At 36.5% G+C, this 71,348-nt stretch overlaps 1 protein-coding gene and 1 long non-coding RNA gene across 3 annotated transcripts in view; one reads left to right on the plus strand and one right to left on the minus strand.

Moving 5' to 3' along the window:
- The window catches only part of LOC102009373, a 35,732-nt gene extending 25,580 nt beyond the window's left edge, over positions 1–10,152 (plus strand). For both annotated transcript variants that reach the window (XR_001237060.1, XR_263510.2), the window contains 4 exons: positions 363–439; positions 7,699–7,819; positions 8,302–8,452; positions 9,961–10,152. This is a non-coding gene — a long non-coding RNA (uncharacterized LOC102009373). The remainder of the gene's footprint in view (positions 1–362; positions 440–7,698; positions 7,820–8,301; positions 8,453–9,960) is intronic.
- A 13,025-nt stretch (positions 10,153–23,177) lies between these two features.
- Usp38 (ubiquitin specific peptidase 38) lies at positions 23,178–57,841 on the minus strand. The gene is made up of 10 exons (XM_005400854.2): positions 56,700–57,841; positions 55,154–55,289; positions 48,893–49,022; positions 46,494–46,595; positions 42,905–43,063; positions 40,605–40,798; positions 37,590–37,683; positions 36,140–36,246; positions 33,127–34,483; positions 23,178–24,398 (listed from the first exon to the last, which is right to left on the minus strand). The coding sequence occupies exons 1-10, from the start codon at positions 57,379–57,381 to the stop codon at positions 24,237–24,239; spliced, it is 3,123 nt and encodes a 1,040-aa protein (XP_005400911.1). The 5' UTR covers positions 57,382–57,841; the 3' UTR covers positions 23,178–24,236.
- Between the last annotated feature and the right edge of the window lie 13,507 nt (positions 57,842–71,348).

Genomic DNA, 71,348 nt, shown 5'->3' on the forward strand with positions numbered 1-71,348 from the left:
GCCTAAGGGCCGGCGCACAATAGCGCTTGCCGCCGCATGGCTTCCATTGCGCTGGGGGCCGACCCTCTGGGAGCCAGCAAGCAGGAAGCTAGCCAGCCAGAAGGCTGGCGCTCCCCACCCGCAGCTTACAAGGGAACATTTCTGTAACTGACAGAACGAAAATCCCTTCTTCCTGCACGTGCTAAGTGATCAAGCACTTGGCGCTCCTAGTTCTTCATCTGGACGGTAGTATATAGGTATATACATATATGAAAATTTATTGAGCTGCAAATTGAAGATTAGTGCACTTTACTAAATATGCTATGTGTTTTATATATCATTTTTTTTTTTTAAAAAAGCTCTAACCTTTCATTTCTTGGCAGTTTTTATCCCTTTAGGCCTACGACTGGAACAAGAACTGGCATGACCTGCTACACTTTCATTCTGGCAACATGGGAAGGTAGGGCTTTTCACTACTCCATAATCTGTCAATATCGCTCACTCTTTCCAATATTTTCTTTCCTTAACAACTAGGGTGAGGGAAAAGTGAAAAAAAAAAAAGAAGGAAGGGAAAAATACACACACACACACACACACACACACACACACACACGATAGCTAAGGTACTTATATTACTAAGTTCTACTGGTTTATTGAAAGGAATAGTTAATGTTTAATTGTTTGATCAATCTTACATGCCTAGATCTGGTTATCTGAGTAACCACTTTGAAGATAACAATATATGATAAAACAACCATTTTTAATTTCCTATTACCTTGTTTTGAAATTCTGTATTTTTTTTTATTGTTTTTATGGTGTTTTATCTATGTCTTTGTTTTGTTCTTTTGTTTTTGTTCTTTTCACTTTAAAGCAAAAAGAAATTCCTTTCCTTAAAATCTATTAAGTATTTTCAGTACACAATTAAATTTCATCTTCAGCACACTTTCCTGTGATGCAAAATCTAGAAGCTGTTAGAAAATCTTGCAGTTTTCTGGGTCAAAAACTTCTTTATGGAAAAAACATTAATAAAGTCAAATATGGATTAAAATGATCAATAAAAATGAGATAAAATATTCACAACATAAACCCTGCACAGAAGGTCAAGTCCTTCAATTGAAGTTCTGACCAGTTTATAAAGGAGCAACAACACAATAGAAAAAGGGGGGAAGACTACAATCAAAAAGTTCCATTTAAAAAATATAAACTCCCCAACAAGCATATGCTTACCCTCACCATAAAAGAAATGAAAATAAAAACTATACTGATGCCAGGTATGGTGGTGATGCCTGTAATCCCAGCTACTTGGGAGGCTGAGGCAGGATAATTACAAGTTTAAGAACAGTCTGGGCAACCTAGTCAGACCCTGTCTCAACAAAAAATTGTTTGAAAAGGACTAGGGTTGTAGCTCAGTGGTAGAATCCTTGTGTAGCATACATGAAGCCCTGGGTCCAATCCCCAGTACTGCAAACAACAACAAAAACTATACTGAGATACCATTTTTACACTGTCAGTTTGGATAAAATCCAAAGGTTAAATACCACGTGGTGTTAGCAAGGCTGATGGAATTAGACTTGGCCATATATTGTGTAAGAAGATGTATTTTCTACTTTTGAAAAGGGCAGTTTAACACACCCAAGAATGGTTAGCAGTTCCATTCTTAAGAATTTAAATGGCAGATATACTTTTGTAAGCAAAATGATGCCTAGTCAAGATAACATTGTTGTAATAATAAAATATCGTAAATTACCTAGGTATTTATGAAGAAAGGTCTAGTTAAATTATGAAGTATGCTTATATTGTAGTAGAATTATGGGAAGCTATAAAAACAAGATCTCTCTGTTATTAAGTAAAAAAATCCAATGAGTAGTACAATGTAAAGAGTATGCTAATATTTGTGTAAAAGTAGGAAAAACATGTATATATCTATATTGTTACATATGCATATTGTCTTGCTTACCTTTTTCATTGCTGAAACAAAATACCTGACACCCAAAGTGAAAGGAGAAAAGGTTTGTTTAGCTCATAGTTTGTAGAGGTTTCAGTTCATAGTTGGCTGGCTCCAAGGCAAGATAGCATGGCAGAGGGGCATGTCGGAGAAGAAATAGATCATGGCAGGCAGAAGGCAGAAGTCACCAGCAGCAAGTTGAAGTGACAATAGCAGCTTTTTCTGCCCCTTTATATTCTACCTAGGCTACCGGGCAGTGCCAAACCACTCAGTGGAACTGATTTAGTAATCTCACACCCTTAATCCTAGGATCACACACTCTAGATCCAGCCACCTCCAAAAAAAGCCCCACCTGTGACCTCATAAGGCTTTGGGGGAAACATCTAGACACAAGCCGTAACACATATAAATATGTATAATATGTGTATAAAGTACTCGGGAATAACCAGGATGTAAAATAAGCAGATTGCCTATGGGGAGACATTTTATATTTTTTTGTTTTGATGTTTGACCTTATATTACCTATTCAAAACAAAAACAAACATTGTCAACAATTGTAACCCTCTACGTGGCTCAGTATGGCTGAAATACGAAGGAGTGGTCAAAATATACAGTGTATGTTTAAACAAAAAGTTCACTGCAGTAAAGGACACATTGCCAGTAATATCCCGCAAAATACTTCCCATCACTTTGAACCCAGTTGTTCCATTCTTCTTGCCACTTTCTGCAGCAGGTTTGATACCTTCTTCTATGAGTATCTTGCCAAAGTGTGATAAAAAAAACTATGGTGAATGCTGCTGCTGAGTGCTATCCACAGAGGGCAGGCTTGCAAAACATTAGTGTGCCCTATCCATCTGATCCCCCGGACCTGGCACTGTGGAACTTCTGGCTCTTCCCCAAAGTCAAAATGATCACTAAAGATAAATGTTTTGAGTAGATCAGGACACGGAGGCAGCCAGGACAGCACAACTAGAGACAGAAAGAAGACTTCCAGAACTGCTTCAGAAAGTGTCAAGGACTACCTGAACGAGGTGAATGAGTTCAAAATGGGGGAGGGGTTCTTTGGGGGGAATCAATGGCAATGTGTCTTTTACTGTGATAAATTCTTAAAAATTTACATCGCATTTATTTTTATCACATTGCTTAGGTTTACACTTAAGTTTATTGCCAGAGAGGACTAAGATTTCCTTACAGTCAATTATAAACACATTCGGTGCTTAGAGGCCACACAAGGATGGAAAGTATTTCCCGTCTCCCTCTCCACTCTATTGTCTGAGCAGAGGTCCCTGTTCAGGAGACTCCCCACATCCCCTCAGCTTTGCCTTCTTTGCCCCTTTGCCCCTGTGCTCCTGGCTCCATTTGGTGCTGGAGTCCTGCTTACCTTGATCTTTTGGGGTGGGGGAGAAAACCTCCAAATAAAAAACTTTTTTTGCTAATGCTAATTATTCCTCTAGAGTGGCTTTCCTGTTATGTTGTTAAAAATCCCCTTATCCAAGAGTGAGGATGAGAAGTGATAATAAGGTGAGGAAGAAGAAACCTTGCCAGGTGTGGTGGTGCACGCCTGTAGTCTCAGCACTTGAGAGGCTGAGGCAGGAGGATCATTGTGAGTTCCAGACCAACCTGCACAACAAAGTGAGCTCAAGGCCAGCCTGAACTGCATAGCAAGACCGTGTCAAAAAGACAAAAAAAAGAAGCAACTTTCTACTATCACAAGGACTGAAACTCAGCAAACACATCCCAAATGCTCTTGGCTAGCCTTGCCCTCCCGCATGTGGACCTCTTCCAGAGCTCCCTGCTCCAGTGCTCACACACGTCCACTCAGATCCGCCAGAACAGCACTGAATTCCGTATTTTGAGGAGTAATCAATCAGCGGGTCCATGAACTTTATTTCCTAAACATCTGTTGACTTTTTCTGCTTCTTTTCATTTCTGCTGCCATCACGTCAGCCCAGGTATTGTATTGTAATTGTTATCTCGGTTTAAACGACTGTGGTAACTACCGCCATCCCTTGGTCTTCTTTCTCCTGGAGTAGGAGGTTTCTTCCACTTTCTCCTTCACATTTGTGCATGTGTGCTTGTGTGTATGTGTGTGTGAAACGTACTATCCATACACAAAAGTATATGCAATGGGTGCTTTTAGAGATTTCCTGGTTCACCTATAGTAGCTGGCTCACCTGTGCTTCAAATGTTAGTTGGCGACAACTGGTACTGCTCCTCTCTGCTGTATCCAGCTGTCACACCTGGGTGGTCAGTCTTGCTGTACCTTCAGCTCCCACCTACATGGACTGGACACACCTACTACACCAGTTCCTGGAATGGTGCTTCCTTTGCCTCTGATGGGGTGGCTGTGGTACGGTGTGACTGCCAGCATTCCCTGCAGGATCAGAGCCTGGTCTCCACAGGCCATATGTTTGCTTGGCTTTCTCCACCCCCAACCCACTCTGCTTCCCTCACTTCCCTTCTCCTCATTCCCTAAGATCACTTCCCCAGTAAATCACCCAAAGCCTCATCTGAGGTTCTGCTTCTGTGATAAAGAATTTAAGGCAGTGCATGAAAGCAATCCTTTAGCTTATCAAATTATTATAATCTGAGCAACTACTTGGAGGATAACAATATGCAATATAATATCCATTGTTAATTTCCTATCTTGTTTTAAAATCTTTTTTGAATTGTTTAAATTTTTTTTTATTTTAAAGATTAAAAAGACTAACAAAACAACAATGAAGACAAAATCAAAACAACACAAAAACAGCACATGACCTAAAAACAAAATGATAGGAATTAATAATGGTTGCTCCATTACACATTGTTATCTTTTATGAAGTTGCTCAGTCTACCAGATGTAAGAGTATAAGACTGATCAAACAATCAAAGACAGTAACAAGTAATAATAAAAAAAGAAAAAACATTGGGAATGATGCAGAGCTTCACCATACAAGATGGTAGGAGTCCAACAAGGGTTCTTACACTGCATATTGTTGTTTTCAGATCAGTCATTCTGATTACTAGATTCAAGCATACAAAATCGATCAAGAAAAAAGAAAAATTTAAGCATTGACTGTTCCTTTCAATAAACCACAGACATCAGCAATACACCTACCTATCCCATCTATCCTTGTACATACATATAAATTTTGTTTTTCATTTTAAAAAGAAAAGAAAAAAAACAAGATAACAAAAATAAATACATAAATAAAGAGGCATAGAGGACAATAAAAATGATGCCAAATTTCAAGACATGGTGATAGGATATTAACAATGGTTATTACATTATATAATGTTATCTTCAAAATGGTTGCACATATATCCAGATGTAGGCATGTAAGAGTGATCAAACAATTACATTCCATATCATTTTTATTGTTTTTTTCCTTTAAAATAAAAGAAATTATTATGCTCACTGCAGAAAAATTATCCAAAACTTAAAAATGAGGCAAAGGGAAGGTGTTATGGTTTGTGTCTGGATGTCCTTCCAAACCCTCATGTGGTTATACGGTTTTTTCGGAGGTGGTTGAATCCAGAGTATGACTGATTTTGTAGTGCAATGCTGAGACTAAGGATGCTGGGATTAGGGCAGGAGATGGCTGAAACAGTCCATTGATTGGACTGCCACCGCCCTAATCCTGGGAGACTATGAAATATAAGGGCAGAAAGAGATTTTTCTTGCCCTTCCTCTTGTTGCTTTTGCTGTTTCCCGCTGTCATGAACTGTTGCCTATCTGCCGTGCCACCCTGTCTTGGAGCCAGCCGACTATGGACTGAAACCTCTACAAACTGAGAGCCAAATAAACCTTTCCCTGTTAAACTTTGGGTGTTGGCTATTTTGTCTGAGCAATGAGAGAAAAGTAACTAAGAGAGAAGGCAACACGTTCTTGAAATATCACATTTTGACAGTTAACCCAGTGGCTATTTAATTATTTATCTACAGAATTGGACCTCATACTTCAGCGTTCATCTTGATCACGGTTCTGAGCTGAAATGTGTCCCATTGAAAACTACTATGCTTTTAAAAAAAAAGCAAATTATGGGACAAAAACTATGAAATTTAAACAAAAATTCTTACTGTACTAATGGGGGAGGAAATAGAGTGGGGAAAGGGTTATAAGTTGGTTTCCTCTAAATATAATTTACTGTAGTTTTTAAAATTTTAAAACCATGTATATGTCTTATACAACTTTTAAAAATTAAATTTATTTTCAACTGACACAGAAAAACATAAACATTATGCGTATTAATAGGGAAGCGTGTAATATTTTGATACTTGTCTTTTTTTTTAATGTTTGCCTCAAGTCAAACATCTGTGTTCTCAGACACTTATCATTGCTTTATGATGAAAATGTTCAAAATCTCCTCCAGCTTTTTGAAATCAGCATTACATTATTGTTACCTATGGTTACCCTACTATGCAATAGTCCACCAGGACCTCTTGCTTCTGTCTAACTATAACCTAATACCCACTTAATCAACCTTTCCCAGTCCCTCCCTGTCTCACAGTCTCCCCAGCCCCTGCTAACCCTCATTCTACTCTCAACCTTCATGCGATCAAATTTTTTAGATTCTACATATGAGTACAATCATGTGGTAATTGTCTTTGTGTGTCTGGCTTATTTCACTTAACATAATGAGCCCTGGTCCCATGCACTGTGTCACAAATGATAGCATTTCCTTTTACAGCTGAATAGTATTCCATTTTTTATGTATTTTTTCTTTATCCATCCTTTAGTTGATGAACATGTGGGTTATTTCCAATTCTTGGCTATTGTGAATAGTGTTGTAATGAACAAAGGAGGGAAGCTATCTCTTCAACATACTGATTTCATTTCCGTTGGATCTATACCAGTAGTGGGATGGTTGGGTCATCATACAGTAGTCCATTTTCAGGTTTTTGAGGAACCCCTATACTGTTCTCCAAAATGGCTGTGACAATTCTCAGCCCCATAAACAGTGTGCAAGGGTTTCTTTGTCTCCACATTCTTGCCCACTTTTGTTATTTTTATACCATAAAAAACCACCAAAAATATAAAATAGGAAAAAAACAAATAAATCTAATGCCATAACAAGCCAGAGGCATAACCACACAAGTAACTCTTCTAAATTTCTTTACAACAGTAATTTGATTATAATCCCTTAGAGATATACTCTGTGGAAACTACAGAACAGTTAACAAATTGTTTTTTTTTTAAACAATGATATGTGCAAGGAAAATAAGTGAGGTAGAGAGGAAAACAACAGACTTAAAATGTTTAATGGAGGCAAGGCAATGAATTGCAATTTATGGACCATATTTCGCCCCTGAGTCAAACAAATAAATTGTAACAAATGTTATAAGACAATTGGGGAAATTCTGATATTAAGGAAGCATTGTTAGGATTTTTTTCAGGTTGAAGTTGTTTTTTTAATTTAAGCATTGATTTTATAGACTGTAATCTAAAAGTGGGCTACATTTAAAACGTAATTTTTTAATTTTTAAAATTTTATTTTGTGAGTACATGTGTAAAAGATTTTATATGCATTTTGGAAGAGATCATCCAGAAATGGGTTCTTTCCAATAAATGTGGCTTCTTCCACATTTTCAGTCATCTGACCACAGTCTTGTGAGGTGAACATTATTATCTGGACCTCACTGTACTCTTGAACCATTCTGGGTGATGATTCATCTTTTGTTTATGGGGCAACTCAGGACATAAAGCCAATGGCCTGATCAAAGTTTCTGAAGGAGAATTTCCTGTGGACGGCATCTTTCTCACCTAATTCTAACCATCCTGCTGCTGTAAGGTCAAGTATAACTTGGTTCCTCTCCTCTGCTGTCAACCACGGACCATCTGCACCTGCAGCGGAGGTGTCAGTAAGCGCTGTGTCACCGCTGTGACTTGTTCGCCACTCCTGAATTCTTAAGGTGTGAACATTTTATCATGGTTAATTTTTATTTTAAAAATAATTGTCAGGATTCAGTGATACAAGTGTAAATACTTAAAGATTAAATGGTGTTTGCGTTTACTTCAGAATAATTCTGGGGGAAGGGAAATGCGAGGTAGGTACAGGGAGATTCTATTCTATAGCTGCGTCTTTATATCTGACATTTTCTAGTCTGAAAAATGAATTTACACAGGGCAGCTGGAGAGACATAATTCTTATTGAATTATGCCTTAGAAAGTTAGCAATGCCCTAGAGATACTTTCTTTCAAGGTCCGAGAGAATAATAAAAACTTTGATCTCTTATCACAATTTAGAAGTTCATTGGAGATTTTAAAATATGTTCTAAAACTTTTTTCCATCAATCTGTGTGTGTTTCTTCCTGCCGTGACTATCCTAATTCTATCCTTTTGCCATTTAATGCCTATGATATTGTATTAACTACCTTTCCACTTCTTTTTATAGCATGAAAACAGAATAAAACACATGAGGACCTCCTGCAAAATAGATGCTTAAAACAAAAGTCAACCCAAAAAGTTAGAGAAAGGAGAGGCACTATTGATTAAAAATCCTCAAACTCAACCATGAGAACTTAGTAGGTTCATGGTCTCATTCGGTAAGGAGCGATTTTTTTTAAAGAACAATTAAAATAGAAATACATGCACATAGTATAAAATTCAAAGGTACAAAATGTGCTGTAAGAAAAAATATCCAGGAGCATTAATGCTAAGAGTTTATTGAGTATTCCTTCAGAGATACTCTAAAAATATTTGCACAAAATGTAATTATATACCACAAATGTAAGTATATTAAATATAGCAATTGAATAATCTTTAATGTTCCCTGGTCCCGTGATTTTTTAGGACTCCTTTTCACCTCTAGACTATCATTTCTACAGTTAGCACAGAAATTTTTTTTTTTTTTTTTTTGGTCTTTTTGAGACAGGGTCTCACTATGCAGTTCAGGCTGGCCTTGAGCTCACTTTGTAGCCCAGGCTGGTCTCGAGCTCACAATGATCCTCCTGCATCAGCCACCCAGAAAAATAATTCTGAAATAATATTTGCCATCCTTAGTTTTTTCTTTGGCTTTGAAAAATTATTTCTCCATTTTGGCAACTTGAGCAACTTCATTTTTTTCAGATGAACACTCATAACAGTGCATAAATAAATATTTAAACTTACATGTGCATAAATCTGTTGGATTTCAGAAAACATTCTGCACTGGGTTCTACCAGTGTTGAAAAATTAGCATTAGAAAAAACTAAACAATCTTATTTTGATCTCCTATCTCCCTACTTTCAGAATTGTGATTTTTTATAAAGATCAAAACCATGGTTTGGTTTGGTTTGGTTTGATCTGAGACAGGGTCTTTCTATGTAGTTCAGGCTGGCTCTGAACTTACCAGGTATCCCAGGTTGGCCTCAGACTTGTAACAATCCTGTTGCCTCAGCCTTTGGAGCACTGAGATTATAAACAAGCATCAGCAAGCCTGGCCTAAATGGAGATTTTTAAGTGGAGGTTACTGTGAATTAGCGACAGTGTATTAGATAAACAACTGGGAGATGCGGAAGATGCAAGAAGATGGGAAGAAGGCAGTGGAGACCTAGGAATGGTAAGGAGAGGTTGCAGGAGGGTCTCACTCTCTTGCAAACCTTATAAATTTGAGTCATCCAGTAGGACGGATCTTGAGACCATAATACTGAGAGAAATAAGTCAGTCTAGCTCTCTTAACATCTCACAGTGGAGAAGGGCCCTGACAGCCTGATTGCTCATTCTTACAACCTTTGAAGGAGGCTTTTGTTCTGTAGCTGCAGCGGCTCCCCACAGAGTTGCAGCTGCTTAGAGAGTCTTCAGATATTTGAGTTTTAGAGTTGGGCAGCTTAGGTTTATAGCACCTACATGATATGAGATATTTCTACACCAAATAACTACATATGGAACTGGGTCAGTTATCAAAAGGTATATACTAAAAATGTTAAGTAAGTTTTGACATTAAAATACACTTCCAAGTATGAAATAAAATTATAAAAATGTTGTAACAGTCCTCAAGCCTGCTCCCACTCTGTGACTCTCTTTCCGTCTTTATTCTCCATTTCTAACATGCCCTTTCTCCTTTTTTCAACAGTTCAACTGGGTCCCAAGACACTGGCTGATCTGTCCTCAAAGGCAGGTGAAATATGAAGTTTTGGGCTAAGACAAGTTATATTTACAATAAGTTAAACTACTCCCAAACGTCATGGGATGAACAGCTCCTCAGTTAAATAGAAGTTATAAAAATGCACCATTCTAAAGATTTAAGAACCCATGATTCCACAGAAAATCCAATACAACTAAAATTGCTAAATACAGTAATTTTTCTCTATGACTTTTGAGTCTGTTTTATCATTCCATTGTTTTTATCATTCCATTGAACCAAATGCTTTTCTTCAAAAGCCCAGTGCCCACTCTCTACAAATTGAAAATTTCTTACGTTATCTTATTCCACAATGTTCACAGGTTATATAGCCTTACAAATTGTAAATACCTGTCTTCAATAATTTTCTGTGCATTTTGTGAGTCCTGAACAATTAGGTCTGATAGAGATCACTTGCAAGTGGTTTTATTTCAAAATTTAATAAAATAGAGAAACAGTTTATTAAAAATCCTGAGGTTATCACTGGATTCTGAAAAAACTTCCTGTTAAGAGCATACTCTGAGCTCAGAACATTTTTGTCCTGTCAGAAAGTATGCTGGTATTGTGCTTCATGACTTCGTTGGATTTGCAGAAGCATTTTTATCTTTCTCCTGCCCATGTGCTCTGTCTAGCAGAAGGGTGCTCTCTTTGTCATTGTTCTGCAGAGGGACAGAACCAATAGAATTGTGCGTATAGTAATGAGATGGGCTTTATTAAAATAGTTTACATGACTCCATGCTGAACCTCTCTGCAGGCTAGAGAGCTGGGGAAACCAGTAGCTGCTAATTTAGAGAAGCTGACAGCCTCAGAACAAGAGGAACCAGGGACACAGCCTCAGTCTGAGGTTGAAGTTTGGAGGCTACCTGGAAAGCAGCCGGTAAAGCCTGGATTCAGAGGCTGGAGAACTTGGAATTCTGATGTTCAAAGGTGATGACAGGACAACAAAAAATCAAGCACTCAAGAAAAGTACCAAGGCAACCCCCTTCTTCCACTGTTTGATCTTTGCCTGTCCCCAGCCTATTGGGTGGTGTCTACTGGAGTCAGTGTGGGCCTTCCCCACTCAACTTTTTTTTTTATTCATACTTGTCAGTACATAATGATTACATTTGTTGTGAGGAGTTGGTATGTGTACACCACACATTTTAATTCTTTTTCTTAATCTCCTTCTCTGCTCCACCTCTCCCTCCTCTTTATATCTCTTGGTCTTTTGTTTTGTTTTGTTTTGTTTTTTCTCTGGTACCAGGAACCGAACTCACGACCTTGCGCTTGCCAGGCAGGCGCTTTGCTGCTGAGCTAAATCCCTAGCCCTACATCTCTTGGTCTTTTGCCTTTTGCAAAAGTTCTATTTACCTGTTTCTTATTATCTCTCCATCATTTTGCTCTTTAACTTCTTTATACTTTGGGTTTCTCACATAAGAGAAACCATATAATATTTGTAGGTTTGATTATTTCATTTAAACTTCTGGTCTCAGCCGGGTGTGGTGGTACATGCCTGTAATCCCAGCACTTGGGAGGCTGAGGCGGGAAGACTGTTGTAGGTTCAAGACCAGCCTAGGCTACAAAGTGAGTTCAAGGCCAGCCTGAACTGTATAGTGAGATCCTGTCTCAGAAAGACAAACAAACAAACAAACTTCTGGTCTCAAGGTACATCCATTTCCCTACAAGTGAATCAAACATTTTGGCTGACCCACACGCCAGTGTTCCTTGGAAATACCCTCATGAACATGCCCACAAGTATGCTTTACCATTTTCTAGGCATCTCTCAATCCAATCAAGTTGAGAAGTAAGACTAACCATCACAGATACTGTTAAGATGTCAATGATAAGACTATTATGTTTCTGTAATGTGTGGCACTATCTTGCAGGACATGGCATTGCCTAGAAGTGACTTTAGAGTTTCTCCAATGTTAATATGTTGTTTTATTGGTGGTCAATCTCACATTTGTGTTTTTTGTGATTCCATCCAATAGTAGGCTCATCGGTAAGAATATGTGACCTTTGCTACAGAGAAAACTCATACTTGGTATTTTTATTAAGATAAAGCTTCATTAAAACAGGCTACAATTCTGCTTTCAAAGGGGAGGATGGTATAGAACAGATAGCGGAGAAGATATGGAAGAGAAGTTGGAGTTAGCTATGTCTCTATGCAAGAGAAATTGGCGGCTAGGCCAGGTGTGGTGGCACATACCTGTAAGCCCAGCACTCAGGAGGCTGAGGCAGCAGGATCACTGAGAGTTTGAGGCCAGCCTAGGCTACAATGTGAGTTCAGGGCCACACTGAACCGAACTGCATAGTAAAACCCTGTCTCAAAGAAAAAGCGGTGGGGAGCGAGATACTGGTAGCTCTACTTACTGACTTGATGGTGGAAAGGGTAGGTGAAGAAAATAGAGCAAAGTAGTTTTCTAAGCAGATCTCATGTACTTATATGATCCTTGGGATATTTTTATTTCATTGCCAACTGTCAGAGTAATCATTTAACTTTGACCAAATGACTTATTTTTCCTAGTCTCAATTACACAGCATATAAAATAGGAATAATGCCACCCGTTGGAGTAATTATGAATATTTTAAGATAACAAATGGGGGTGGTGGTAGAGGTCAGTGGTAGAGTGCTTGACTAGCAGATGTAAGGCCCTAGGTTTGACCCTTAGCTCTGGAAAACAAAGTTTCTCAAAGATGATTGAGAGGGGCAGAAAACGAGTTATGCACAAGTATATTTAGTGATGTGGCTCCTTGTTTAACAGTTTTGTTAAATTTCTGCAGTGAGAGATAGTAAGTCAGTGACTAACTTGAGCCTTGAGGGTTACCACCAAACTTACTATCTGTGCATGTACCTGTTTTTAACAAAGCTCTTCTTTATAACAAACAATTAGTTATTGGCTTTAAAAAAAAAAACAGCAGTCCTCCAGTTATTGAGTGATGGTTTGTTGCCTGGAAAATGGAGATGTTGATTGTTTAAAGCACTTATTATGACTTAATAGTAGATCTGGGAAGATAATTACTTGCCAGATGGTAGCCAATCTACTTTAAGTATTTAACACAAATTTAGGTCGCAGTATACTTGTAAGTGCCTAGTCATGATGACCTAATCATTATGTTTCAATAAGAGGTAGTGGAATATTCAATGTTCCAACAAGAGCTGTTTTTCTTATTGACAGCGAATATCCTTGATAAAGAAAAGCAGACTATTCTGAACAGTCATTTCCCAAAGCAAGATTTCAACTTCAACTTGGAGTGTTTTTACCGTTAGTGTTTTATTGGGATTTAAGGAAAGGCAGTAGAGATCACAGGACAAGTTTATCATCATCACCATCAACAACAGCAGCAACAGCAACAACAGGAACAACATCATCATCATCATCATCATTTTATGTTCATCTTAATCACGGGTGTGGAAAGCAATAAACTTTTGTCTAACTATTGGTTAATCTGCTTCTGTAATTGCTTCTGCAATTATTAAAAGTCGAGCGGGTGGAAATTATCCAGGCAAAGAAATGCTCAGCAGAGACCTGGCATACCTCTGTGCAGCAGAGGTATGCCATTCGTTTCAGCGACAAATTGGTTTTCCATTTTTTGAGCTTAGATTTCAATATTTTCCTCATTAACTCTCAACTATGGTTTGAGACCATATCAAGAACCAAATTAAGGTCAAGCTTGTCTTTCACACCTGAATATGAAGTTCTCTAGAAGTATAAACTGTCAAAAATAGAGCACGAATAGTATTTATAAGCATATGTCTTAGACTTAGCCAAGTATAAATCATCCTGGAGAAATTAAATGGCAGCAGTGCTAGTGCTCTGCACTGGAATGTTGTGATTTTGATATCGAGACCATATAAATAAACCACAAGACAGACATCCTGAAAAATACTCGGTTTTTATTATTGTCTGCTTCATGAAACTGGGGTCAGTGGTAGGAAGTGGAGGACAGAGTATAACTCAAGACTAAGGAGTAAAAATAAACTTAAAAAGAGACAAGACATTTTAATAGAGTAAAACAGATGTTAGGAGCTATTTCCTTTACTGTAGCTGTGAGCAGTCTGGCTAAAATGTCAACAGCAGAAGCATTAATAAATAATTTTGCTCTGTTCCCTTAATAATGGGGAAGCCATCAATATTGCTCTAAGTTATTCTTTCAGAACTCATATTGTGGTCCATTCCTGAAGTAGGATCAACTTAAAATTTTCAGGATAGGTACTCAGAATTTTTCTAAAGCACTTTCATTTACTTCATAATTGGAGTAGATATATATTTAATTTTTGAAGAGTATCTGGATAATGGACAAGATAGGAAGGAAGCATAAAATGACATGATGGAGTTCCTCAGCACTATCTAAGTTGCGCTGTCCATTAGGGTTTGTACCCATGGACACATGGGACCACTGACCACTTATGATGACATTTAATGGAAATTTTAAAATGTTGTTCAGTTTAGATCCTCTCCAATTTTCTGCAGCGCTCATATTGAGGTCCATCGCCCAGTACTGGGGCTCTAGGAGTAGCTTAATGACTTCCTACCTTTAGTCTTGCAGCATATAAGGCTTGTCTCAAAAGAAGTGTCAGTTATAAGTAAATTTTAAAACTTTTTAAACACATAAAATACAAAAAAGTTTACAAGTATACAGTTAAATGTGTTATCACAATAGGAATACAACCTAATAAATGATCCAGGTAAAAATGTAACTTTGATCACATCTCAGAAGTCCCCCAATTTATAATCTCCTGTGATCCCTTCCTTCTCCCTCCCTTCTCTCCAAACATAACATTATCTTTACTTTTAATACCACAAATTAACCTTTCCTGTTTTATATAAACAGGGTAAGTAATAAGAGCGCATTCCTTTGTGTCTGGTTTGCTTGCCTCAGTGTGGGGGTTACGGGATTCATCCATGCTGTGAAGTGCATCTCGAGTTCATTCATGCTCATGGCTGTATCCCAACTTAACATACGAATATTCCCAATTTACTTTTGGGAATGCTGGTTGTTCTGAGTTTTAAGCCATTATAAATAATATTGTTTGAATAATTGAGAGCTTTTTGCACATTCTGTCATATCTATCCTCAGCAGTGGATCAACAGGGTAACAATATATGCTTATATTGCCAGTTTTCCAAAGCAGTTCTATCAATTTATACTTCTATAAGTAGTGTAAGAGATTTACATTTATGTCCTCATCAATATTTGATATTTTTACATTTATTCATTGTAGGAGCATTCAATGATGTATCATCATAAATTTGTTTACATTTTTTGATTAGTGAATTTCACTTTTTTGCATGTTTATTAGAAATTTGTTGTCTTTTGAAATGCCTGCTCAAATTTTTTATTTTATTTATTTTCTTTCTCTCACTTTTTTTTTTTTTAAATGGTACTAGAAATTGAACCCAAGGCTTTCACATTGAGCTGTGTCCCTAGCCCTCTCCTCTTTCTTAATTTTTTATTTTGAGACAGTCTTACTAAGTCATTAAGTTGCCCAGGCTGGGCTTGAATTTGCAGTCCTCCTGCCTCAAACTCCCAAAGTGTTGAGAATATAGGCGTGCGCCAACACACTGAGCCTGAAGTTTTTTACTCTAAAATAATCCATTTTATTATTGATTTTCTTCATGAGCAAGGCTTTTCTAGACCTGCTTACTTACTATTTTCATTCTTGGTGATTCTGAAGATATTTTAATTTCAGTTTATCTTTGTTTTGTTTTGTTTTTGGCTTTTCTCCGGTACCGGGAACCGAACTCACGACCTTGCGCTTGCCAGGCAGGCGCTTTGCCGCTGAGCTAAATCCCCAGCCCCACTTTGTTTATCTTTATAACCTACCCCAAATACATTTTGAATAAATAAATTCTCCTATTTTACATGATTATCCAATTGTCTCACTAAAATTTATTGGAAAGCCTTCCTTTCAACACTGTTCCAAAGAGCTAGTGATGTCTGGGGTGACCACTTCATCCCATTTTACTTGGGACTTTGTTGTTTTTAGCTCTGAAGTTCTGTGTAAATCATGTACACATATAAACACGGGTCTACTTCTGAATTATCTTTTCAAATTGGGATAATGAGCCCACTCTGTTAATTATTTTAGCTTGGTAAATACTGTCATTATCCTACCTTATTCTTCCAAGAATTATCCTACCTTCCTTCTTCCAAGAGTGTCTAGGCTAATTTTGGAAGTGTTCATTTCTATTTTAGAGTGAGCTCATTTGATACAAAAAAGAATACCAAGATTGAGATTGCATTGATTCTACACGTCAGTCTGAGGGAAAATTATGTTTGTGTAATACTAAATCTCTGACCCATGATTTACCTAGATCTTCTTTAATTTCCTAAATGGTGTTTATCATTTTGTGTGGTTTTGTACACGTTTTATTTCCTAAATGTAGAATTTGTAGATTTCTAGAAGATTAGGTTTTCTTTTTTAATATTACTAGAAATATTTTTCTAACATTATTTTCTACTCTTATTCTAATAATTGTCCTTGGCATATGGATTTACTCTTTAATCTTGTATTAGAGAATTCATTGAACTGATTAATCCTAAAAGTTTATAGGCAAGTTAAATAATCATATATTAAGTATTTTGGATATTTTATATAAACAGGACAGCTTACAGGTTGTTGTTGGTCAACCCCTTATTTTGCTCATGTTTATACTTCTTTTTGTGGGAGTGTTAGGTCAGTCTGCATGCTGTGTGCTTGATACACAGTGAAAGCAGCAAGAGGCCCAAATTGCTGCTCTTCAGCACAGTCTGAGACTTGGGCTTTTAAAAGTTCCTTTCCTGGATATTTTGTAAGTCAAGTTAATGGTGCCAAATCCATTTTCAGCATTCTTCTTTCCAAGTTTCCATCTGGTATCATTTTCTTTCAGTCCAAAGAATTTTCTTAAACATATCTTGCAGTGCAAATATTTAAGGAAAACTTCTGTTGGCTTTTATCTAAAAGTTTCAATTTCACTTTCATTTTGAGTAATTTTCATTGGATATTGTGAATCTACACTGAGGTTTTTTTTTTTTAATCCTTTTTTCACTTTTTAGATGTCATTCAACTGCCTTCTAGCTTGCATATGTTTGATGACTACTGCCTTTCTTTAAAAAAGGGTCATAACCTTTTTCCATGCCCTAGTAAATGTTTTAGTTTTTGCCAGTGATATGGTCTTTGTCAGGCCAACTCAATTTTGCCACAGAAGTGTGAAAAGAAAGACAATATGGAAGCCTACAAGCATGGCTGTGTTCCAGTAAAACTTTTTACTTAAGAAAAAGCAGGAGGAAGGACAGACTTGGGCTGAGGGCTACGTATAGTTTATTGACCTAATATATCTGTTCTGTAGCTCCTTTTATTTTACTTTATTTTTTTTTTTGTTTTGTTTTTCTCCGGTACCGGGAACTGAACTCACGACCTTGCACTTGCCAGGCAGGCGCTTTTGCCGCTGAGCTAAATCCCCAGCCCCTTGTAGCTCCTTTTAATCATTTCTTTATCACTAACAAGTTGGCTGTGATGTGTCTTGGTTTTTTGAGCCAAGGTGGTTGGTTGAAATTTTGCACTTCTGTTTCGTCCTTCACTATGTTCCTGTTTTTCTCAACCTCCCTTTTAAGCTCCTAGTTTGAAAATTCCCACTTTGCACCATTTCTGGCTCTGTTTTTATTGATTGGGTTTTCTGCTGGGTACGAGTTACGTTTTCTTCCATCTGGTAATTTTTGATCAGTTGCTGGATATTGTGAATCTTGGCCTTTTAAAAATTAACTTTTTTGGTACTTTTGATATCATGATCACATTCCTCATTGGGAATTTGTACCTGTACACAGTGTATCTTGATTCTTTTTTTCCCTCATTGTTCTCCTCTCCCTCCAACACTCTTTGCTTCCTTATTTATAAAAGCATGATTTCCATTTTTTTCCTTCTGTTTTCTTTAGTTTTTCTTTTCCCTTCCTTTCTTTTCCCTTCACCTTCCCATCTGAACATCTGCTTCCCATTTCCCAGGGTCTGTTATACACCTTGGCCCTCACTTACACTTTCTCACACCAGAGAAGCAATGTGGTACTCACATGTGTGTCTGATTTATTTCCTTTCAAAGTATGGTCTCAGGGTGCACCCATTTGCCTAGAAATGTCTCATTTATTCTTCTTTATACCTCAGCAGTACTCTATTGCCTATAAAAACGATCGTCTTTATCCATTCATCTATTGATGGGCATTTGGGCTGTTTTCAACATTTAGCTATCACATATTGTGCTGCTATAAGCATAGGTGCGCACATATTGCTGTGGTATGAGGCTCTTAACTCTTTTCAGAAGATACTAGAAAGGGGAATTGATAGGTCAGGTGGAAACTCTAGTTTAGTTTTCTGAGGAATCTCCATACTGATTACTATAGTGGTTGCACCAACTTACACTCCCAGCAACAGTGGAGAAGGGTTCCTTTTTCCCCCCAGACTGCCAGCTATTGGTTGATTTCTTGGTAAGAATTTTGCTTTCTTAAATGATAGGTCTGTCCCTTCAAGAGATGTTTCACTTTGTTCTGTATGCAGTTAAATGACTTTCTCCAGAACCTGACCATTTTAAAGCTTGCTTTTAATCTCTGTTGGTTTTGATTGGGTGTAAAGGATTAGCCTTTAGTCTGCAGCTAGTTTAGCTTGACTAGTAAGCTATGGGTTTTTCATAGAGAAGCATAAGACACAACCAAGGATAAAAAGGTAGTGAGTCAGGTTGGGAGGTCAGTGTACGACTTGAATATACTGGAAAGTGAGCAGGGGGCTGGGGATATAGCTCAGTGGTGCAGCGCCTGCCTGGCAAGCTCGAGGTCATGAGTTTGATTCCTGCTACCAAAAAAAAAAAAAAAAAAAAAAAAAAAAAAAAAAAAAAAAAAAAAAAGTGGGCAGGAATTAGCTGAGAGCAGGGAGGAAAAAGCAGGGTAAGGAGAACGGCACGCTGTACTGAGAAGACCTAGACATTGCACATACATTATGTCCGAGTAAGAAAAAAAAACTGTGATAGAGGTCAAATAGAAATGAAAGAGACAGAAAGGCATAAATAGAAAAGGTAAGCCTAGTGGACAGACTAGACAGGTGCAGTATTTGCTAAGAATAGGTTTCCCAACTCTTTAGATTTTTACACAGAGGCTTTAACAAAGCTGATCTCATTTTAATTTTTTAAGAATCACATTTGGAGTGCAAAAGATATAGAAATTTGGGCAGGGGATATAGCTCAGCGGCACAAGAGCCTGCCTGGCAAGCACAAGGTCCTGAGTTTGATTCCCGGTACCAACAAAAAAAAAAAAATAGAAATTTTACTTTATAACATTGTCTTTATCAATATGTAATTTGCTTAATCCTTCTACTCAATTTCCTTCTATTTGTTAATTTCTCCATTCTAGAGCATGGATTTTGGAGTTCTGAAGACTTGAGTTAAAATTTCAGTTAGCTACATGATGGCTAGCAAGTTCTTAATCTGATTTTCTATTTTCTTCATCCATAAAGGGGTGAAGGAGGGTGTGGATTTAAGTGTACTCAGAGAGCTAGTGTCAGTTAAAAAGACAAGTATCTGTTGTATGGCGTGAGGTGGAATACTCACATTTGTCTCCTTGGATGAAAGCTTTAAGAAAAAATTTCCGTTTCTAGCCCAGATGTCCTCAACCTCATAGTAAAATTCTATGAGGAACTATAAAAGACACTGATGCCCACGTAATTTAATTGGTTTGGGATGAGGCCTGAACATGGTACTATTTTTTAAAAGCTCTCTGAGTGTTTTTAACATGATCGCAAGGTTCTGTTGATCTAGCCAGGGAAAGCCAACTTTTTCATGTCTCTGAAATCAAGGTGTGTGTGTGTGTGTGTATAGGTTTGGCATACAAAACATAACATGAAAACGTATCTATTAAGAGAAAAACAACTGCAGGCCATAACAGACACTGACAAGAGCTGGCAATACACTTGGCTGACTTCTAGATTATATTTTTAAATGTTAAATCCACACCAGTTATGTAACATTGGGGCTAAGGTTTTACATAACCAATCCTTTTGAGTTTCTGAAACTCAAGATTGCTGATTTCATAAAAAGTCTGATTCTCATTTCTTTGAAAATTATTTCTATTGCAATTCCTTTTTATATGGGAAAGCTGCATTTTTTTTGTTTGTTTGTTTTTTTTTTTAACAAAGTAGTCTTTAAAAAATCTCCATTCAGGGGCAGGGTATAGCTCAGTGGTACAAGTGCCTGCCTGGCAAGCGCAAGGTCCTGAGTTCAATGCCCAGTACCAAAATAAAATAAAAAAAAAAACAAACCCATTCATTCTGAGATTAATTGACCTCAAAAATAGGACTTTGTACAACAACACAGTAAACAAAATAAAGTCAATAATGGAGATATATGACAGTTTTATATAACAATATATGGAATAGTATACGTTTTAGAATTTTTTTTTTTTTGTCTTTTTGAGATGGTCTTGCTATGCAGTTCAGGCTGAGCTCACTTTGTAGCCCAGGCTGGTTTTGAACTTGCAACAACCCTCCTGCCTTAGAAAAATTTTTAAACTTTCTTATGATACCTTTAAATTCACATTTCCTTGTTGTTGCACTTAAACTTTTTAGTTACTGGATTACATTAGCCAAGATTTCTTAATCTTCCAGATGATATTACTGAATTATTAGTAACAAGTTAATACCTCCTAATAAGTTTCTTATAAAATGTAAATAACATCTTCTGTACCTTAGGGATAGTTATGAAAATCTAAACTCAGTAGAGAAAAGCAGGTGGTGAAACAGCACTTTTATGAGAAGAGATACTATATGTAAGTGTATAGCATCATCCCCTCTGAAACAGTCATTTAGAAAGTGCTCTTTGGCCAGGCATAGTGACACGTGTGTAACCCTAGCACTCTTGGAGGCTGAGGTAAGAGGACTGCAAGTTTAAGCCCAATGAGGGCAACTTAGTGAGACTCTATCTCAAAATAAAAAATAAAGAGGTAAAAAGGGCTGGGGGTATAGCTCAGTGAAAAGGCCCCAAATCCATTCCCTAGTACCCCCTCCCCCAAGTTGTTTTCATATAGAGTGTGCAATATGAACTACACACCGGGAACAAAGTATATAATATTGGAAGGTGATTTCCAGTCACTATGCCAATTTTTTAAAAACTGTGCCAGATCCATGGTATCTGATCCTTAAAGAGCATTAAAGAGGTATTACATATATGAAAGGTAACTACTTTTATAGATAACATATTCATGAAAAGAACAGAACTAAATGAGAAGGGAACATTATGTGCTTAAGTTTAAGACTTGCTTTTGAAAATATTGTGCCTCCTAGATGTAAGTTAATAAACTGTTGGAACCTGTCACAAGGATCCCCAATACCTCTATACATCATAAGGAATCTTTATCTCTATATCCAAAGGATCCTACTGGCATCGTAAGGGATGGGAACAAAAGCTTGGGATCTCTAGTCCTATAGCTGCCTCGCTTCCCTGAAGCTGGAAGAGAGGCGTGAGATAATACTTGGAGAGTGAACAAGAGTCCTTCCTCCAACCTGACAAGTAAATGAGAGTCAGAGCTGCACAGGCCCCTGCGGGACAGGTGAAACGGCTGTGAGGCCATCACATATATTTCTTTGGGTGTCATTGTGGAAAAAGTTCTACTTTTCTCCATGTGTCAACACACACCTTTCAAAGGAACAGACTCAGACTTCCAGCTTTATGTTTGATTTGCAGTGAAGCCTAATGTGCTCTTTTGAGCAGAAATGGTCAACTTCATTTAAACTGGTTACCTTGGTCTGAACTAAAGAGAAATAGCAATAGCGTCCTAGTCGGCCTTCAGTTAGACCTCAAACCATTTTCAAGAAGTGGAAGGAAGTATACAGGTTAGGAATATGGCAGAAAGAAAAGACCTAGTATGTCAAACGAAGCAACAATTAAATAATGGAGATGTGGGCTGGGGATGTGGCTCAGTGGTAGGGCACTTGTCTAGCATGCACAAGGCTCTGGGTCCAATCCCCAGTACCACAAAACACAAGAACAAACAAAAACAGCTTAGAGACGTGTAAGGACCAGAGCACTTTAAAGTATTACATTATTTTGCTGGGTGTGGTGGTGATTTTAATGCCAGCCCTTAGGAAGCCGAGGCAGGAAAATCACGAGTTTGAGGCCAGACTGGGCTAGCTATATAGTGAATTCTTGGCCAGCCTAAACTACATGGTGAGACCCTGTCTGAAAAAGAAAAAAAGGGAAGAATAAAGGAAAAAAATATTACATTATTTTAAAAGTTCAGCTGCCTAGGTTTTTGAATGAAGCTTATTTTGGGTGCCAAACACATTAAATTCAGCAAATAATTAGTATTATTTTCTTTTCAATCTAAAAGGAAGCCCTTAACTTCAAGTCTTTGGTATTGGCATCAGATTATAATTTGAATAGTCCCAGGATTATTGTATAACTAGAATTTAACCTTTATACACATTGTACTGCCATATAAAATCCTTGAAATAGTTGATATTTATAGACAGAACTGTGTGGGTCTTCCTGCCATTATGGAAGTTCCTAGAAGCATCTTAGCTCAATAATAATCCATCAAGTATTAAATGACTTTACAATTTTAGTAAATATTAAAACTGATATAATTTGATTATAAATCAGTCTCTCATCAGTGGATAACTGAACACAGAGTAACTGAGAAAAACACTATTAGCATAAGAGGAAGCCCAAGAAAAGCACGATAAAAATTCTTGTTCATTCATTTATGAGGAAGACTAATCTTGACTGAGTCAGTAAAGAATGTCTAGTTTTTAATGTAATCTGTTTTCCTAATCTTCTTGGTGAGTGGAAACAGGTTAGGAGTGGGGAAGTAGTGGAATGAACATGAACATAAGTTGTTTTTTAACCACTGCCATAAAGGCTTGGGAAAAAGATAAACCCCAAATCACCAAAGAACATTATTTCCTTAAAATGTTTTCAAAATAAATGAGAACAATCTTCAGAACAATGTACAACCATGGGTAAGTGAAGACCTTCAGGAAGGAGGATATTTGGTATAACTCCTGGATACTACATAATCAAGACCCACGAGATCTGACCTGTTTCCAGTTTCCTGGCAACAGAACAACATGGGATGGCAGGATTTGGCACTTTCATGTTTTATCTGAAACTATGTTGTAGGAAGAGCAAAACATATGACTCAAACAAACAAAGAAATTCCAGATATACAACTCTATAAATATGTTATTTGATGTTTAATGTTTTCAGAAGTAACAAAACAAAAAGATTTATTTACTTAAGTAGGTTTACTTCCTCTGAATTTTTCTAAGAGTTAAAAATTTACTATCACATTTTATTTCGAACCACATTTATTGATTTAGAACCATCAGATTTTACTTCTGGAAAATCTAATACCTTTCAAAAAGTTATAATATTAGCACAAAAATTACTTCCTAACATTTCATTTTTAAAAAACTCTCTGCAGCCAAAGATTCCTATTTTTGAATTACAGTACTGCAAGGCACATACAGAACTCACCTCCTTCAAAATACACAAGATATACTCCCTGAAATAGAATTTTAAAATCCTTGAACAATTAGGAATACTACAAAGTTAGCAATTTTTAGGTAAAAACATTGCTCCTACAAGATCATGCACCTTTCTTAAAGTCAATCCAGCACGTATGTATAAGTAATCCTTTTTAAAAACATTTATACTTGAAATACAGATACAGTGATGCTGAAGACAGTGCTGAAAAGTACTACAGCTTGATAAAGTTCATGTTATTGCCTTTTTAAGAGACTGGATCATCTCTAGTATTTTTAAAGAGCTGAATTTAATAATGGGGTAATTACACCGGAAATAAAGGATTTTCTTTCTTTTTTTTAAAAATCAATATTTCTTTTACCTCTAGCATCAATTACTTTAGAAAGGATACTACAGGAATTATACATTTTTTGTTCAGTAAAACTGAACACAAATTATTTAAAGGCATCTATCAAATTTAACACAGCTTAATTAGAGACCTGGTACATTTCTTTCCTCTGAACATTTTGGTCAAGCATTTCTAACCATAAATGCAAATGGAATTTTAAGAGGTAGATTTTTTTCCCGTGATGCATTTTGTTAATATATGTATTGTCAAGAAAATAAAAACAAGCACTGTGTTTTCTTAAAGTATAAGGGTCTAATGAACAGAAAATAAAAAATAGAAATGGTATTTGTTACAGTCTGACATTTTAACAGTCATAGCATTGGAGGTTTTTGACCAAATGCATTTTGCATTCTCTCAAGATCAAAATACGAGTCTGCCAACTGTGTTAAATCCTCCTCCACCCCCTCCACCAGCTGGTCCGCAGCTTCCTGGTGGGTCATTGTCATCAAATCCATTGGGCCGAAATGAACAAGAGGCCGATGCAGCTTGCAGCGCCCGGGCTCGAGCATTCAACTCTTGTTCCTAAAATTAAAAATAATTTTTGTGAAATTAAGATCCTAAATACAGTGGATAGGTATATAACGTACACAATTCTAAAACTGCTTAAGCCTTAATAAGCATCCTTCAAATTTTAATAAGTGCTAAAATGTGAACATTAATCTTTATCAAATCCCACTGAAGAAAAGAATTGAGCAAAATTCGCCTGAAATAAGACCCTAAAAGCCATTCTGTTTCAATATCTTATTTTATAGCCAGGTATGGTGGTGCACGCCTATAGTCCCAGCACTTGGCTGGCTAAGGCAAGAGGATCACCTTGGGTTAGAAGCCAGCCTGGAATTCTAAAAAATATACAAAACATAAAATTAAAAGGTTACACAACAGATTGCCCATTCTTTATCAACTGGGCCTTTTTTGTTTTTCTTCTTTTTGACAGGATCTAGGTATATATGCTTCAGGCTGTCCTTGAACTCAATATGTAGCCCAGCTAGCTGCAAACTCATGGTGATCCTCCTGCCTCAGTCTCCTGTGTAATGGGATTACAGGTGTGTGACTCCATGCTTGGCAACTGGGGCTATTGTGAAAGTAGATGATTACAGTAAAAGTTATAAATAAGGGATGAAGCCTAAATTTCCTGTATTGTTTTCTTAGGCTATTTTTTAATAAACAGATCTCAGAAAACAACAAAAAGTAAACGGAAGCCCATTTCCTTACAGTAATACTTCAACATTTCCCTACCAAATTATTAGAACTTTTATCAGGAACCAGTCATACTCATTCATGTGCCAGGCACATATCAGGACTTCAACAATATTAACCTCAGAACAGTGTTAGGTACTTAGCTTTAAAGGGAACAATGTGAATAAACTATAGTGAATTCTTTTGGCAAAGTGTAAAACTGGATTCTAAAGCTAGGGGCCTACACACTCCTTGAAGCATGCCAGGATTCTGACAAATGCCCATATATTTTATTTTCAAATAGGATTGGTGACAATAAGGTCGGAAAGCCAGTGTTAAAAAGCATGACTATCTGGAAGAACTTTCAATATATATTAATAATAAAAATAGTATGATTTCTAATTTTTAAACTTAAAGTACCTTGACAAAGATAAAAGGTGGCAGAGTAAAGACAGGTAGAAACTACAGCCCCCCTGGGATCAAGGTACCTGGGAAACAAATAATAGATCTGTGGGGACTGGGAATGAGCTGACAGGAAAACTAGAAACTACTGTACAACTGGAGAAACTGAGCACAATGCATAGAAAAGAATGAAGCACTCTGGAAAAATAAACCCAGCTCCGAGGGAGGGGGACCTGTCTCCACTAACACAAGGTAAGCTTGGAGAGGGCTGGCAGTCCCAGGGAGAAACAGTGGACAAGGCTGGCAGTGCTAGCCCCAAAGAAAGCCCACAGTTATTGTACAGTGCAAAGCCAACATGGGGTTTTGTACTCTAACTCCTTCCACATGGCAGGGTAGAGCTGGAAAAAAGAAAAAATCCAGCGCAGCACCCAACATCTGAGTGTTCAGTGAGGAGCCATTTTGGAAAAGGGTTATTTAAAACTGAACTACAGAACTACTACGTTTCATGATTTCTCCACTGGGTGGGAGATGGCTACAAGACTCAAGGAGAGGGCTCAGGCTAGACACAGACCGCTGTAAAATTTAAGCTCAGGTTGGGAAGGACGTGGGAGTCCTGCCTCTGTGGTGATAAGCAATTCGTACGGTTATCAGATGGGGCTGGGTCTGAACGTGCTGGCACTAAGTCTAGCAGACTGGTCGATCTCCCCGCTTGGTTGGCTATACCCAGCACAGAGCGCAGTGGTCTGTTTGCTTTCTCCATCTATGTCTTGTGATCAGGGATACGTCTTGGCATGGACAGCTGCCACAGCCTGGGGTATACAGACAAAGGGGTCCTTGGAGGTGGGGGGCACCTCACAAATCCACAGGAAATAGAATTAGGCAGAAAGCACTGACTCGGGGTGTGCAGAGGCACATGGAAACCTGGAGAGGCTGGAGTGAATACAGCTCTAGGGTGGACACCAGTGACTAACTACCAGCAGGAGCAAAGGTGGGCAGGATTCAGCATTCACACACAAAAGTGTGAGTGCAGAAACGAAACAGGCCTTAGCAGTGACTTGCTAGCTTTCCCCTGTATCGGGCAGATGCTAGTACTACAGACCTTGAGCAGAAACCTCTCATTCAAAGCACAGAGGAAGTTGTCTGGACTCTTTCTTCATTGGTGTTTTCTTTTTTCTCATTTGTAAAACTTCTTTTTCTTCTTTTTTTGTTACATTCATCTAATTCTATTAATGTTTTCTTATTCCATAATAGGATCCTTTATCTCAATTTTCTTTCTTCCTTTTAATTTTCAAAATTTTACTTCTCATTTTTCTTAGCTCATCCATCTTTACCAGTATTACTGCTTTATTAATCAGATATTTAACTGACTCTGGGTTATTATTGTTGAATTACTTTCTACTGTTAGTGGTGGTATAGTTGTTGCATTTAAGATAGTTACTGTATATCAATGCTTGGTCTGTCTTTGTGTATATATTGTAATTATACATTCTTTGGGGGGAGGAGTGTTTTTTTGAGATAGGGTCATGCTATGTAGCCCAGGCTGGCCTTGAACGCACTATGTAGCCCAAACTGGCTTTGAACTCACTGTGATCCTCCTAAGCCTCCTGAGTGCTGGGATTACAGGACTGAGCCACAACACACAGCATTTTTTCTATTCTTAGGGGTGATACAACAGTAGCTTTTATTGGTTCTTATGGTATGTCAGTACAGTGGCACCTCCATTTAAGAACTTAATTTGTTTAATGGTTTTAGGGAAGATGGCCATGGTCATGTCTGTCACCTGATGTGGAGTTTGTGAATGGAAGCAACATTTTCCTGTTTTTGTTTGTGAACCAAATTGTTTGCAAACAGAAGTGTTCATGAACTAAGGTATTACTGTATCCAGTTTGTCTTTGACTCCATTATTGTTGCTGATTTTGATATGATTACCAGGATGGCATAGCTGTTATTATTAATCGGTTTTCACTATATGTCAATATCTGGTTTTCTTTGTGTCACCAATAATACTGTGGTTCATTTTCAGAGAACAGGGTGCTGGACTCTTCAGAGCCCAAATCAACAGTGGTGACCAGACGTGGGGCAGAGGCAAAGACCTATAGACAGCCACATCCCGAGCTTATCCCTGGAAAGCAGACGGTAACTACAGAGCTCTCCAAGCCAGCAACACAGTATTCTACTACTCTACAGTCAACTCAAAACCATCAGTAAAAAAAACAACCAAAGGAATCCTGAAAAAACAAGGCAATAAAATGCCTTTGAAAACTCCCAACTTCCTCAAAGCTGACCCATGGGCATCAAGGGGGAGGGGGAATCAAAAGCCAAACACTGAATTACAGTGATACCTCGGTTGAGGAACTTAATTCCTTCCACGATTCTGGTTACAAACCAAACTGGACTGTCCCACCAGGCAGCTTTTAATTAATTTACTTAGTAAAAGGACCGATAAAAGTGATTAGATCCATTTGTACAAGTCACCAGTGGTACAAGCCACCCGATGGGACAGTCATGCATGTACCACTGGTAGTACAAACTGCCCAGCATGGAGACATACAAATTACAGACCATCATGAACACGTTAATGATATTGAGGCCAAAAAAATAAAACAAACAAGCAGCAAAAAACTCCAAATAATTATTGAATCAAAAAGTTGGTTCTTTGAAAGAATAAGCAAAATAGATGAACCCTTAGCCAATATTATCAAAAAAGGTGTAAAGATCCAAATCAACACAATTAGAAACAAAAAAGCTGAAATCACATGGGAAATGCAAAAAAGAAGATTAGTAACTACTTTGAAACCTGTACTCCAATAAACTGGAGAATCCAGAAGAGATGGATTGATTTCTACAGAAATGAATTACCCAAAATGAACCAAGAAGATTAAGAATCCTGAATAACCTAATTAATAGTCAATGAAACTGAAGCATACCCATTTTTACAGCAGCACCAAGTATTCTGTATGTCCATGAACAGAGGAATGGATAAAATGTTTTTATACACAATGGAGTACTTTTCTGCTACAAGGAAGGATAAAGTTAAGTCATTTGAAGGAAAATGGATGCAACTTGAGAGTATAATTTTAAGTGAAATAAATCAGACACAGAAGCTTAAACATCACATGGTGTCTCACATGAAACCCAAAGTATAAATAAATTAAAGAGCAAAATAACAGATAAATAATAGGAAACAGGGAGATTGCCATTTATCACATGTGAAGGAGACTAAAAGATGGAGGGAGTGGGAATGAGGGGAGGGGTATGGGATGTAAAAGGAATTAAGGAATGTTATGCAGATATACCAGCTCCCCATTAGGATCGTAATAATTACATACTGCAAACATGTACAACAAAAATTTAAAAAACTAACAACTAAAAAATGCCTTGACTTCACCACGCCACCTTGCGAAGTAATACTATTTTATAATTTCTAGCTGTCATTTTGTAGTTAACTATTATTTTTCTTCAGAAGATGTTCAATTTTTCATTATGCATGAAAAACCTCAGGCTTATTCTCCCACCTATCTCTCACATTTTGGACATTTTATTTCTCTGCAGCATATAGTGACTGCCATCTGACTCTAAAACAGAAAATGATTAAGGAATTACATATTCTGATGGCTAAAATATATCTTCAATAAGAAATCTTTAATAGAATAGCCTAATAAACCAATCTGATAGGGCTTTTATAACTTAATTTGCAGAATACTTTTAAACAACATTTTCTAGTTGTTTACTATTATTTACAACATTTGTAATAGAAGGATCCCACATAGTATATTTTCCAGATATTATATATATTAATTTAGTCTTCAGAGTACAAAATTACCTAAGAATTACAGATGTTTTACTGACAGAAATAAAAGCTAAATATAAATCAGAAGGAGGCATCAAACTACAAACTCAACTCCTCAATGTTATAGCTCTGTAACTTAGCACCTTAAAGTACCCAAACAATAAAACTTTAAATCTGTATCTAAGAAACTATATTTGATTTCAGATATACATGATACTCAACAGAAACTGAAAGAATATGCAAGGTACAGTTCAGTAAGTTCTTTGTCTAAATGGTACAACAATTTTTATCTATACTTTATTACAAAGTGATTCTCTCCTAGAAGCAATGTTGATGGACACATAAAATTAGTAACTTCCTTGCTTCTGACACCTATGAAATCTGTATTCCATTTCAAAATACAAAGCCTTTCAAGAATGTTTTTTAGAATTTATTATCTATACATATAAATATATGGCTGGCAGAGAAAAATGTATGTTTTCAACAGATGAGCTTATAGATAGAAGAAAAAACTGACTTCCACTTTGTCTTTCATTATAGATGAGAACCTTGCATACAATGTCAAAATTATGATTCCTATAGCATATGTAATTTATACCATAAATTTATAGCAAGTATTAAAATTAAATCTAACTTCGCAGCAGACTATAGATACAGTGACAGTACAGAGTTACTGATGCTTCTTTGGGACAGATTTAAATCTCTAATGCAAGTAAAACTGCTGATATTAAATTAATCCTCTTTTAACTTTCTTTAAACCATAAATTTTATTACATATATTCACTGTATCCGTAATAGTAAAAAAATTAAAAATTATAGACTACTGCTGGGCATGGTGGAGCACACCTGTAACCCCAGCATTTGTGAGGCTAAGGCAGGAGGGTTGCTGTGAGGTCAAGGCCAGCTTGGGCTACACAGCGTGACCTTAACTCAAAAAACAAAAAAGTTAAACAAAAGTTAAACCACCATCTTCTCTAAAGAAATTAAGAAAAGAAACCAAACAATAAAGTCCGGAAAGCTTTCCTTGTGGCTGATGCAGACCAGGTGAGCTGGTAATCTCCCCAGTGCAACTGTGGTGGTTATTATACAATCTTTCTCTTCCTAGATTTTTCTTTTTTTGGTACTAGGAATCAAACTCAGGACCTGGCGCTTGCCGGGCAGACACCTGTGCCAAGGAGCTGTTATCTCCTGCTTTTACTGCATTTTAACAAAAGGGATAGCTTTTACAATCTAGACATTAAAATAATGTAGATATGTACTTCTATAAGGAAGTTGGAATAAAGGGGAAGAAAGAAAATAGGACAAAAAAACCCTTTCCAAAATTTGTTTTGAAATGCAGTTTGCATTCTTTTCCTGTCATGCTAGAGTGCAGAGTAGAAAATGGTTTCTCATATAGGACTTTATAGTGAGACTCTTCAACATGACTTTGGCCAGTCACCTGTAAATCTAGTTGTGATTAGATTTAATTTAAAAGTGGTATCTTTAAAAAGTGAATCCTAAAAAATGCAAAATCATCCTACCGTGGGTTTCTACAGTGTATATGAAGTATTAGAGAAGAATGCAGCTAACCTGATATGTATAAAATGCTAATAACTTCATTTGCAGTATTGATCCACAGTAGAGGAACTCAAAATGTTCACCCTACACCCTCATACTATTTAAGGTTTTACAACTGTTTTGTAAATAGGTATAATGCTATTTCTTATAACTAACATGCTATCCTAGACATACTGAATCATAAATGAAATGCTTTGTAATATGAAACACTGAAATGGGCACAAATTTTGAACTATGCCTCATTTTAGGTGTAAAACTAAACATGGGAAAAGACCAAAAACACAGATACATACTTTATGTGTTCAAAACTAACAACTGAGTGTTGAAAACTGCTGTAAAACAAATGTCAACACCACACTTCTCCAGTGACTGGCAATTATTATACTCATCAGCACAACAGAATAAACAATACAGTACTCCCAACACAAACTTAAAATACCACAAGGACTTGGTTAAGTAATATGAGAAACTTCACAATTCAAGCCTTTATCATCTACATTACTATATTTGACAGTAAATAATCATAATCTAAATTATATTTAAGTTTCTAATTATGGTTGAATTATTATAGTTTGCTTTAAAAAGGCTTAAGTATAGGCAAATAAATTTGGATATGGTTTTTGCATTAAAAAAACAACTCGATAATCTGAGACTGAAGATGGCAGTCAGAACACTGAAAAACTGAACTCATCGAATACTTCACAGGTTATGTAACACAGAAGCCTTAAAATAATAATGGAAAGGGTGGGTCCTCATGCTCCACTCTTGTGTAGTCAGAATGTACTGGGGTAAATGACAAGATAAACCGCAAAGTCATTTTGGATCTAGACTGCAATACAAGGAGTTGTTATGACTACAAAAGTGCTTGGCAATCTGATCACATAAGCTGATTTTTTTGTTTTTTAAAACCCAAGTCTCTCATTAAATAAATATTTTACCTAATAACTGATATGTAAATCATCTCTTTCCAAAACTCTAGATTGCACTGGGCCTTACTGTCTACATTTTATAATACAGAAGCTTTCAAATTAAACCTCCAGAATCATGAAGATCAAAGCTACCTCTCGGATCCTCTAGAATCATGAAAGTCAATAAATAGTGCTATGATAGCAAGCAAAACAAGATACAAATGTATAATTTTATTTCTATTACCTTGATAATACACCATTTGCCTGGATGTCTTTGGTAGTCAACCTGTTCTAACAAAAATTCCAAATTTCTATTTTTCTTTAAAGTTAATTATTTTCATGTCACTCTGGAATATTGTTATAGTCCTTTAAAAATGTATCATGTAGCATTATTTGGGTATTTTACAATGCAGTGAATTTCAAAGTTTGTGAGAACCTCCCTCTAAAAATCAGTACTATCATGGCTCATTTTTCTTATTCTGCCTATATCTTTCAGTTTTGTGACTTTCAAACAAAATTTTTAGAAATTTCCACATTTAAACTCATAAAATCACTTGAACAATCTCATTAATATACCTACAATATCTTTTCCTACAATTTCACTATAATTTACTGCTGGTCCTTTCTGTTGACAGCAAGTTAGCAGATTTCACAGAAAAATACTTTCAGCAAGATCTTTACTTTAAATACGATAACCTCTTGAAACACATGTGCTTACATATAAATCCATCTCATGTGAAATGTATTATTTACATAAATATGTATATTTATTTACTAATTGATTTTATTGCCCAGGTGCTCAAAAACTATATTCTTTCTTTTTAGTGTTTATCTTGCTCATCTAAATGCTGATAAATAGCCCTCAAAATATTTACACAAAGAACTTATAGAAATCAATACCAAATTTAGCAGTTGTTTCTCCTGGAGGGTGGGATAGAGGAAAGAGAAATGATACTTGCATTTGATTAAAATTTTTTATGTTCTTGTATGGCAGAATTGTAGAATTATCTTTTCAAACTAAAGACACACTTTCTGTAATTACAAACAATCTAAGCATACCTTTTTTTCTGAGACAGTCTCGCTCTGCAGTCCAGGCTGGCCTTGAATTCCCGCAGTCCTCCTGCCTCACCCTTCTAAGTGCTGGGATTACAACACCCAGGCCTAAGCATATCTTTTATAATTAAAAGAAATGGGTCTTTTATGGTGTATCTAATTACTACTTTTCACAATCAATTCACAACATTACAAGTATGGCAATTTAATTATACAGACTGAGTTTACCTCATATGAATCTAAACTCAAGCTTCACAATTCCTTGAACAGTTTTTTTGATTTTAAAATTAGGGCCTCCAATTAAACATATGTCAACTGCTTAATATTTTCCACAAACAAGGAAGTTAATCTATTTCCAACTTACCTGTAAATATAGTTTATTATCTTTTGTTATAGCATCCATAAGTTCTTTCTGTAGAGGTGGGTCTCCATTTACCCAGAGTCCATTGGTTGGATTACTACCACTTAAACCATTAGTGCTGTTCTGTTTTTTATACAAAAGCACATAAGCTGTGTCCTTTGGAAATCTACTGGTAATTTTCTGTACTGACTGAAATGAAGTAAATGTCACTCTGCTGTCATTAAATAAAAACCACTCTTTTGACATTTCCTTAGTTTCCAAATCCTGTTCAATAACAGCACTGGGGCTGTCTCTCCCCATGAAATGGTTCTGGGAGGGTGCCAACGCCAGAGTTTCAGACTGGGGGCACATCTCATACGAAGACTCTGTACCTGTGATGTTTCTGGCATAAGAGTAGTAATGCCCACTTTCAGAGGATATGCCAGAGTGAACAACAACAGAACTTAGTAGGTAGGGCACCAATTTTGGGCAGAAAGGTTCTTCAGTCCTGGAAGGCTTTAATTTTTTAGCAAGATTCTCACTAATATCACTGAAGTCAACATCAACAGACCAACTCTCTGACAATGAAGAGAAAGAAGTAGTTCTTTTAACTGGCAACTCCAAAACCAGTGGCAGTGACACGTTGTCTAAAATTTTTCTTCTCACGTGATACTTCTGATCATATGAAAATCTCAGGAGAGTAAGAATAAGGTATTCAGGTTCCTCTGTGATTTGCATAGTTTTCTCAGCATTCTGCAGAGAGGCACAGTTTTCACAATAATATTGGTTGTCACCAGTAAGAATCTCTGTAGCCAAAAAATAATTTAGTAAGTCAGTTACTGAAGGTGTATTTTCACCACCGGGTTTCTGAGGTACGTCTTTATTAACAAGAATCTTGGTAGCCTCATTAGAGACAGAAGTGTTTTCAGTACAGTGGAACTCATCAGGAGGACTGCCTATTTCATTCACAACTGAATCACAGACAAAGGCAGCTGTTGCTGGGTTATAAACCACTGGTTCTTCTGAAGGACCAGGTCCATTGGCTTGCATCAGGCCACCATCTTGTGCACTGGGTAACGATGCTGGCTCTTGGAAAGACAAGTCTTCCATAGCAGGGGAAGGACAAAAGGCCAGTGAAAGGTCTGTGAAGGCTTCTACTTTTTGGGAGGTGCTCCTGCAGTTCAAACAACATACGTGAGTCTGTAGTTTTCCTCCAAACATTCTTTCTATTAAAGTCTTCTCACTGTCACTTGTGCAAGGGGTCTCTGTTAGTTCAGCCGCCTTACTGGCTCCATCCTGGAAAGAAGCTTCATTGAACCCCAGGCCATCAGAAGGCTTGTGTGAGGACTGAGCTTTCAGGATCTTTTCTTCTTCATGGAGTCTGCAGGAAAGACATCACGTTATATAGCTACACTTAAGTTTACATGTGTTTCTATTTACAACTATTGGTTGCTTATTCAAATTATTCCAATCAAATGTAATGTTTAATTAAAAGATTATGTTTTTCCTCTTTTTATTGAGAATATTATTGACTAACGATCCTAGAAGAAAAGTTAAGGAGCTACTAGTATTCTAATTCTCATTATACTCTCTTCATACTGCTACTATAGCATGTATTACATTACAGTTAATTACACGTATCAACTCCTTATCTTACATATCTCTGCTTGGCATGTTATAGAAGTCCGGCACAAAGAAACCATGAATATACCTTTGGTTAAAGAAAAAATTGCTCAGGCTGAGTCCAACTTATTTTACTAGCAGTGACTCATAAACTGAAGGGAGCAAAGATGGTGATACAAGAAGATAATGGATTGCATTAATCAGGCGCTAAGCAGAGTAAAATACACAGTATGTTTACAATTACAAATTGGTCTAAAGAAGTGCTTCTCAAACATCTTTTCTATATACTTAAAACATGCAAGAGCCGAAGAGGTTTTGTTTACTTGCAATGTAGCTATTCGTATTTACCCTGTTCAAAAATTGAGACTGTGAGTAATAAAATATTAACATTTTTAAAAGCAATAAAAGCTGTGACAGTTAATCATACTGGTCAACTGGACTGGACTGAGAAATGCCTAGGAAATTGCACTTTGGGGCGTGTCTGTGAGGGTATCTGCAGAGATGACTGGTAACGGGACAGCACACAGGCACAGCGCATCCCTGAGCATGGCAGGTCTGTCCACGCTGGGGCCTGAACGCAATAAAAGCGGGAAAAAGGCTGCTGGCATCACCTCTCCAGATCGCTCTGCTTACTGGCAGCCATGAGGCGAGCAGATACCCCGGCACATCCTTATGCCATGATGCTCTGCCACCCACAGGCCTAAAAGCAACAGAGTAGCTGGCCACGGACTAAAACCAGAAACTGAGCCAAAATGTTTCCTCCCTTAACTTGTCATTGTCAGGTATTTTGTCACAGTGAAGAAAGCTAACTAACACAAAACGCTTTACAAATAAATATAAATAATTTTTTAAAAAAAAGTTTTATTTGTACCTTCCCCCCCATAGTGAGAATGTCAGTGTTAAGTATCTGGCTTCATACAAGATAGCTGGATCCTCATATTTGGTTTGTATTCTATCTATCACTCTATGGTTTTTTTTTTTTTTTGATGAAGTATATTAAAAAAATCTAACTTCCCACAAATATGTAGCTAGAAGAGCGAAGACCCCACAGATTCCTAAGTTTTGGGAAGCCTCAGGAGCAACTGTTAGACTTTGTTAATAGCTGGTCTAAAATAAGAAAATCCAAAAGAGGAATCCAATTAACACTCTAAAACTATACCATAAAGGCAAGGGTATTTTAAAGATCAATACCCGAAATATATTTTCAAAAGTAAGAACAATTTTAAATGGAAATAAACTGATGAGAAAACACAATTCAAATCATAATCTAAAAGGGCCAAGGACATAGCTCAGCTCAGGGTCATTTTATTACTCACAGCGCCTGCCTGGCAAGCATAAGGTCCTGAGTTCGATTCCTGATACCAAATCAGTCGATCAATCAATCAATCAATCATAATCTAAAAAATACTTTTACCTGTCCAGCAGAAACCTGAGGTATTCAGAGCAGTCTTGCTGTGATCTGGGAGTAAACCAGGGAGGTCTGGAAGCCTCAAAGAATATCCGGGGTGCATATGCTTCCCTCTTTTGACAGCAGTAAAGGAAACACCAAAAAATGATTCTCACAATGAAACAACCATAATATGTAAGGCTTAATAAAGATTACTTGAAGTTAATTGGCTCAGTTTTAACTAAAGTGTCAGACTTGGGGGTGGGTTAGAGTTTAGTCAAAGCTTTTCACCCTGCAGAGGAAAACTGAGACCTAGACAAACTATGGGACTTGCCCAAGGTCCTACAGCTACCCAAGTAGCAGAAAGAATATTAATTAGAATTCAGGTCTCTCTAGCTCTTGATATAATGGCCTCACATTATACCTCTATGACAGTCATGTATTTGAGTCCCTAACTTTTGAAAAACCATATCTGATACAGGTATGTTAGTTAGTGAATATATATTATGGATAAAGGAATAGGGGAATACTATACAGACCTATGTGTATGTATTTTTTCTTTTTTTAAAATTTCCTAAGTACATGTACAGAATGTGAGCACAGCAGATAGGTACTTTGCCAATTTCTCTCTCCTCCTCTCTCAATATTGTTTCCCATTTAAGAAATTTTACTTGAGATATTTCTCAGCTTGTAAACAGTAAACCAAACATTCTCAACAAGTCACTCCCATCAACTATGAATTTCTCTTCCTTTCTGGACCTATTCTTCTAATATTATTTTAGGCCTCTGTGAGATAAAGGCAATCAAAGTAAATCCAGGAAATAATACTGTAAGTTATGTGTAAATATTATGCATCATTTGTATATATATCTCAAAACCTAAACTGAAAGTTCTATGAACATAAGTTTCCCCTGAAATGCTTATCACAAACTACAAACAGATACATATAGTATCTCTTAACAGATGCCTATTGAATGATTATTCATGATGTGATCTTTTCTAGTAGCACTAACTTTATTTTCTTGAATTAATCTGTGGCTAAAAAGATCATCACAAAATTTTAAGTTCTAAAACTTTTTTAAGTCATTTGATGTACAAAGATTTTTAAATTATAATGAAAGTGGACACAGAAGGGAGAAAAAAGAAGGCAAAACACCCAAAATTATTTTACTTGCTTGTTACTGTGCAAATCTTCATTCAGTATTTGTAAATTACAAAAGACAAATTTAAAGTGACTTCTTCCTGGAAATTACTTATTGGATAAGAAATTAATCAGCATGATATTCATCTATAATAATGGAAAGCAGGGAGAAGAAATAAAAACTCAGGTATACCCCAATATGTAGATATTTTAGGCAGTGGCTTTAGTGCTTCGAAGAATTCTCATCTTATGTAAGATATACAACAATTTCATTACTTGAAAATAATGTGAACCAAGTGCAGTTACCATATACATACTACATAAAGATAAACCCACCTGTGTATGAGCCAAAAAGGCAAAAAGATGCTGCAATTTTTTCATTAATGAATTGCATCCATTTAGATTTAATGCTAATACTTGTCTCCTGAAACTGAAAGAGAATAAAATACAATGATTTACATCTGTATGTGTAAGTACATGTGTGTTTTTTAAAATAGTATTTTTGAAAAGCTAAAAGAAAACTGGTTTAAGAACTTACCAACCTCCTCAAACCAAAACTTCACTTATATGATAGTCTTTTGTATAACAAAGTTACCTACGTAACACAGTGAAGAGGGGTGGGGAGAATGACACTAAATACACGCTTGCTGTCTGGTCTTGCAATGGCCTATGTGCCCTCCAACACTGTTTCTATTGTTCTGGGTTAGCAAACAGAAATAGATTATGCTGGTTAACACTGACTGCCTCCTCGATGAGATGTGACTGGATTGTGTTACGGGCTTCATCTATAGGCTCAATGAGCTACTGAGGAGATAGGGCCTAGCGTGCAGCACAGAATTATCATACAGAACATATATAAAGGAACATGAAAGAAGAAAAAAACATCAGAAAAATGCACAAAGATTATTCAGAAAAGAAACAAATGAACAGAAAAAAATATGAGGATGGTCAGTTATACGAAAATTAAAACAAAAGGACAAGCTGTTGTAGTGGCAGTTATCTGTAATTCCAGATACTTTGGAGGTGAAAGTAGGAGGAGGAGGATCACAAGCTGAAGGCCAGCCTAGGAAAATGAAACCAAAAAAATCCCCAAAAGATATTTCCCTAAATGGGAAAAAATTAAAAGGACTAATTACATCAAGCGCTGCCGGTGGTACAAGGTCACACTTAGTAGTGACAGTTATTAGCACGTACATTCAAAATGCTACAGTCTTTTGGGAAGCAATTTGGTATCATCTAAAACCCACACCTGCACATGGATGGAGAGATGTTAATTATGAGGAAAACAATCTAATATTCAGTAATATGAGTATGGTTAAATAAATCATGGCACATTTATTTATTCAGAATGATAAACCACAGATCTGTATTGCCATAATGTTCACACATTTTTAACAAAAATTATTAAGTGATAAAATCAAGTAGCTAGAAAATACAGAAATAGGATTCTCTGCAAATAGTTTCTTAGAGCACTTTTTTTAGAGCAGTTTTTTTGTGTGAGACAGGGTCTCACTATGCAATTCAGGCTGGCCTTCGACACACAATATAGCCCAGGCTGACTTGAATTTGCAGTTATCCTCCTGCCTCAGCACCACCATGCCTGATTGCAAGTATTTATTTATTTTTTTTTTGGTACTGGATATCGAACTCCAGACCTTGCGCTTGCCAAGCAGGCGCTTGTGCTACTGAGCTATATCCCTGGCTGTATTTTTTTAAAAAAGAAAACAATGCAATTGTTTTTGTACTACATATGGATTTATAACTGTAGAAAAAAAAGTTCTGTAATAAACCACACAAAACTGTGAACAAATTACCTTGGGAATGAGTATGTCTGATTTTTACGCTAAATATTTATATATTTATTTTTTAGCCATGAAAAACTTATGTTACGTAAGAAACAAAATATGCTCTCTTCCCATTCTTAGACAGTATTATTGGCTACCATGCAATAACATGCATTCTTTGAATTGTTTTGGAAGTTACAATTGCTTTACATCTCTGCTTTCTCCATCATTTATAAAATGAGATAGCTGGCTAGAAGACCTCTGGTGGTGAGATACTGATTCTTTAGATTTAGGCCTAGTGTTATTTAATGTCTGAAAGTGAATTTTTTAAAAAAAATTCCAAATACTAAACTCAAAACACTTGAATGCTTATAACATATTCTGGGGCTAAGAAATAAACTAAAGCTAACTATAATAGTTTATGAGTCATCTAGGTGGACATAACAACTTATAAAAGCTTGGAACTCTATTTGCAAACATCTTTGGACAAGCTCCATGAATATTTGATTGGTACTGAAGAGAAAATGTTAACTCTATTTTTTATGGGGAAAAGTTCATTGTGGTTGTGTAGCACTATGGATAGCCTTCCTGTACCTAACAATCTGACTTCCTATTTGCTTGATTGCAAAAGAAAATGGATTTGAAAGTAAATTCAGTGACAGGAAAATACATACTTGTTCAGTAACTACCATCTTAGGGTGGGAAGCACAGATGAACTTCTTACAAGGCAAGAAAATAATTGCTGATCTGATAGCAAACTACCTATGAGCACATAAAACTAAGTATGAGCCAGGCACGGCGGCTCAGACTTGTAATCCCGGCACTTAGGAGGCCAAGCCAGGAGACTTGCTCCAAGTTTGAGGCCATCCTGGACTACATAGCAAGACCCTGTTTCAAAAAAAAAAAAAAAAAAAAACCAAAAAAAAAGCCAAGAAAACAAAACAAAAACATCTCAAAAAACTAAACAGGACTCCTTCTAGAGATATATAGGCTAAAAAAATACAGTAAGAATATAATAGAAGCAAAGACATGGATAATAGCAAAGAAGCAGTGAAGGATACAACTTTTTGGAAGAGGATCAAACAATCCCTCTGTTACACTATTAAACATCAAATCACAGAAGTTTTCTTGAAGGTAGTATTTAAATGTAATGTATAATATAAATCAAGTAGAATTTATATAGGTTAACATTTTAATAGTTTTTGAGCATTAAAAGCAGTTTCATTCCAAAATAAGGCAATTTTAGGAAATATTAACCTTTATGGGGGTATGGTGGTAGCTGGGTGTAGTAGTATACTCCTATAAGCCCTGCACTTTTTGAGGCTGAGGCAGGAGGACTGCAAGTGTGAGCCTAGCCTAGGTAACTTAGTGACTCAGCAAGACCCTCTCCCAAATTTAAAAAAATAAAAAGGGTTGGGGATGTAGCTCAGGGTGAAGACCCTGTGTTCAATCCCCAAAACTGCAAAACAAACAAACAATTGTGTAGATAGTTTTTGCCTTCTTATGTGTTTCATCAGCATACATTAATTTTTGCAGTTGAAAAGAAAAGCCTCAAATTTAAACTTACTCTGTAGCCATAAATAACGCTTGAATAACACTGTTCATATAACATGTGTTTCCTAGGTTAATAAGACCAGTTTTCCCAGTTTCAGATTTTCCAGACAGTCTAGACAAGCAAGATGCCAAAGTATTGGATTGAGAAGTCCAGGCACTTTGATTGAGAATCAACTTAATCTTCTCTTCACTGGGCTTAGGAAAATCCTACAAATCACAGAGAAAAACAGTTTAAAAATAAAGTAAAAACTATCTTTGTTACTAAATTAATTGACTCTATAAAGATTTACCCTCCCCCTAATTTTTTTCTTTGCTCCTATTTAGTTTTGAAATCACTGACAGTACTTGGGGATAGTCATTAAAAAATCAAGTTATGTTGCATGACAGTTTACAAGTTGAAGAATCCTTAAGAACCAGGAATTCAAGTCACATTTGAACTATTTATATTCCATATTTGCCAGCAAAATGCATGTAAAATAAAACTTTGAAATCAGTGAGTATGCTGTAGTATGATTCAGAGGTAGCAGAATTTAAAGATTTAAAGTAGTACACAATTGATTAATCTACACAAAACAAATTACTTTCAAATTTTGTGATGAAAACAAGAAATTTTTCCTTTTCAGGAAACCATTAATATTTACTCAGCATTAATTCTTAGAAATAAAAGTCTAAAGTAATTAGGGATAAAAAGTAAGAGGGGTAATTTAGCACAACGACCTCTGACTTCAGAAAATAAAAATCTCATATTTTACCATCTAGATAATTATTATAATGTACAGATTCTCCTTATTAGTGAAGTATGAAGTCATAAGATAAAATGCTCAGTATAAATGATTTCAAACATGAGTAGATCACTGGAGAATGAAGGAAAGTTGGTGAAATCATTTATACTTACATGATTTGCTTTTCTAGGCTGCTATTACAGTTTTGTACACACACCTTAAGGTATTTTAATTTTATTTTAAAAATTTGTTTTTGGTTCCTCTTGTTGATAGCAAGTAGAAAATGCCTTCCTCAGGTTAAGAATAAGTAAACCTTTTTTTGCTTCAGAACCCATATAAGTTATCAGAATTTTCAACATAAAAAGCAGTACAGAAATGAAGAATGGCCATAAGTAGACACAGCCACAATGCTGAAAGACAGTAACATTACTATCAAATTTATGACAAAATGCTCCTGTATGAAATTTACTTCTGAAATGTCAGTGTCACACCAACACCGCACATTAGTTACTTAAAAATCTTGGGACTCAACCAAATTAGTTTGATTTAGCTAATTAAAAAATGAGCATATTTTCAGTTCCTTGCAGATACAGAAGAGAAGCAATGAGAACTTTAATTGTATTTTAAATCTCTAAAAGGGGCATTATTAATAGAATTGCTATCTAATAACATCTGATTATGTCTGGCCAAGTTAAGTTCTCCCATTCTCTTGGTATACTCTGATCACACAACAAATTTACTGAGAACAAAATATCCTTGCTGTGACCCAGAGTTCAGTACAAACAGAATCAATAGTTTCTGGATACACTATCTATACAAAGGTAGAAAACAGGGTAACCCACAAATAATTCAAGTAAAGATCGTGACACTCCTGAAGAGTCTACAGCAGACAGAAATGTAAAAAAGGGAAAATGATGACCAGAAAAGAGAAGTGAGACTACTATTAGGTAAGAAAAGGGAATAAGGGGAGGGGCTGTGAGTGTGGGTACTAGGGACAGATATCAAAATACATTACACACATTGAACCACCTCCCAAAATTGGAAGCCAGGGAAAGAAGACTTAGTAAGGGGAGTGATGCTGGAAGTGATTAAAATGGTCAACATATGTTATGTACATGTATGAACCTGCTGAAATGAAACCCACTAATCTATATAACCAATATGCACTAATTTAAAAAAAGTGAAAAAAGGGAATCAAAGTTATATATTTACTAAATCATGTTTCCTTGATTCTTAGATGTACCTTACATATTTTAACATTGGATAATGGGGTGCAAATCTTATATATTTGTTTGCTATAACCTATCTTTCCAAATAAATTTCCCAAGAGGTATTATAAATTTAATATGTCTTACAATTGATGGCATTACAGACCAAAGAAATAATGGCTATTAATTTAGAAGTGAGAGCAAATGATACATTACTCTTCTAAACATTAGTGAAACCTATTTTTAAATGCATGTTTCAAACAAAAAAACAGGAAGAGTTTCATAAAATTATAAATTGAATAGCTGGTTACAGGAATGTTTTACTATGTTCATCTATTACATCATGGTCTGTAGCTCTACAAATGGTGATATAACTATCATACCTTTATTGCCTCCAGAATAGGTTCATAGAGATCTGGGAATCCAGAGTAATGATACATCATACAGTGTATTAATTCTGTTAACTGCACTAAGAAGGCTGTACTGGAAGGCTGGCCATTACTTTTGAAAGAGTGAACCAAATTAAGGACATGAGGAACAATCTGAAGAGAGAAAAGGACAAGTATTTCTTAATTTATAAATTTGTAACATTCTCCCGCCTATAAGTAGAATATTACATAATAAGCAAATACTTTTCTGAAACTTCAGTCATAGCCTTTTCTTAAAAAAATTACAAAGCTAAAAACCTTGGGAATATTAAGGAAAATCTAGCTTTCAAAGTCACATATGATTGTACTTCCCTTTACTATTCCCCTCCTTGTTCCTATACTCCACGTAAAACACGATCTCAGGTACAACATACAAATCTTAGTCACTGCTGCCATTCTTTTTAAAAAAGCCTGCAGCAGAAAAATGTTAGGGCCATTATACTGGCCAGATTACTCAATAGAAGCAAATTGCAAACAACAACAACAAAAAACAAAACAAAACAAAACAAAAACAAAGAAAACCCCTAGAATTAGGTAAAGAGCTCCATCTAGTGTAAATTTAAAATTTTTCACTTAAAAGAAAATACACTGCATGGTATAAAGTCTACCTAAAAAAATCTTTGAAGTAACATATGGGTAACTAAAACTGTAGGTCAGATAACATCACTTTCCTTTTTGATAAGCATCAGAACAATGTCTCACGTTAGATGGAATATCTTTAATAAAAAACACTATTCCCTACCCCTAAAAAGAGATGGTTCTAAAAATAAAGGAAATCAGAAGTTTCTTTTATTTTAAGAAAATGACACTAAAAAAGAGAAAAATTTAAATGCTCAATGCTTATAAGCATGTAGAAAGTTATTAATATTGATGATCACTACAACAATGTCCTTTCGTTGTAAACTTAGGCTAAGAAGTCAAAAAATATACAATCACGTCTTTAAGAGATTACCAAAATGAAACAAATTCTATTTTATAGAAATGGCCCATTTCATTAGCATGGTATTAGTTTTTTCATCTGATTATTGATTATAATCTATAACCTGATACACCTATTTCTACTTCTTATTGTAAAGGGCATTTTAAATTTTCTTTGTAGAACTTTTTAAGTTGTTGCTAACTCAATAAAAGAGAAGTTGGAGCTTTACTAAGGTCATATTATCAAACAGGAATAATAGCAGTTATAATAATGCCCCAATAAGCTCCCTCCTGCTCCTTAAAAATAATTATATTCCTAAATTAACAGTACTATTTCTGTTCTGCTCTGTTTGGCTTTACTGTTGTACCTGAGGTCTTAAGTTACATTTTATTTACACTAGCTGATATAATCTTATCTCCACCAAAGAAGGTACTGATGTGACTATGACACTAGCAGTTCCTAATGCTATCACCATCAATTCTACATTTCTAAAAAAATCTGAATAATTTTGCTCCCTAAAGCTACATCTATGGGATATTCAGTTGCTAAAATGCCAGAAATATAACATTATTTTGTTTCCTCAGAGGTGAAGAGAAAGAGATAAAAAAAATTTTGAACTAATTATTAAATTCAATTTTGAAACTTCCAAAAACTTCCGTAGAACAGATTTTATTCGGTTGCAAACTGCTGTATCCTACATGATGAAAATCATTCCTGACAAGGAAATAAGACTGACTTCTTTAGTTATGCAGATACACTTTCAAATAGGCATTTACCTTCTAAATATTGTAATGTTCACTGAACATAAGTTACTACGTAACTAATGTATAAAGCCTATTAAATTTGTAACTCGCACATTTTTCTTTCTCCTTTACAACAACTATGTGCCACAGTATCTTTTTAAAATAAAGTTTTCCCAATTACAAAAAAGTGAAATGAAAGTTGGCTGATAGCACACACTGAAACATGAATCGTGGTTTGCCCTTAAATATTCCAAACATACAATGGATGATACTGGTGATTCCAAGGTTTTGCTCATACTTAGCCACACTGTAAACACTGAGTCCTTCACTGAGTTATGTGCAGTTACAGGTGATTTAACTACCACATGACTCACTACTAGACGTCTAAGTTATTTTGAGTACAGGGTCAAGCTGTACATAGCACTAGGCACTAATTTGGTCTTTGCTTTTAGGTTTAGTAAGCCAGATTAGTTTCAGAGTTGTTTTTCAAGTAAGTGATTTAATACTTGTTTAATTCAATAGCCACATATTTCAAAGTTAAACAATGTTATTTCAATGTTTTCCCAGAAAAAAGATGGGAAAAGCAATGTAAAAGGTAAGGAGATATCTTTAATCTTTTAAAAAAAATTGTGAGCAATAAAATAGATTTAGAATGTATCCTAAATGACTTAACCACAGAGATTAAGGAATACCCTCAGTGTGATGAGTAATAAATGGTAATGGTAATTAAGTGGTAATTTAATGGATCATTAAATTATTTTAGACTCTTCTTCCTAGAAATTTTGAAAACTATTTTTTTCTCTTCAGTTGTGCCTGAAGACAAGAACAAAGTGATTCCTTCTTGATTGGAAAACTTTGCGAGTATACGCTGTTACATTTTCTGAAGTCATAAGTTTGTTTATATAACAGGTAAAATGTTACCACTTCATACTAAATTCACAAAAATTAGGGCAAACAACTGCATAAATCATTCATCCTAAATGATAATGTGCAATGTAATTACTTCTTAGTAAGGTTTACTTACTACAAAGCTTGTGGATTTTCCCCCAGTGGAAATTAGGTGATGAGCAACCTATGTGATTATATGGCTGGTTCTGTGACTAGTTATGTTTCTAGCTAAAAATTAACAACTGGGATTTTGTACTTCTTTATTAGTCTCCTCTGAATTTTGATACAGTGGATCAGCATCCGCAGGATTTTTACATTGTGGGTACAATGACATGTGAGATACCAGTCCAATAAAGTTAAGGAGCAAACCTTGCAGGAAGCGGGTAACCACATGAAGACACTGTTTTCGTGTGAGGCCCCAGGAAGGTCAGTGGACAGCTTCCCAAAGTGACATTGTACCATTCGTCACCTGTAGTAACTGACAGTCACATCAAATCAAAACCAGCAAGAGAGCTGGTTTAAAAGGGTAGGATCTGGATATATTTAAAGGTGGCATGAACAGCATTTGTGGGACATGAGGTAACAGAGAATATGAAAGTGTAGCTCTGGGGCTATAAAGCCAAGACTGATGTTTTCATGGTTCTGCAATTTGAAAGCAGTCAGTAGTTTTCAGCCATTTTAATCCTTCTACATTGCTCCCATGGGTCACAGACATCCATCAGAGACATCCCCCATGGAGGGCACTAACTTTCAATTGCTGGCAGTGGTTGTAAGTGGGTCACTTTGGGCAAGACACAAAACACTCTGAAAACAGACTCCTAGGAAAGAAATCTCACAATCTCAATTTTTAAAGAAATCATAAAGTTATATCAAAATAGTTAAGATTTTAAGATGCATCTATGATCTTTTCACTTTATACAAATGTGACTCAATAGTAAACTTAAGTTTTGAAAATAAGACTTCTTCAGCGTAGAAAGCTTGTGTCATAACTTACCAGATGGAACGCCTCTGGAGAATGCTGAAAACTAAGCAGCATGTGAGAAAGAACTGCAAGAGCACCAGGTCTCACAAGTGGAAACCAAAGTCGATTAAAAACCTTCAAAATAAGACCACATCTTAAAAGTTTGTAGGAAAATTAATAGCTCAATCAGTACTTATTTCCGTAGGGCTAAAAACTGTTTATGTGAATATTCCCCCTCTCGAAATCATAACATATATAGTTCAACTTTAGGGGAAGGAGGAAGTTAGGAAATAAAATGACTAAGATAAAGGACAACTGAATGGCCTAAACAATTCTCAAAACTCCCGATTAAATGAGAATCTGTCAAACTATGTTCCTACAGTGAAAGGTCTAAACAATTCTCAAAACTCCCGATTAAATGAGAATCTGTCAAACTATGTTCCTACAGTGAAAGGTTCCTGGTCTACATGAAAGGTCCCTGGTCTACTACTCATTCAGTTCACTCAATAAACTTTCATTTAGCACCTACTATTGCTCAGTACTATTTCAGGCACTGGAAAAACAATAATGGCTCTGATAATCTCTATCTTCTAGGGCTTACAAACTAGAGTATATATAGAGACATAAAATAACATACAATGTTAAGTGCTATATAAAATGTAAAGCAGGATATGAAGAATAGAGGGGGATGGGAGGGCTATCTGGCTGTACCATCTACCACCCCATTGATTGCCAGGGTTAATTCAGCTGATCTGGCTGGCTAAGCTGGTGTTGCCTTCCTCTTTCACCACTCCATGTGCATTCCTCCCAAAGCTGTGTGCTCGGTTGAAGAGCACGACCACTCCTGATACAGGAGGACTTTTTCCTTGGTTAAGAATATTGAAGTAGCTGCTAGAACCACCAAGAAAGCTCTCAAGAACAGAGGGGTTTAATATTGGCAGAGGGGTCTGCTATTTTACATAGGGTATTCAAAAAATGTCTCATGAAAAAGGTGACATCTGAGTATAAAACTGAAGGTAGTGAGATAATCCTGGAAGACACGTAGGAGAACACCGGAAGCACAGCAAACAACACTGCAAAGGCCTGGAGTACTCCCCACTGGTGTGACATAGACATACTGAGGGGACAGTGTAAGGGAAGCAAGAGGCTAAGACAAGAACAGTGGGAAACGGGATCAGAGAAGCAGCACTGGGCCACACCATGTACAATCTTGTGTGATACCTACTTGGCGCTAAGGCAGGAGCAAGGAAACTGCTGCAATCAATGCAACAAGAGATGATAATTAAACATGGACCAGAGCAGTAGTGACATAACAGGTTAAAAGTGCTAAGATCCTGAACCTATTTTAAGGGTGGAGTTAGTGCATTTGCAGGATATGGCTTGAAAAAGAAGGATAGCTCAAAGTTTCTGGCTTGAGTGAAGAAGGTTGAAGAAGCCATTTATGAAGGTGGGCAAAACAGAGTTAGGGAGGTAAAGGAGTTAAGACTGTGGATACGGTGAATTTGAGATCCAAGTATAGCAGCTGAACAGATAAGAGTACAAAGGACAATAATGAATGAGACATATGAATCTGTGAGTAATTCAGGTAGAGACCTTATTTTACATGGGACATCTATGCTATCAGTACGGATTAAGAAGAAAGTGAACCGAAGACTTAACTTTAAGGTAGTGTAAAAGTTAGAAAGAATACAGAGAGGTGGACACTAGTATACCAGTGAAGCAGGACAAAAACCAAGAGAAAGCTGGGGATATAGCTCAGCAGCACAAGCATCTGCTTGGCAAGTGTGAGGTCCTGAGTTTGATTACCGGTACCAAAAAAAAAGAAAACAAAAAACCCAAAAAACCAAGAGACAATATGTAATGCCCTAAATATTAAGGACATTAACAGTTGTTTTAAGAGAGGTGAACCAGTTATGTCAAATGCTGCTCACAGGTCAAATGAGAAGAGCCCTGAAAAATGATTAGAGATAAATCTGATAGAATACTAAGGGTAAAAGCTTGGTTAACTGGATTCAAGAAATAATGGGAGGCAGGTATGATGTTATATGCCTGTAATCCTAGCTATTGAGAAGGCTGAGGCAGGACAACTGAAAGTTTGAGCCTGGGCAACTTGGTGAGACTCTGCCTCAAAACAAAAAAAGCTGGAGGTATCTTACTGCTTCCTGAGTTCAATCCCTAGTACTAAAAAACAATAACAATAAAACTGATAATGGGAAGAATGTACTTTCAAATTAAATAGAAATAATTCACAGAAAAATTATTTTAATTGCCTATATTTGAGTGGCATCTAAAAAATTTCTAAAGCCTATTCAAAACAAAATTTAGAAAAGGAATATACTCAAAATTAGATGTCTTAAAGCAGACAATCCAAAGATTAAAATATTGATTGTACGAGCCCGTACACGCTAACAGATTTACAAACTCCCACTTACCAGTTCTATTTTCAGCAATGTAACATCTATCAAAATAGTAAACTTCTGAACAGCTGCTAGTCCTTTCAGGAGTGCAATAACCCATGTATCCACATGCTGAGCCAGGGGCCAGGACAGCCAGTCAATCATTCTGAAAGTTAGAAGAAAACAAAGTCTCATACTAAAATATTTTCAACATTATTTTGTTAGGAAAATAAAAGTTACAGTAGATAACCATACTAAGGAAGCTAGTAAGAACCACTAAGCTTGCTAGTAACAACCACTGAACAAGATGTGGAAAAGCTGTAATGGGTGCCTATCCTCAAGGAATTTCTAATTTTCTGAGTGTACAGTTCCTTATATTCAACATATTAAAAATGTGCTGATGTCTCATAAATGCAAAATTTAAAATTTACGCTATGTAGCCATCAGTTATTTATTATGCGAACTTACTCTAAGAAGAACAGGTGAAATAAGATATCAGAACTAAGACAAGGGTGTCAGCCAAGATTTCTCCTTCCTGGTGAGTACAGTCTAATATGTAATACACTATTAAAAGAGGCTATATTTTGAATTGTGAAACAGGTGTCTTCATCTCTTTCAAAATCCTACAATACAAAGACAATATAAGAAAACCTCAAATACTTAAAAAGGCACTGAATGTACAAATATGCTAATGGTCACATTTTCTATTAATGAGTATTTTTCTTCTTGAATATCAACCCAGTTCAACAGAAAAAAGACAAAGCAGGATACTAAAGCTAGACCTTTGCTGAAATGATTGGTATAACTCTTTTGGAAAGCAACTGGGACAAGTATTCATGTTAGTTGACCTGGGAATCTAATTTTGGGAATTATACATGAAGAAAATAGTAGGGAAGTTGGAGTGACTGGTTTAAAAATCTCAAGTCACAATTTATTAGCTGGGAACTCTAAATTCCTTATTCTCTGTCCATGTATCAATGTCCTCATTTCTAGATTTCAGGTAAGCGTGCTTATTTTACAATACTGTTGTGAAGATTAAATGAAATGTAACACTGGAAACATTGTGAATGTCTCTCTCCTACCAAATATTAACACATGATGATTGTATATAATGTCAAATACAAATACTTTGATGGTATACAATGTCAAATGTAAATATCGGAAATATAAATCTGTGATCAAAATAGCAATGACCATGTTAAAAGGACTAACATACAAACTGATTTTATTTTTGAAAACACTGTTTTATATCTATGCTTGTACTGGGGGGTTATCTTTATCAAGAGTTTTGCTTTTAAGATTAAAACATCTCAGTAGACATCAAGAGTGGTCCCAAAGTGCAAATGCATTATTAACTATAAGTTATCTGTTTGTCCTTCCATTACCTATACAAATTTTATTTCTTTTCTTGTTTTACTGGCTTCTTCCAACAACGATGGCTAAAAATCCTTAAGGCAGTCCCTGATAGCCTGCTCCACATTTTTCAACTATTACAAGGTTGCCGTTCCACATATATAGAGAAGAAAAAAGAAACAGCTTGTACGCATGTGTAAAGAGCATTCACAGCGGCACTGTTTATGATATGGAAAAACTACAATAAACCTAAATGACCATCAATAAGGAAAGGCAAAGTATAGTACTGATATTGCAGAACACTACTAAAAGTTTTAAAGAGTGAGGCGGATTTATATGAAACTATCTATGGCAATCTAAAATGGAAAGATTGTGAAATATTGTTAAATTTAAAATACTAATATATTTTTAAAAATCTATTTTTGCTTAAGAGAAAATCGTATTAGTACATATGTAGAAATATGCACACAAAAAATAATGTGGTAGAGGGGAGGGGTATGTGTGAGCACCTCTCTTTGGCTCTGTGGAGTCTTCACCCTGAGGGGAACGGCACTAACACAGCACAATCAGACCAGACTCAAGGCCATCCCCCCTATAATTTAGCTACTGAGTACTGGTAAAGGGTGGGAGTGGACACGAAACAGAAACTCCACTTGGCAATGGCTCTTTATTTGTAATTAGTAAGCCTTTTCTTCTACTTTTGCTTTTGGCTTCCCATTTCATAAGCCTCCACTCTCTATTATCCCAGACATACCAATTTCATGACCAATCTTAAATAAACATTACAGGAGTATTACACAAATTAGAAGTTGCTATGGTTTGAACGTTTGTGGCCGTCTAAAATTCATGTGCTCAAACTGAATTCTCTATGTGTGATATTAGGAAGTGAGGCCTTTGAGAGGTACCTAGGTCCCGAGAGCAGAATTCTCATAAATGGGATCAGTGCCCTTATAAAAGAAGCTGAAGGAAGTTCCCTGGCCACTTCTCCCACATGAGTACAAGAGACGGCACCATCAAGGAGTAACTGCACCTTATCTGCTATGTTGTGATTTTGGACTTTTCACCCTTCAAAACCATGAGAAAAAGAATTTCTGTTAATTGACTACCCAGTTGCAGGTATTTTGTTATAGCTGCCCAGAAAGACATAAATTGTTCATAAAACAAATACTTACATGTCTATTACACAGCAAGTACTGTTTTAGGTGCTGGACTGTAATAGTTTCTGCCCTCAATTTTAAAAAAAAACATCAGGAAATTTGTTAATGGTCACACAATTATCAAATAGTGGTACTGGTATCTGAACTAACATCTGCCAAGCACTTAATGCTATGCTTTTTTGTCACACTGTAATTACCTATCAGTTCTGCTTCAATTTGATTAGACTTGTATAAACCCTACTCCTCTCAGGCACAGACATTACAGGATTATTTTTTATGGTTAAGGGGAGTAATCATATTTATCATGTATTGGTTATTACCAGTTTGAATTCTAGAAACATTTTACTTTTTATTGAATTCCTTACAATTTTAAAGAATATTTTAACTACAGTCATTAGCTATATATTTCAAGTCTTATCTCCTGCATTAGACTATAAACTCAGTAGCAATGACCTTGTTTGAACTGTACACAGTTTTGAACCTCCAGTATTTAGTAGAGTGCCTGGCATTGAGTAGGAGCTGATTTGCAGTATAAATGAAAGTATTTTTCAATAGCTAAAAAGAAAAAGCATGCAACTTTAAGAACTTAACATTAAAAAAGGCAACATTATGAAAGGCAATAAACAAATCTAATCATAATGTCTGAGGAATAAAATCAACTTCCACCTTCACATGGCAGCCTGATGGCTATATCTAGCCTTCAGCACTTCTTGTCCCAGTGTTTGAAAACTTAAAACCTTTTTACATAGAAAGCTGGATTTCAGGCTTCTTTTGAAAATTTAGATCAAACCAGACTGCACTCAAATTTTCTTATGGTAAAAGGAAACCAAACTTGAGGATTGGTTTTAGAAGGTGCTTGGGTACCCCACTGGCTATCATTACAAGTGCAGTTGGCTTGTTTCATACTTTATGTTATCTGTCTGGTCCCAGAATGGTGTTTATATTTTCATATCTTTGGATTACAAAAAATGACCTTGAAGCATGGAAAGTGCTACATTTTGAGATACACAGGACTTAAAGCTTTCCATCATTCAGGCTGCAACTAGAATGAGGTCTACAATAAGAATTGTGGAAAGAACTAAATTCATGAACCAATGTACCACAATATAGGAAGAAAATCTTAACAGCACAATGCCACAGGACCAGAATTTCAAGAATATATACAAAAATATTAAGATGAAAATACAATCATATAAGGCAAGAACATCACTATAAATTAGTAGTGATAGATGCCACTCAACAGGACAAGATTACCTATAATATCTATTTCACAAATCTTGGAAATTAAAGATTGCCTGAGCAATACATAATAGTGACAGTTAAATTGATTCCATTAAGTTTAAGAGCAAAAAGAAGAATGAAGAAAAATTAGGTGGAAATTCCTTTTCAAACACTGAAATGAAGAGGAAGAAAAGGTGGAAAAAAATTAAAGTTTCTAGAGTTTGTGTTACAGAGCATGGCATTAGTAAACATGTAGCTTGCTGGGAGCCCAACATAAACACTTCAGTCCACGTTACTGGTGATTACTCGTGTGTGGGTGCACACACACACACACACACACACACACACACACAATAATTATACAACAAACACAGGCAGACATAAAATAGGAACAGATAGATAAGAAAGGCTCAGAAAAAAGTCACTGAAATAATAAACTCAATGGTTGCAATAGTAATAATCTGGGTAAGATATAAAGGATAGAAACAGCTGTGGTCATCCTTTGCCTGCTTTGCTACTTTCTGCCCACCACATACTCCTTTCTCCTCTGTGATGCCTGTTTGCCGGCCAATAATGCCCTGAAACCTCTATAAACTGTGAGCCAAAATAAACCTTTCTTCCCTTTACTTTCGGTGTTTGGGATTTTGTCTTAGCAACAAGAAAAAAATAACTAGGACAGAATTTGGTACTGGGAGTGGGCTGTTGCTGTGACTTTATTTGACCATGTGTTTCAGGAGCCTTTGGAAATGTCTTGTGGGAAGAGTTTGGAAAGGTTTGGAGATGCTTGCTGAAAAAGCAACCTTTAAATCCCTGAGCTGTTTGTCTCTAGAATTCAAACATTTCAGCAAATGCTTGCTGAAAAAGCAACCTTCAAATCCCTGAACCTCCAAAATGGGGAGATTTTGGTTAGAGCTCAGAAGACCAGACAGCTGATAGAAATGCTGACAATAAAGACCAAGGTTGGGAGGTTTCTACTGGGAAGAAAGACTGCATTTGTTGAAGGACTCCAGAACATGTGTGTTTTGCCTTAGTAGCAAGTTTGTCTACATTTTGCTCACGTCCAGAGATATTGCCTGAGACTGAGACTAAGGGTGGAAGACTAATTCACCTTGCAGAAGAAATTTCAAGGCAATCTAAGGTTGAGGTGGTGACATGGCTACTGCTGATGGCTTTTTGACAGATTTATGTTGAGAATCAGGAGCAAAAAGCCCAGTGGAATGATTGAAAACACTACTGCTTTTGTACTAGTGCTTTTGCACTACTGGGCAGTTAAAAAATTTTTAAGTTTAATTATCTTAAGTGGCTTTTGCATCACTGTACAATTTTAAAAGTTTTAAGTTTAATTTTCTTAAGTTTAATTATTATCTGCCTTGATATTCTTCCACATAGGTACTATATTCACAGGTGCTCCCTCATTTCCTTCATGTATTTGTTGCCATGGTCACTTCAGTGAAACCCTCCTCATCCATCTTACTCAAAATTGCAAACTGTTTCCTTATGCCTTTTGCCCTTTCTTGTCCACATCTTCCTACCAAAACACTCATTATCCAACACAGTAAATTATTTTTCTTATCATATTTGTGATATAGCCTAAAACAAGATCAATTTTAAGATATATAATTAGTTAAGTACCACTAAGGCAAGAAAAGTTGTGTCAGAATAATTAGGATACCCATGATTGGTCACTTCCGCATTTTAACATCTTTGAAATTAGGATACACTTGGGAATGTTATCAGATTACTCTCTGCATCTCCAACTAGAAAATAAGCCCTTGAGGACAGATTTTTTATCATTCTGTTCAGGATAGTTTGAATACTCACCAGCCCTTATGGTGTATGTTCAATGTATGTGATTTGAGTAAGTCAATGAATGATTGACTAAAAGTCTAAAAATCCTGAGAGGGACAACTAACATTGAATTTATACCTAGAAATATACACTAAAACTGCAAAAACATTAAAGAAAAAGAAAAACATAAAAATTACCAGAGAAGGGTAACTAATTACAGAAGAATGACAATCAGATTGACTTCCCTTTAGCAGCAACGAACACTCAAAGAATTATTTGCAGCATTACTTACAAAATGTTAAAGAAAGTTATCAAATTAGAATTAATATCCTGTCAAGTCATCTACATAAGACTAATGGTCTAAAAACAAATTTCAAACAGACAAGGACAAGAGTGTATTACCCAGTAAGCCCAGCTGAAAGAGAAAGTAAAAGTATTTTGCTGGGGGAAAAACTCAAATTACAGGAAACAACAAAGAAAAAAGAAGTTAAAAATATATGTTGATAATTCCAACTTATGTCTGTACAGTAAGTACATATACACGTATGCTTTGGGTTTTAATAAATGTTAAATTGAAAATGGATCTGTGAATTACTGAGATGCCTGTCAATGCTATAAAAAAGTAAAAAGGTCATTCCAATTAATATGTAGAATCTTTATATATTCGGTTCCATGATTTTACTTTCCAGTATTTAAATTTTTATTACTTAGAAAGTATAACAAAATATCTGCTCCTTTCAAATTTACCATTACTGTTGATAGTGTCAAGAAGAAGTACCTGCAAAGAGCTTGGGTCATACTTGCATCTTTTACATTTGGATCCGTGGTAAGACTCCTGATGAGAACTGTAATCATCTGAAGAGGAATATGCTGAACAAGGCTTGCCAATGCTACAGAAGGTTCAAACGATGCATCTAGTTTTTCAATTAAAAAGAAAAGAAATATGGCAAGAAAGTTCAAGTAAAGTATTTAAAAAACACTGCCAAAAATATACATATTTGCAGCAAAGGTCAGGAAGCAGTTATGCTACACATGGTGGACAGTCATTAATAAATAAAGAACACTGATTTATGAAAAAAAGATTACAAGTGAACAGCAATGATTACTCATTTCTATAGATTAAAATACTGAATTATAAAAACTGCTATCCACTAACTGCCATTCTGGTCTATAAATTTTTTTTGCACTCTTTAATATTTACTATTAAGCTAAAACATTCATTTGCCAACCAGTAGTCAGAAAAAAAATGCAACGTATCAATTCCTATATTAAAAGCTTCAAAGTCATTTAAACCTGTTATAGTAGTCATTATGTTGTTCTAAAGAAAATATTAAAACTAAGTAAAAATTATGGTGAATTTGGGTAGTTTGCTTAAATTATATAAAAACTAAGCAAATTCAACATGAGCACCTTTACTGCTATAATTGAAAAACTTAAGAGGAAAATCTAACACTGTAAGATGACCAATACAAATACTATAAATATATATGTGATGTATTAAATTCATCAGAATGCATGGAGCTTGTTAAAACTCCATCTTTATGTCTAGCTTTTAAGATAAAACGAGGACACCTGCTTCACAAGTTCAAATTTGCAGCCCTGAATAGAGGGAATGGTTGTACCAAGTAAAGAGGAAATGAACCTGGTTTTTGACCCACAACTTCACAACCTACAGATCTGAAAGCTCCAAAGCTTTTAAGAACACAGATGCACAGGTGAAATTCCTGAGTGAGAAAACATTCTCTAGCCAAGAACCAGTTGACTCGTCCCAGTTCCTGAGGATGGAGTTCAGGGTACACCTATTTATGTCTTCATCGTCCCCCTTTCCTCATTCTACCTGTATCCCCTCTCTAGCACACTACTGTAGACAGAAAATACCAATATTTAAAAATTGCACATTTAAATGGGATAATCTAGTAACAGAACTGCACGATCCACGAATTAAAAAAGTGGAGGAATTAAAAAACGTAAAACAGTCATTACAACAAAACGATAGAGTCGCATACAATAATAATGTGGTGCTGTAAACATTATACTACCATTAGTCACTAATGAATGGAGCTTTACAGAGTAGTTGTCATCTTCAAGGCATTCCATAATTTGAGCAGAGGCTGGGTAATTAACTTGTTTATTAACAAAGGTGACCTAGATGTTTTTAACTTTTAAAATAGGCACACTGGCTGCTTTTTAGGTAGGTAGTGATATTCTGAATAAAGCTTCGTATTGAAATAAAATTTTGAATGAGGATATTAAGAATCTTTACATGGTGGGACAGACTAACACTGAATGTCAGGAGATAGTCGCCTAAATACAACGACCCTCACCTGTGGAAGAGATGCTCGCAAAAACTTCTTGCAGGGAAGGCAGCAGTGTGGCAGGCTCGGCCTTCCAGATGTTCTGTAGCAAGTTACTCACTTTCGTTACCTGGGAAACGTATTCCCGCAGCTCTTTCTCCTGGGTGGACACGCACTGAAAATGGCCTATCGTCCGAACCAGCTGTTGACAGAAGGTGATGGACAATTTCCCTTTGGGGATGCACTGCACGAAGTCGGTCAGCAGGTCGCTCAGTCGGGCACACAGCTGCGGCTCTGGCCTTTCGCATACCATCCTTAACACCTCCACCTGCAGCAAGCTGAACAGGTCCAGCACCGACGGGCAGCTCATGATCAGCTTGAGGCCATTGTGAATGTAGTCCAGGATGACCACGTCCTTCCTGTCCAGCGAGTGATAGCCTTGCTGAAGGAGGCCCAGCACGAAGGTCTTGTTGAAGAAGGACTCAAACTCTGGCCGGTGGTACCGCGCGTAGGCCTCTAGCACCTGGTGCCCCACTTGCCGCTGGAAAGGGTCCTGGCCCTCCAGGATGAGCCGGGTCGTCAAGTCAAACATGGCCTCGCACTGCGCCTCGTCCAGCCAGTGCTCGGCCGATTCCACCACCTTCCGCACGATCACCCGCTTGAGGGGCAGCGGGTGCGAAGAGCTCACCAGCCCCTCCAGGATCTTGTCCATTGTCGCCACGCTGCAAGGCCAGCGTCAGGGTATCGGGAGCCGGCGGCCGCAGCCCCGAGGTGGGGCGGGAGAGCCCCGGAGCGGAGGTGAAGTAGGAGCTTCGCAGCAGCGGGACCGGCCACCGCCACCGCCGCCTCAGCAGCCACATTTATCGGGCAGGGCGGGCCATCCAAGCCGGGGCGCGTTAGGAACATACACCACCCGCGGCGGGCCTAAGTGTAGCGCCTGAGGCCCGAACGCGGCGGCCACCCCGGGCCCGAGGTCCCTCAGCATCAGCGCGGAGGAGGCAGCAAGGCTCCCCGCTTTCGCCGAGCGCTCAGGACCCGGGGCTGCGAGCCGGCGGGTGGAGGGGGCCGCCTCGGGGTCCCGGCGGATCGAAACAAGAAGCCGGCCAGGGGCTGAGTCAGGAGGCGCTGTCACAAACGGTGCCGGAATCAGCCGGGGAGAGGAGGCGGAGATCACCTTTGACCCGGATATGGAAGTGTAGCAGACCGGAAGTGAGGTCCCAAGAGCCTCTCGAAAGGCCCGCTTTTTGTCCTCTTCGCAGCCCCTCCCCTCCTCTGCTCAACGCCCTCCCCTCCGCCGTCTGGCCGTGTCCTCTCCCGGCGCACACGAGGGGCCGCCCCCGGTTGAGTATGGCCGGTTGGCTAGCGTCACTGGAAAGCGTGTGTGGAGTCACAGGAGCGCTTCCGGGAGAAGCCTCCCCAGGCGGAAGTTGTACAGGTGACGGGGCCTTGAGGTTCCCACCGCTGGTTCTCTTCGGGGTCTTCTGGGTCAGGTTACTTGTGAGAACCGGAAAAGGCGCTATTTCTGCAATGTCTTGTAAATGAGAAAGTTTTGGAAACGTGAAAAGGGCAGCCTGGACTGCATAGCTATACCCTGTCGCGAATAAAAAGAATTTTTAAAATGCGCTAGAGAGGCCGAAAGCGACTGGCTTTCTCGCGCAGCGTGTTTGCCACAGTAGGGACGATATTGGCAGTGACGTACAGTACATTTAACGAGGATTAGTATCCGTGGAGGTTTGTAGTGTTAGTGACAGGCGAACATCCAGTTAGCTTTTCATATTTAAATTTGTAAGCTGCCCCTCAAATGGTAAGGAAAATTAAAAAAAAAGTACATACACAAATATATATAGTGATATAAATAGGCGGTGAATGTTTAAATTTTTAAACATTACAGTAAGACACATTGTCATTAATTCCCCTTAAAATGCGCTTCTGCCTTAGAATACACATTGTTCTTGCGACATTTTGAAGCTGTTCTGGAAGTCCCCTTTCATGAGTTTCTACTGTGTCTGCATCAAAAAATCCCATTGTCCAATATGAGTCATGTATGTATTCTTTAAATTCCAAAGGTTCACAATAAGAATTCAGATTTTAATTAGCCTTAACATTGAAAAATGTTACTTAATTAGAATTCCTTTCAGAATTGCTTCATGTAAATAGCTAAATTAGATATTAAAATGCAGGCAGACAGGGACTAGGAATTTGAGAAAGTCAGCACAGAAGATGAGACACGCAAAGATTATGGCAAATCTGAAGAGACCCAGGCCTGCAAGCCTTCCTAGGGATAAATACCAATTTCAGGTTATACTTAAGTACTGCCACCGTTTTAGTTAAATCCAGCTAGGTCTCAGATGCATAGGTGGGTTACCAGAACATCTGAACCAATCCCTTTCCAAGGATGCCTTTGTTGTTTCCATATACCCTTGCTACATAATTCGTTTCCTTATTGGATCAGTATTAGCTAGGCGACTATACTTTAATCCTATAGGTTGATTGTAGTTTGACCACATTGTGAGTTTTGCTGTATAAATTACCCCTGACAAAGGTCCTCAGTGGCCACACATTCCTCGGACCCCTTTTTGAAATCCAGAAGTTTTCTTCTGGTTTCCAGTAAAACTCTCCTAACTTCCTCCTTTAGTTCGAAATATCATTTCTTGATGTGAGACCAAAAATTAGGCATATCTGACATCTAACAGGTTGGGAGTGATTTTTCCCATAACAAATACAGTTGTGAAATCAGACATTAACATCCTATAATACAGACAAAAATTTAAATAGTTTAAAATATACAGAAGGAAAAAAATCTGAGGTGTAGTTTCAGTTTGCTAGCCTTTTTCTGTTTTGGTTTTTACTAATTTGCAAGCATAATGACATTAATATATTTAGCACATTGATTGGGATAATCTTTTTAAATTTTCTGTTTGTTTGTTTAGAAACAGGGTCTCTCTATGTAGTTCAGGCTGGACTTGAACTCACTATATATCCCAGGCTGGCCTCAAACTTGTGGTGATCCTCCTTCCAAGTGGTGGGATTCCATGGTGGGTGCCACCATGCTAGCTGGTTAGGATAATCTTAATAGCAATTTAGAGGAAACAGGAACTGGAAAGGAGAAAATGATATCAATTTGATTTGTAAGAAGAGACTGAAGATAGAAGTGAGGTAATTGATGCATCTAAAAGACAGTCATGGCCAAATAAAAAAATGGCTGTCCTATTTCAAATAGAACTACAGGGAAGTTTGGCTTTAGTGGAGTTAGTGATACATTGGAATACAAATATAGGAAGTAAAGTATTAGGAAGGAATGGTAAGATAATGGGTTAGAGATGGAAAAGATTTAGAATTAGTTTTTGCGTTAAGTTACAAACAGGATAAAGATTTCTGAATAACAGCAGTGAAATGATTACTACGGAGCAGATAGGAAAAGTATTGTTTAGTTAAAAACTTGACAGATTGCTTTGAATCATCCATAGAATTTCCCTTCTCTGCTATATAACTTCGGAAATTAAATTTGTATGTAAAAAAATAATGTAATTAGTTTTCAGTCTACGTAGTACACGTTACATACTTTTATCCTGTTTGCCTTCCAGAAGCTCTGTGACCATAATATACTTCTGGAGTGACATATACATGAAATAAAGTAGTATATTTGTATGCCAAAGTATTCAAAACACAGTTTTTTTCTTTTGGCACTTGTAAAAATGCATATAATGTGCCCTTCTATGGTTATAGGATTTCAGTAGAAGGTGGCCAATTTTAATTTATTTTATAATATAACTAAAAGTTATATGACATTACTCTGTTCCTGTTAAAGATTTTAAAATACTTTAAGAAATTCATGGAAGGGTTTTGTTACACTGAGCTGTACCACTAGTCATTAGATTAGTGTATTTTGCTAAAGGCTTTAAGATTTTGTGTAAAGATTTAGTTTATACCCCCAATTGCTAATTAATTAGTTTTAGAAGTATGTTAGATATAAGAATGGGAGCTAAGTGCTGAGGATGGAAGAGAAAAGCAAAGGATAGGGAATTATCATTTATTAAGTATGCTCTATGTGCTTGGGACCCAGTGTATTATACTTCATCCCTGATTCTCAAAACAAACTTTTATAAGTTGATGTAGGTAACTGAATTTTATAGGTAATATAATGAAATCGTAAGAGGTTAAATGCACAAGTCTGACTCCAGGGCTTCTATTATTTCCATCATAACATTAGGTGAGAAGTATATATGTGTGTATATATGTTTGTGATAAACAAAAGCAAACAGTGGTTAGTTAGCCAACTGCTGCAGCTATATTTTGAGGTTAATAACATTTTCCCCTAGGAAAATTGTATCGCCTTATATAATCAAAAGTGGACACACTGTAGAGATTAAAGACAACTGTAATCAGTAAACCATTATGAGAAATTACAAATAACCCCTGCTTTTAAACTATGAAGTTTTTTAAGTTATAAAGCCAAAAAACCCCAAACCAAACAAAACCAAACTATAAAGTTCATATTCATACATACCTTTTTAGTTGTGAAGGAACAAAGCTGGAAAGAATACACATTGATATGGTGGGATTTTAAAAAGTCATTTATGATGAGCACCAGACTAATCTTATTACTCTGTTTCAAGTATGCTAGTGCTTCTTATCTTATTTAGAATAAAATGTAAATGGCTACTACTCACTGTAAAACCCTATGTAAAGTTCCACCTATATATTCTCGCCTCTCTTCTCCTAACTATGCAAGCCATAATGGCCTTCTTAGTGTTCTTCTCTAGGTCAAACTCTTTTAGATTTCAGGGCTTTTGTATGCACTGAAACTTTTTTTCCAACTTCTGTAATTTTGATTTTCTACGCAGTAGTCTCCTCAGGGAGTCACTTTCAGAATACTACTCTATTCTGATACTGTGTTTCTATCTTCATGGTACTTAACTAGTATCTGAAATTAACTTATTTATTATTTATTTAAATGCTTACAATCTTTTTTATGTTCCTTAGAATCTGAGTCAATTTTCCAGTCACCTGTGTATGTCAGAGCACTACTACACTCGAGTAAATAATTTAACAATGTTTTGAATGAGTGAACTTTTTTTTTCCATTTCTGGGGATTGAACTCTCAGGCTGAGCTATATCCCAGCTTTTTTATTTTTTATTTTGAGAGAGGGTCTTGCTAAGTCACTATGTTGACTAGACTGGACTCAAATTTAAGAACCTCCTGTCTCAGCTTCTCAGAGTGCTAGGATTACAGGTGTACGTCACAACACCCAACTATGGATCACCTTACGTTTATTGACATAAAAACATTTTAAAGAAAAATCCCAAGGATTCTCCAAAAGAATTTCTAGAATGAATAAATCAATTCAGGAAGATTTCAGAATACAGGACAGTAAACAAAGGTCAATTGTAATTTCATTTACTAGCAATGAGCACATAGATACCAAAATTAGGGGCTGGGGATTTGCTCAGTGGCACAGCACCTGCCTGGCAAGTGCGAGGTTGTGAGTTTGATTCCCTGTACCTGAAAAAAAAAACAAACAAAAAACAAAAAAACCCCCACCAAAATTAAAAATATATTACCCTGTATTGCTCAGAATCAAAGTTACTTCAGTGTAAATCTAACAAAACATATACAAGAATGGTATGATGAAAGTAACAAAACATGAAAGACATCAGAAAAGATCAAAATAATTGATAGTGTGCATGGATTGGAGGAGTCAGCATAGTACTATTAATTATACCCAGAATGAAATGAAGACTTCATGTGATCCCAGGAAAAAAAAATAGCAAGAAACCAGAATAACTGCAGTTCTAAAAAGTAAGAAATATATGAGAGGGATCAATCTACCTGAATTTAAAACTGCTTATATGGTACAGTAATCAAAGCAGTTTGTTATTGGCAGAAGAGTAGATACATAGATCACTGGAACAGATTACAGTACTCAAAAACTGACACACATAAATATACTCAACTGATTTTTGATAAAAGGAACAAAAGCCATTCAATGTAAGAAGAATAGTCTTTTCAATAAATAATGCTAGAGTAATCAGATAGGTAAAAACCTTAGAATAAGCCTCAAGCCTTATATAAAAACTCAAAATGGACCATTGATTTAACTGTAAAGCATAAAAACCAAAACACTATAAGAAAATAGGACAAGAAAGGCATGGTGATGCATACCTATAATCCCAAGACTGAGGCTGGATCAGGAGGATCACAAGTTCAAATGGCCTAGGCAATTCAGCTTAGGCAACGTAGTGGATTGGTAACTGGTGGTCAACTTATAACCCCCAGCTGAACTGAGTAAGCATGGTGCTGGGTGTGGGAGGCCCACATGGGGATTGTTGCCAGCAGCATAAGAGGCAGAACTGCAGAAGGAGAAAGAGGCCTTTCAGAGTGGAGAAAGGCTGTTGGGAGCTGATGGAAGCTGTAAGGAGCTGTTGGTTCTATTGGAGGAGCTCGTCTTGCTGGCTTTCCTGATGAACTTGGCTGTTTTCATCCTCTGAGGAGCTCCGGACCTGTGTTGGCCCTGAGAATGGCTTCAGTTCACTTAGGAGGAGCTCTGGTCCTTACCTTGAGCATCACTTCCTGGCTCTGGAAGGGGAGAGGGTGCACAGCTCGGTTTCCTGGAGAACCTTGCTGCGTTGGCTTCCCTGACAGGAACTCAGCCATCTTGATCATCAGAGGAGCTCAGGACCTCACTGTTGCTGAGGATGGCTGTGGTACCTTTTGGGGGAGCTCTGGTTTTTCTGAGCGTTGCTTCCTGGCTCCTTTGCAGATCCCTCAGCCTGCTAGCACAGGTCCTTCATCCTGCTGGCACAGACTTCCTAGATTCCACCACTGACCCTTGGGCCTTCCCAGCGCAGATCCATGAAACAGGCCTGCGTGAGATGTTGTCATGGGCTCTGGGCCTCCAGTTGGATTTGTGGGAAGCATTGTTATAAGCTCTAGGTAAAGGACTTGAGTCAACACTCCAAGGAAAATATACTGTACAAAGCAGTCAATATGAAAAGATGCTCAACATCACTACCTATGTGACAGACAAATTAAAACCACAATGAGATACCACTTTGCAGATATTAGGATGGCTATTATTAGAAAACAAAACTTGAGACAGTAGACAATATCAAGTGTTGATAAGGATGTGGAGAAGCCATGTATTGTTGGTGGGAATGTAAAACAATGACACTAGCTGGGTGTTATGGTGCATGCCTGTAATCCCAGCACTCGAGGTGGGCGGGAGTGAGCAGGAGGATCACTGCGAGTTGGAGGCCAGCCTGGGCTACAAGCAAGACCATGTCTGAAAAAAAAAAAAAAATAGGGACACTATTGTTTGAAACCTGGTTGTTCATCAAAAGATAAAACATAAAATTACCATATGTCTATCAATTCTACTTCTCAATACATATCTCAAATAAGTTAAGGTAAGGACTCATCTAGATACTTGCACAACGTTTACAGAAGCATTATTCAAAACAGCTAAAGGGTGAGAACCATAGAAATATACCTGAATAAATGGATGGAATAAAATGTGGTATTTACAGTCAAAGAAATGCTATTCATGCTTAAAGGAATTAGATTATGGTACATGCTACAACATGGATGAGCCCTGAAAACACGGGGCTAAATGAAGTAAGCCAGTAACAGGACAAATATTGTATGATTCCACCTATGTGAGGTGCCTACAATGGTCAAAATAATAGGGACAGAAAATACAATACAGGTTTTTAGCAGAAGGGGTGGGGAAGGGAGAAAGGGAGTTAAAGAGTACAGAGTTTCTCTTTGGGAAGATGAAAAGTTCTGAAAACTTGGTTATGATTACACAACAATGTGGAAGTAGTTAATGCCACTGAATTTTACACTTACAATGGTTAAATGGCAAATTTTATTTTACAACTACACCAATAAAAATTAACAGTAGAAAAAGTCAAGCAGTACGATTAAAAATGGACAAAAGATGTGCAGACATATTTCCCTGAAGACATGTTCCCCAGGTAGCAAATAAGCACAAGGAAAGATGTTCAGCATGGTTAGCCATGAAGGAAATGCAAGTTAAAACTGCAGAGATATCACATACTTATATAATAGCTGAAATTTAAAAAAGGGGTAACACTAATGCTGGCAAGGATGCAGAGAAATCAGATTGTTCATACGTTGCTGGTGGAAATGCAAAATGGTTCAGCCTTTCTGGAAAGTTATTTGGCAGGTTTTAAAAATTTTTTGTCTCTTTGAGGCAGGGTTTCACTGTGCAATTCTGGCTGGCCTCAAACTCACAGTGATCCTCCTGCCTTAGCCTCCTGAGTGCTAGTATTATAGTCATGCACCACTACGCTTGGCAGTTTTGGCAGTTCTTAAAAATTAAGACTGCAATTATCATGTGACCAAGCAAATGAACTACTAGTTATTTATTCCAGAGAAATGAGGGCTTATATTGACACAAACATGTACACAAATGTTCATAGCAGCTTTATTTATAATAAGCAGCAACTGGAAACAACCCAAACATTTGTCAGTAGGTGAATGATTAACAAACTACTATACCCACAACATGAAATACTACTCAATAAAAGTAACAAACTATTGATAGACGCAATAATTTGGAATGACCTTGACTGTCCAGGAGCCAAGAGAATTCTCAGAAATAGAAGCGATGGAATGAGGAAAAGACTAGGTTATCAGACTTTAGAACAGACACTTTATAGCCAACATAATCTGGAACAATTTAGTATTGGTACATGAAAAGATACACAGAACAGAATGGAACAGAAAAGAGAATCTAGAAGACTCAATTGCACATGTATATTTACTATGTGACTTCTGGGATCTCAAATAGTAACCAAATGATGGATCTTTAAAAAGAAAACTACACACCATTTGGAGATTGAAGTTGACTTTTAAAGTTTTTATTTGAAGTTTCTTGGAGAAATTCTAAAAGGAAGTTGATGACACCCCTGGGCTCAAGAGCAGTCACTGAGCAAGACTTTTGAAAAGTAATTTTTGGGACAGCTTTCCAGGATGTCTTAAACAGAACAGAAAAGTTGAGGCCCCAAATAATCCATAAAACACAAAGCATTTCCATATGTATAAGTCTACTAATACATTGTCATTCTTTCTTTTCAATGCATTTTCAACAGTCTTCTGAATTAATTACTATTCCCTAATTATAAAGAATGTGCTAAATTTTCTGACTGGAAAGAATAGTTGAATGAAAAATCTGCTATCATTGATAGGAAAAATACAAAAATAACATATCAAAATAAAGCCATACAAATAAAATATGGATAATTTTCTCTTATTCTAGAAGTGAAGAAACCTTGCTATATATAACTGAAAGTACAGATTCAATAAGAGAAAAATTGGCGTATTTTAATACATGAAAAATAATTTGAGGAGAGAAGAAAAAGTTATGAGATAAATAGCAAATTGGTAAAAATAGCTGCAAATTATTCACAGAAAATAAAGAGGGATGACATTTCTAATATGTAAAGAATTTCTGAAAGTAGATTACAAAAAGGCCAGCAACCCTGTTTCAAAATGGGATAGAATAATTTTTAAAGAAATCAGATGTCCCTTCATTTGAAAATCTCAGTATTGATCTTAATGAGATAAATATAAATTAAAACTATACCTAAAATGTATTTCTCATGTATCAGATGAAAATTCCAAATTTGACAATATACTTTGTCAGTGAGATTGTGGAGAAATAGCCATCTCACACGTTACTGATGGGAATGTAAAATGGTCTAACTTACGTGGAGTTGAATTTGGCAATAAAATTATGTTCATCCAGGTATGGTGGCACAGGCGTGAAATCCCAGCACTCTTGGAGGTCGATGTAGGTGGATCACAAGTTTGAACCTGGACTCGGCCTCCTAGTGAATTACCAAGGCCCTGTCTCAAAATAATAAAATTTAAGAAGAGGCTGAGGGTATAGTTGAGGGCAAAAGTCTTAATTTCAATCTCTAGTACTGCAGACAAGTAATAAAGTTCATTTACTTTTGATTTACCAATCTTATAGGAATCTATGCCAAACATACATAGATAAAAAACATGAAAAGACATAGTTTTTATTGCAGCTCTCTTTGTAATAATAAAAGACTAAATAGTCTATAGAATGTAAGACATCTATCAGTAGGGCACTAATGAATAATTTAAGGTAAATGTATTCAATGGAATACTCCTTTTTTTCAGTACTAGGGATTAAACTCAGAGTCTCTGCACTTAGCTGCATCCTTAGCTTTGAAAATTTTTTATTTTGCAACAGGTCACTAATTTACTTAGGTTAGGCCAAACTTGTGATCCTCCAGCCTCAGTCTCCCACAATGGTTGGATAACAGGCATGTAATAAACTTTTATCTCTGACAACATGGGGTGGAAATATACATACATACTTATGTATGGTTTACTTAATTAAAATATTAAAGATTAAACCATAAAGAAAAGGGTACCCATAGAGGAAGAAGAGCTTCTATAACCTTGACTTCTTTGAGTTTTTTATGTGTTATAGATTTGATTTTATAACCAGAAATTATGCAAACACCTGGAAGTTAAATAATACATTCTTGAATAATTAGTGAGTCAAAGAAGTAATCAAAGAAGAAATTAGACATTTTCTATATCAAAAAATAATGCCAGCACAACATACCAGAACCTATGAGACACGTGAAAGGAGTTCTGAGAGGGAAGTTTATAGCTCTCAAAAAGCAGCCCCAATAAATAGCTAACGATGAACCTCAGGGTACTAGAAAAACAAGAACAATCGAAATCCAAAACAGGTAAAATGAAGAAAATTATAAAGAGCAGAGCAGAAATTATTGGCATTAGACAAAAAAAACCCCAAAATACTAAGCAAAAAATGAACAATAACTCCAAAGAATCAATGAATTGTTGATTCTTAAAAGAATAAACAAGTTAGACAAACCCTTATTCATTTTACCAAAAAAGAAATAAAAGACCTAAATCACTGTAGTTAAAAAAAGGTGAAACCATAGCAGATACTACTATATTCCAGAAAATTACTAGTAAGTACTCTGAAAACCTGTATTTCAATAATTGGAGAATCCAGAAAAATGGATAGGTTCCTAGATAAATATAAATTGCCAAACTGAATCAATATGATAAAGAAATTCTGAATGATCCAGTAATAGTCAATGATATTGAAATAGTAAAGAAAAATACCAACTGAAAAAAAAGCTCATGATCTAATCAATTCACCACCAAGTAGTACAAGACTTCAGGAAAGATCCAAGGTGAACACAACTGAAATTATTTAATGAAATTGAAAGGGAAGGAATACTCCCAATTCATTCCTTGAAGCTAGCATAATTCTGATTTCAAAACCAGACAATTTACCAACTAGACAGAAAACTACAGGCCAATCTCTTTAATGAACACAGATGCAAAAATAGTAAGATTCTGGCAAAGAGAATGTAATAATTCATCAAAAAGATTATACATCATGACCAATTAGGCTGCATCCCAGGCATGTAAGGATCATGCAACATATAAAAATGAAGAAATATAATATAGCACATGAACAGAAGCAAGGATAATAAATCATGTGATCATTTCAGTAGATCCAGAAAAAGCCTTTGACAAAATCCAACATCTGCTCATGACAAAAACTGAAAAAAATAGTTACAGAAGGATTCTGTCAATCTAATCAAAGTCACTAATGACAGACCTATGGCTATCAGCATATTAAATGGGGGAAAACAAAGTTTTTCCTCCAGTATGAGAAAGCAAGATTAGGGTTACCACTACCACCACTCTTGCTCAATATAGTATTTGAAACATTAGCTAAAGCAATGAGTTAAAGAAATAAGAGATATTACAGTAAAGGAGAAAAATTTTCATTATTTGCAGAAGACATTATCCTCTACATAGAAAACCCAAAAATTCAACCAAAAAGCTCCTAGTATTAACCAAATTCAGCAGTGTAGGGGGATACAAAAATCACAAAAAGATTGATAGCATTCCTATGCACCAGTAGGGAACTCCCTGAGATAGAGTTTAGAAAAACAATACCATTCACAGTAGCATCAAGAGAAATTAAATACTTAGGCATCGACCTAACCAAGAAAGTGAAAGACTTCTACAATGCAAATTACAGTGTTCTGAAAAATGAGATATAAGAGCACATCAGAAAATGGAAAGATACCCACTTTTCCTGGATAGTCACAAACAATATTGTCAAAATGGCCATAGTTCCAAAACATACAGAGATAAAATACAGTCTCAACCAGAATTCCAACATTTCCTCAGAGAATTAGAGAAAACTATCCCCAAAATCATATGGAACCAGAAGAGACCCTAAATAGCAAAAGCAGTCCTATGTAACAAGAACCAATATTTTAAGTTATATTACGAAACTAAAATGATAAAAGCAGCATACTGTTGGCACAAAAATGGACACATGGGAGCAGTGGAACACAGTATAGGGTACTGAAACAACCCTAGACACATTCAAGCCATCTGATCTTTGATAAAGGGGCCAAAAATATATACTGGAAAAAAAATGGCTGCTTTAATGAATAATGCTGGGAAAAGTAACTATCCAACTTAAAACTCTTGAAGACATAGTTTAGGACTTTCTGAACAAAACTCTAGTTGTAGAAGAAATGGTAAAATAGATCAACAAATGGGATTATATCAAAAGAAAAAGTTTGTGCACGGTAAGAGTAACAACCAAGAAAGGGAGGAGGCAAGTACAGAATGGGAAAAAAAATCTTGTCAGCTACTCCTTGGACAAAGGACTACTGTTTATAATATGTAAAGAAGTCTAAAAAGTTTGACCTCCCCTCAACATGTAAGACTCAATCAAGAAATGGGCAGCTACAATGTATAGAAATTTCCCAGAAGAGGAAACACAAATGGCCATTAAATACATGAAAATATCAGCTCTAAGCACTACAGAAATGCAAATTAGTATCACACCGAAAGTTTCATCTTTCAGACACACAATCTTAAATTCCACATGGTTTCTCTTCTATGAGAATAAAGAGCAAAATAAAGTGTAGATAACAGGAAACATGCAGTAAATCTTTTGCAAAAGGGAAAGGGACAATGAAACGGTGAGTGAGGGGAGAAAGGAAAGTGTAAGGGGATGAAAAATGTGATATGTGTTATGTACATGTACCAACTTCCCACAAAGAATGTAATTGTTTTGTACTTTAAACATGTACTAATAAAAAATATAAATTGAAAAACAAAAGCTATGATTTGGGTTTTGTGGCAAGGACATGAAATAAATCTTGATTAAAAAGTGTTTGATAAAAGCTTTTACTTCAGAATTCAACCTTTAATGAAAAATATACAACTACAAGGCAGAATCAAGGACAAGTTGAAACTTAGGTTAATCTTGAGTGAAATGCCTATAGCAAAGTGTCTGCCATGTAAAGGGCAAAGAATGGTGTAGTAGGTTGTGAAGGAATCTGAAGACCTTGAAGATAAACAATGCTTGTTATTTATTACCTTCAGTTGACTCTACACAAATATTGCTGCTTTTTTAAAGGTTTTCATGATCATTATATCTTCTTCAAAGACAGGCAATAAGTTTCTGTCCTCTTTCCTGACAGGAGCTTCAGTAGCAGTAGGATCCTTTCTGTTGATAGACGTTTTCCCTATTGTTAAATTCAAAGAAAACTTGAAACTTATATATAACTTTTTAAAATTTCAGAAGTCAAATCTTGCTAGCAAGAATTCAAAATTAAAAAATGATCGTGAGGTTCTCCAAACTTAAAAATTAGAAATTAGGAATACTTGTATTTGAGGAGGATATTGCTTGAGTCAACTTCATCTATAAAGCACTGTCATGTGTAGAGCAATTCATAGTGTTTATTTAAAATGTTATTTTGGCTTTGAAATGTAGGCTGAAGTGGTGACAAACAAGGGACCAGAGAAGTGGGAGCAAAACAGACCAATTATCTCTTTTTTTCGATATGTTGTATACATTTTCATTTTGAGATACAGATTAGTGGACAAACAGTTTTGCTTTTTCAAAGAGAGTACATTGACTTGACTCCTCCTCATTGTTTATTTGTGGCTTTGAGTAAGTTATTTGGACTTCTTTACTTATTTACCAAATGAGTACTGCCTTATTCCTAGATATATTGTATAGGTTAAAAAGCCTACTATAAATAATACGTCTGACACATAATAGGCACACAAGAAATACAGCTGTCTTTCTGTATCAGTGAAGGATTTGTTCCAAAATCCACAAATGCTAAAGTCCCTTATAAAAATTTTATTTGCGTATTTATACCCATTATTATCGATCCTGTCTAGATGTCCATTCAAAGCCTCATGTAATCATAGGTGGGCTTTTCAGGGGTGGCTGAATCTAGAGTGTGTGTTTCTAGAATTAAATGTGTCATGTTGGAATTGAGGGTGTGTGATTACTATTTAGGACACTGATTGGTTTGGCATAGTTCTGGGAGTGGATAATGGAAAGGCCCTCCCTTGATATGACTGCTGCTCTCCTAAAGGGCAGGTAGCCTGTATAAAATATTAGGGACAGAAAGAGGGTTGCTGCTTGTCACTTGCTGCTTGATGCTTTGTTTCTTCACTACTTGCTGCCTTCTGCTAACCATGAACTGTTGCTCCTCTGCAGTGCTCCTGCACCATGCCACTCTGCTCTGGAGCCAGCCAATTATGAACTGAAACCTCTACAAATTATGAGCTGAAATAAACCTTTC

Source organism: Chinchilla lanigera, unplaced genomic scaffold (genome assembly GCF_000276665.1).
Source record: "Chinchilla lanigera isolate Chin_1 unplaced genomic scaffold, ChiLan1.0 scaffold00070, whole genome shotgun sequence".
In the NCBI taxonomy this organism is placed as follows: Eukaryota; Metazoa; Chordata; class Mammalia; order Rodentia; family Chinchillidae; genus Chinchilla; species Chinchilla lanigera.

What these genes read in the sequence shown, in the direction of transcription:
- Usp38 (XM_005400854.2), bottom strand. Translation starts at nt 57,381, where the DNA reads ATGGACAAGATCCTGGAGGGGCTGGTGAGCTCTTCGCACCCGCTGCCC. An exon ending in CTCCAGAGGCGTTCCATCTG is followed by an intron (nt 43,064 to 46,493) that starts GTAAGTTATGAC and finishes TTCTCTCTTCAG; the next exon opens with ATTGTTCCTCATGTCCTTAA. An exon ending in CCTTTTTGGCTCATACACAG is followed by an intron (nt 36,247 to 37,589) that starts GTGGGTTTATCT and finishes TGCTGTCAAAAG; the next exon opens with AGGGAAGCATATGCACCCCG.